This window comes from Muscardinus avellanarius (genome assembly GCF_963383645.1).
Source record: "Muscardinus avellanarius genome assembly, chromosome: 16".
Lineage (NCBI taxonomy): Eukaryota > Metazoa > Chordata > Mammalia > Rodentia > Gliridae > Muscardinus > Muscardinus avellanarius.
Window position 1 is genome coordinate 26,830,037 of NC_137802.1, and position 60,948 is coordinate 26,890,984.

The 60,948-nt window shown below is 49.9% G+C and overlaps 1 protein-coding gene across 1 annotated transcript; it reads left to right on the top strand.

Moving 5' to 3' along the window:
• Positions 1–23,798: 23,798 nt before the first annotated feature.
• NOS2 (nitric oxide synthase 2) lies at positions 23,799–60,502 on the top strand (the record flags this gene model as incomplete). The annotated part of the gene is made up of 26 exons (XM_080714005.1): positions 23,799–23,905; positions 27,315–27,399; positions 28,160–28,282; positions 29,392–29,540; positions 34,587–34,749; positions 35,483–35,574; positions 37,591–37,732; positions 37,850–37,989; positions 39,475–39,649; positions 39,744–39,845; positions 42,339–42,533; positions 43,440–43,522; positions 44,777–44,921; positions 45,000–45,104; positions 46,319–46,368; positions 46,663–46,837; positions 48,220–48,352; positions 49,676–49,754; positions 50,712–50,893; positions 51,704–51,867; positions 53,169–53,376; positions 55,545–55,632; positions 56,479–56,600; positions 57,650–57,798; positions 58,185–58,379; positions 60,404–60,502. The coding sequence occupies 26 exons, from the start codon at positions 23,799–23,801 to the stop codon at positions 60,500–60,502; spliced, it is 3,450 nt and encodes a 1,149-aa protein (XP_080570131.1).
• Between the last annotated feature and the right edge of the window lie 446 nt (positions 60,503–60,948).

The window sequence follows — 60,948 nt, forward strand, 5'->3', positions numbered from 1 at the left end:
CACTGGAGTTAGCGCAGCGCCCTTGGGGGGGGGGGGCTGGGAGGGTGCTGGAGCACGGAGTTTTCATCTCTGAGCCTCCGAGTTCCACCTGCAAAATGGCCACAGTGACACCTTGCAGGTTGTAGTAAGGTTGGGTAAGGTGCATGCATAAGCTAAGTGCACAAATCCTCCATGCGGTCCATGTTTGAGCGCTCCTGTATACTGGAACACAGAGGTGATGTTCCTCCAATTCTCATGGAGCCTAGGGAAGGGGAGGGCAGCCTTCCTTCCTGCTATGGTGGGAGGGAGGACAGGGATTGTGTCTTGGCATTGGCCTTTTTGCCAGCACCATGCTGAGTCCTGTCCACCAGGCACCCCATAACACATGGCATGGGAAGAATCTGACCTTTGAACCTGACGGTCCTGGGTTTAAATCCCAGCCATGCCTCTTAGTCCCTGAACGACTTGGGCAAGTCACATCACATCTCTGGGCTGCAGATTCTTCCTCTGAAAATTAGAGATAAGAGTATTTCCTGCAAAGAGCAAGTAAGAGGATTCTGGGGGGGGCTTCTCAGAGGCAGGGGTCCTGGCAGGGATGGCACCTGCCTGTACCTGTCACCTGCAGTGGATGGCTACAAAAGGGGGGGTCACCTGGGGTCCAGTGAGGGCCCTGGGTCTCAGATCCGAGTCAAGCCTCAGCTTTGCCATTTAGGAGCTGAGTGACCTTGGGCTATGGCCCAACCTGTCTGCTCTGAGGTTCCTTTAATTTTGAAATCTGGGGATCAACTGTACCCCTGGTAAAGCATGGCCAGAGGATTGGCTGACACGGTGTTGGAAAACCCAGGGCCTGGCTGTGCCTATTGAGCATAAATTATGCTCCACACGTGGCAGTTTTAATCATTATTATTATTGAGAATTATTACTACAGGTGAAGGGGCAAGAAAGGGATGCGGCGCCAGAGCGCGGGCCTTGGAGCCAGCTCCTCTGGGGTCCTGTCCCAGCTCAGTCCCTCGAAAGGAGTTCGAGGGATTGGAGGCCATGGGGAGGACGTACTCAGGCCTGGGAACGGGGACTCCAGAGCGTCAGCCCTGCCTGCCTGTGAGAGCGGGGACAACCCTTTCACTTTGCTCAGCCCCTATCTATCTCCCCACCTATAAAACGGGGCTCATAGGAAGAACTGGCTCAGAGGGCTGTGGTGCAGAGACATTGAAGGGCCTCGCTCTGTACACCCTGGCTATGATCACTGTTTTTGCAGAAAGGCCCTCAGAGTTGCCCGATCACAAGGGCCAGGTAGAGCTCAATAGTTTTCACAAGCTGGGTTAGGGACCGTTCACCTTTTCTCTCTCTCTCTCTCTCTCTCTCTCTCTCTTTTTTTCCCTTTTGGTACGGAAGGTTGAACCCAGAGGCTTTCTACCTCTGAGCTACACCCCCAGCCAATTTTATTTTTATTTTGAAACAGAATCTTGCTAAGTTGCTGAGGCTGTCCTCAAACCTGTGATGCTCCTGTCTCAGGCTCCCAAGTACTAGAATTACAGGCATACAACACCACGCCCAGCAGATCATCTGTATTTAATGAATAATCAGTCCCAGGGTGGAAGGCGGGGTTTCTCCACCAGCCGAGGAGCCTCCATTGCCTCCCCTGGGGGCCCCACCTGTCCTCACCTGCTCCTCAAAGTGCTCTTTGATTTCTCCCCAGCAGAATTCACCTGCAACATCCCTCATCAGAAGAGGCGGAGGAATGTGGCCTGTCGAGTTAGCAGGGCCAAGAGGAAAACAGCCACACGGGCCTAGGATGCTGCAGGAGATTCCAAAAGGGAAACCTCCACCATCTCCAGCAAGCAGCAAGGGGGCGGCCCTGGGCTGCAGCAGAAGCCCACTGTTTGTCCCCGGCTCACAGTGGTCTGCTGTGTGACAGGGTGAGTTTCTCAACCTCTCTGTGCCATCACAATCATTATCACTATTTTTTTAGTCCCTTTCTTTTCCTAATTGATAATTAAGAGAATATTGGGATCGTGGTGATGGTGACACATTTCAAATGCAGTCAGCGCTCCATCTCTGCAGGTTCTGCATCCACAGATTCAACCAGCTGCAGATCACAAATATTGCATCTGTAAGTTTAAGGCCAGCTTGGGCAACTTAGAGAAACACTATCTTAAAAATTCAAAATATCCAGACATAGTGGCCCACACTTGTAATCCCACTACTTGGGAGGTTGAGATAGGAGTATTACAGGCTCACGGGCCAGCCTCAGCAACTTAGTGAGATCCTGTTCCAAAATAAAAATATATATAATAGGGCTGGGGGTGTAGCGCAGCATTAGACTGTCCCTGGGTTCAATCCCCAGTACCACACACAGGCACAAAAATAAATAAATAAAAACAAAAAGGGCTGGAAATACAACTCAGTGGTAGAATACATGCCTAGCACGTGCAAGGACCTGGGTTCAACACCCAGTACTACTAAATAAATAAATAAATAAATAATAAATAAATAAAATTTTGCATTTGTACCAAATACGCGTAGACATTTTTCTCAGTCTTATTCCCTGAACAATATAGCATGGCAACTATTTACATAGCATTTATCCAGTATTAAATTATCCAGTATTAAATTATCCAGTATTAAAGTAATCTAAAAATTATTTAAAGTAGGTGGGAGATTGCATGCATAAAAATACTATACCATCTTTTGTAAGAGATTTGGGCATCCTCAGATTTTGGTATCCATGAGGGGTCTTGGAACCGATCTCCCTTGGATACCATGGGGTCGGTGTATACTAAAGTCACTGAATTGTATACTTCTGTATATGTGTGGTCCTGGGGATTGAACTCAGGGCCTTCTGCCTTCAAGCTACACCCCCAGCCCTATTTTATTTTTAATTTTCAAACAGTGTCTTGCTAAATTACAGAGGCTGGCCTGGGACCTGCGATCTTCCTGTTTCAGCCTCCCGAGTACTGGGATCATAGGTGTGTGCCACCATGCATGCACTGGGGTTTAAAGCCAGTACTGACAATGATGTCCGGTCACCTGGGGAAGGCCAGTCTGGAGGCAGGTTGTATCACCTCCTTGCTCTTTGTCAAATGGTGAATGTTCTCTGAAAAGCCTTGCCTGGCTGCTTCTGCTTAATAGCACAAAGTATTTTCTTGTATGTCATATACTCCCTTTTATTTTATTTTTTATTTTTAATTGTATCATTTTTATTTAGTTTTTAAATTTTTATTGGTGCATTGTAGTCATACATCTTAATGGGATAAAACAATTTGTGGAGATATACATGCAATCAATCAGCCCCTACCCAATCTTTAACCCCTCCCCCCCCTCCTACCCATACTTGGCTTCCTGATTGACTTTGATATGTTTAAGTGCATCATGTGCTTTAAAGAGTTTCCCTTATCCTCCCTCTTATCCCCTCAGATATGTCACCTTCATTGCTCCTCTATAGGGTCCCTTCTTCATCTAGAGTTCCTCCTGTTACCCATTTCTCCCTAATATTTTGCACATTAAGAAAAGCATCTGATTTCTTATTTTGTGTGACATTTCACTGTAAATGCCATAACTTTGTTCTCCCTTATGGCTGGGCAAAATTCCATTGTGTACACATCCCATAGTTTTGAAATCCACTCATTCGTTGAAGGACATCTTGGCGGGTTCCACAGTTTGGCAATGGTGAACTGGGCAGCTATGAACATGGTTGCTCATGCATTAGTTTAGTATTTTGGTTTTCATTCTTTTTGGTAGATACCCAGAGGTGGTATTGCTGGGTCATATGGTAAGTTCGTTTTCCTTCTTCTGAGGATCTTCTATACTGTTCTCCAAAGTGGTTGCACCAACTTGCAATCCCACCAACAGTGTATTAGAGCTTCTATTTCTCCATACTTATCTTATTCCCACTTACTGAAAACCTGAGAGCCAGAAGGTGAGTGACTTTGACAGGATGATCCACTCACAACCAATTTTTTGTTTTTTTTTCAGGTCTGGAGATGAAACCCAGAGGCATTTGACCTCTCAGCTATACCCCCTGCCCAATTTTTTATTCTTTATTTTGAAACAGGGTCTCACTGAGTTGCGAAGGGCCTCAGTAAGTAGCTGAGGCTGTCCACAAACTGCAATCCTCCAGTCTCAGTCTCCCAATTTTTTTTTTTTTAAATAGAGGTCACTGGGGTCTGGAAATCTACTGAAAGATTATGTGAGGCAGCGGCAGCTTCTATTGCTTCCTGGCCACACAGTTGAAGAAACCCGCTGGCCCTTTGCTGTGAAGCAGGCCCCAGTTCCAGGCCTGCTGCACAACAGGCTCCAGACCCAGCCCTCTGGCTCCAGACCCGGCCTCGCTGCCCGGAAGGCTCTCGTTCTTGTCACTGTGGGCATGACGTTTACAGAGGTTCCCTTTTTTTCCTCCACATATATTTTAGTAGGAGAAAACAGAACATGTCATTTGCAGAAGCTGAGAGCCCAATTCCCTAGCAGCAATGATTTTCTCTCCCCAGTGAAAGCGGAGGCTCACAGCCTCACTATGGAGAGCGAAATCCACTGCTCCAAGCACACCCTGACCCCCAGCACAGCGCAGAGGAGCACAGTGGCCATGAGCTGAGGTCTCCCGGGACACCCAGTGCAGCAAGTGGGCCCAGCAATACAGGTGGAGCTCCCTCCGATCTGTCCTGGACATTCTTCTTACGTAGTATGTTGTCTAGAATTCCTCCATATGTGCAGCAAGAGCAGTCTACTTTTGGGGAGATATTTTATTTTATTTTTTTCTTTTTTATTTATTTATTTTTTATTTATTTATTTATTTTTATTGGTGCACTGTATTCATACATCATAGTGGGATACAAACTTTTGTAGACATACATGCACACATCGCCCATTCAGCCCCCACCTGATCCCCACGCCATTCCCTCCCCATCCCTCCTTCCCATGCTTGGCTTAGTGGTTGACATATAGTATTATAGCAATTTATCCAAAATTAAAAATGATATTTTCACATAACAGTTTCATTTGTCTGATACCAAGCTTTTGATGACTTAAAGATAACATTTCAATATTTCTTTTTGCTTTCTTTCTTACCAGAGAATTTTTTTTCTATTTTTTTAGGTGAAACTATCATATATTTATATATTTATTTTTCAGAAAAAAATCTATCCTAATATGGAATATGGACTCTAGATACCCAAAACGATCTTGAAAAAGAACAAAGCTAGAAGATATATATATTTTCTGATTTCAAACCATATAAAGCTACAATAATTGAAACAGTGTAGTACTGTTCTAAAGGCAGATGTATAAACCATTGGAGTTAAATAAAAGCCTAGAGCTAAATTCTTCCCTATATTGTCAAGTTATTTTTGACAAGGTTTCCACGAACATTTGGTGGTGGAAATAATAATCTTTTAACTAAATATTGTTGAAAAATAATACTTACATGGAAAGGAATAAAATTGGACCCTTACCTAATTCCATATACAAATATTAACTCAAAATGGATAAAAGATCTAAATATAAATCTTAAGACTATAAACTTTTAGAAGAAAATCTGGGTCATAAAACCTCACAACATTGAAATTGGCAGTGATTTCTTGGTTATGATTTCAATGGCACAGGCAACAGAAGAGTATACAAACTCTCTAAAAAATAAAAAAAAATTGTATATCCAAAGACAATGTAAACAGAGTTAAAAGTTACTGATAGAATGGGATAAAATATTTCCAAATGCTATATCTGAAGGTATATTAATATTCCAACTAGACATCCTAAAAATTAGCAACAATTAAAGCAAACAATACAATTTAGAGATAGGTAAAAGACTAACATAAATAATGAATCTCCACAGATAACCAATCTTAGTTGCTTGTTGGATGGAAAATCTTGTTTCTCTGTTTCTGGTGTGTGTTACCTATTTCTTCTTTGTAGTTAATCTCTTTGAGTATTTTCTCTAGCGCTGGTTTTGAAGACATAAATTCCTTCAGTTTCTGTTTGTCATGGAAGCTTCTTATTTCTCCATCTAATTTGATAGAAAGTTTTGCTGGGTAGGAAATTTTTGGCTGGAAGTTGTTTTCTTTCAGAGTTTGGAATATGTTACTCCAAGCCCTTCTGGCTCTCATAACTTGGTTTGGGAAGTCTGGAGTGATTCTAATTGGTTTGCCTCTGAATGTCACTTGGCCCTTTGCTTTTGTTGCCTTTAAGATTCTCTGCTTGGCTTCCACATTGGTCATTTTGACAATTATGTGGCGTGGGGATCCTCTTCTCCGATCCTGTCTAAAGGGAGTTCTATAAGTTTTCTGGACCTGTGTATCAACCTCTTGCTCTATGTTTGGAAAATTTTCTGCTATTACTTCCTTGAAGAGATTGTTGATCCCTTTGGTTTCACTTTCTTTTCCTTCCTCTATTCCAATTATTCTTAGGTTAGCTCTCTTAAAATGGACCCATATTTCTTCAATGTCAGATTCCTGCTGTCGGATATTTTTTTCTAGATTAGAAACTATGTGTTCATTTTTGGAATGATCATCTTCTAAGAGCGAGATTCTGTTCTCCATGTGGTCTAATCGGTTGTTCATGCTTTGAATTGAGGCCTTTATTTCATTAATTGCATCCTTTATCTCTTTTTGGCTCTCTCTGAATTCTTTTCAAAACACCTCTATTATTTCTACAGTTATTTTCCTGATTTGATCTTCTAGAAATCTCTGATTTTCTGTTTTATTGGGTTCTGATGTTGTGGGGTTGTGTGCATTCATTGCTCCAGTGTTATTCCTCTTTCCCATGATTTCGGAAGTTTGTGCCTTCTCTGGGTTCTTCCCTTGGGTCACTATGACTTCGCTTAAGGTGCTCTGGATCTCGAGTATGTAGTATCTCTGACCCCACTACTCCTTTACTGGGTTGTATCACAGAGTCTCCGACCCAGTTTGTTGATAGAGGCTGCTTTAGACTATGGGGGGTGCCAGGTTGCACGTTCTCCTATGGTGTGATATCTCTGCCACCGCCACTCCCCCACTGGGTCAAGTCCCAGGGAGTACAGTACTGGGATTTCTCCTCTGTGGCCCGCAATTTGACTCACTGTTCTTGAGTATGCAGATGTAGCTGTACTGGACTCGGTGAATTCGCTGCTGCTGCCGCCGGTGGCAATATGGTGCCACTGCCACGCCCTCAGCACTGGTTTTGAGTTCCACTCTGAGTCCCTGCAGCGTGTGCTGGGCTCAGCCACTGGGAGCTTTAGATGCTCCCTGCGCCGAGAAATCCCGCCTGGCTGTTCCGCAGTGGCTCACCTCGGCTTGCTGTAGCCGTCCGGTGAACTCGCCGCTGCCGCCGGCAGTATGGCGCTGCTGCCGCGTCCTCGGGTGTGAGGCCGGTGTATCTCCTCTGTGGCTCTGAGCTCTGTTCTCAGTCCACTTTCTCTCTGGAGCCTGGTGATTTTTTTGTTTCTCTGGTGATGGTGTTTTCTGGCTATGAAAGGCGCTGATTTTGTGGTGATGGAGATTGGCTGTTAGCGGGGCTCTTAAGCCCCGCTTTTCTTGGTCGCCATCTTCCCGGAAGTCTCTTGGGGAGATACTTTTAAAAATTCAAGGTGGATTGGATTGGATCCACAAAAGTTTTTCTTACATAGTATGTTGTTCAGGGTTCCTGAGCATGTGGGGAAGGAACAGTCTACTTTTGGAGAGATTTCTTCAAAAATTCAAGGTGGATTTGGTTGGATCTGTCTGTCTCTCCTGAATACTGGCTGTCACCGCTGCCTTCTTGGTCTCTCCTAGACTATGTTGTTGTTAAGTATTCCTGTGCATGTGGGCAGGAACAGTCTGCTTTCTGATCTCTTCTGAGATATCTCTCCAAAAATCACTTTTCTTGCAGTGGCAGGTGCCGCACTGCTGTCTTGCTAATAATAACGCCATTTTCCACTTTCTCTCCTTTATTTCAGATAGGAAATCATGACTGGAAATGTTTCTGTGTGTTGTCCCAATCAGCTATTAAATCAAAATCTATTGTCCAGGGTTTCTCAGAGGGATGCATGTCCTATTCAGCTGCTGCTAAGCATCATCGCTGAGGCTGTGGTCGCTGCTGCAGCTGCAACAGCAGCCACCACCATCTTCCTTGCTCTTCAATATTTTTTAATAAAAGAAAACAGTACATGTCTTTTGCAGGAGTTTGGGGCCCAAGTAGTTAGTAGCAATGTGCCTTATCTCCCCTCCAAGAGCGGAGGCCCACAGCTTCACCATGGAGAGTGGGTTCTGCTGCTCTGAGCACACCCTGCCCCAGCGCTGTGCAGAGAAGCACGGTGGCCAGAAGCACCCTAGGCTCCCAGACATGTGGAGCCGGCCGACCCAAATATGCAGGGCTCCATCTGATGCACCCTGAACATTTTTATTACATAGTATGCTGTCCAGAGTTCCAGAGCATGTGGGGCAGGTGCAGTCTACTTTCAGGGAGATTTCTTCAAAAGTTCAGGGTGGATTAGAATGAATCTACCTGCCGCTCCCCAATACTGGCCATTGCCACCATCTTGGCCCACCTCCCAAGCATTTTCTCTTTTTTTAATTTTTTTATTGGTGCATTATATTCATACATCATATTGGGGTAAAAAACTTGTATGGACATACATGTACACATCACCAATTTAACCCCTACCCAATTCCCACCCCATTCCCTCCCCATCCCTCCTTCCCTTGCTTGGCTTAGTGGTTGACTTCGATATGTTGAAGTACATTGTATGTTTTAGAGATTTTCCTTCTTCCTCCCTCCTTTCTCCTCCTTTAGGTTGTCTTGTTTGCTCCTCCATAGGATTTCCTTTTTCATCTAGAGTACCTCCTATGACACATTTCTCCTTAGCTTTCACATATTAGGGAAAACATCTGATTTCTTGATTTTGTGACTGACTAATCTCACTTAGCATAATATCCTCCAGTTCCATCCATTTCCCTGAAAATGATGTAATCGAGTTTTTTTTTAATGTCTGAGTAAAATTCCATTGTAAATGTCTGAGTAAAATTACATATCCCACAGTTTTGTAATCCATTCATCTGTTGATGGACATCTTGGCTGGTTCCATAGTTTGGCTCTGGTGAATTGTGCAGCTATGAACATAGATACACATGCATTAGTTTGGTAGTTTGGTTTCCTATCTTTTGGGTAGATACCCAGAAGTGGTATTGCTGGATCAAATGGTAGATTTGTTTCCATTCTTCTGAGGATTCTCCATACTGTTTTCCAAAGTGGTTGCACTAATTTGCAATCCCACCAACGTTTTAGAGTTCCCACTTTCCACATCCTCACCAGCATCTGTTGTTTGTGTTTTGAATGATTGCCATTCTAGTTGAAGTTAGGTGAAATCTCAGAATAGTTTTTATTTGCATCTCTCTGATTGCCAATGATGTCGAGCATTTTTTGATGAATTTATTGGCCATTTGGATTTCTTCTTTCGTGAAGTGTCTATTTAGTTTACTTGCCCATTTTGTTATTGGATGATTTGTTTTTTAGTGTTGAGTTTCTTGAGTTCTCTGTATATTCTAGATATTAGTCCTCTATTGGAGGTGTAAGTGGCAAAAATCTTCTCCCATTCTGTTGGCTCTTGGTTGAGGTTCTTGACAGTTTCCTTTGCTGAACAGAAGCGCTTCAGTTTTATGCAATCCCATGTATTGATTCACCTTTTAATTGATTCGCCACCGGGCACGGTGGCGCACACTTGTAATCCCCACACTTGGGAGGCAGAGACAAGAGGATCACGCAGGTTCGAAGCCAGGCTTGCTGGCTTAAGAGACCCTGTTTCCAAATAAACAAATAAAACAAGGTGTCTGGGAGTGTAGCCCAGAGGTAGAAGGGTTTCCAGGAACCCCAGTATCACCAAATAAATAAATAAATAAATAAATAAATAAATATAAAAATAAAATAATTTGTTGTGCCTTTGGATTCTTGTTGAGAAAGTGTTTATCTGTGCCTATGTGTTGCAGTGTTTGACCTATGCCCTCTTCAAGGAGCTTTAAGGTCTCTGGTTTAATTTCCAAGTCTTTGATCCATCTTGAATTGACTCTTGTGCAGGGTGAGAAACTGGGATTAATTTCCAATTTTCTGCATATGGTTAACCAGTTTTGCCAACACCATTTGTTGAAGAGGCTATCTTTTTTCCAGTGTATGTGTTTGGCCCCTTTGTCAAAAATCAATTGGCTGAAAGTGTGTGAGCTTGTTTCTGGGTCTTCTATTCTGCTCCATTGGTCTATGTATCTGTTTTTTTTGCCAGTACCATGCTGTTTTTATTACAATGGCTTTATAGTATAGTTTAAAGTCAGGTATTGTGATTCCTCCTGCATAGTTTTTGTTGCTGAGAACTACTTTGGTTATTCTAGGCTTTTTGTTGTTCCAAATAAATTTAAGGACTGATTTTTCTATGTCTGTGAGGAATGATCTTGGTAGTTTAATGGGCATTGCATTGAATCTGTAGATCACTTTTGGAAGGATGGCCATTTTAATGATATTTATTCTGCCTATCCATGAACATGGAAGATCATTCCATCTTCTAAGATCTTCTTCGATTTCTTTTTTCAATGTTTTATAATTTTCTTTGTGGAGATCTTTTACCTCTTTGGTTAAGTTTATTCCTAAGTATTTTACTTTTTGTGGGATACCCTGAGTGAAAGTGTTGTCTGAATTTCTTTTCAAGTGGATTTATGGTTGGTATACAGAAAAGCTTCTGATTTTTTAAGATTGACCTTGTATCCAGACACTTTGCTGAATTTGTTGATTAGTTCTATAAGCCTTTTGGTTGAGTTTGTTGGGTTTTCTAAACATAGTATCATGTCATCTGCAAATAGTGAAAACTTTGAGCTCTTCTTTTCCTATTTGTATTCCTTTGATTTCCTTTTCTTGCCTTATTGCTCTGGCTAGAGTCTCTAGTACTATATTGAAGAGAAGTGGTGATAATGGACATCCTTGTCTTGTTCCTTTTTTTAGGGGGAATTCTTAAAGTTTTCCCCCATTTAATATAATGTTGGCGGTGGGCTTACTGTAGATTGCCTTAATAATGTTGAGATATGTTCCTTCTATTACAATTCTCTGCCGTGTTTTTATCATAAATGGTTGTTGGATTTTATCAAATGCATTTTCAGCATCTATTGAAATGATCATGTGATTTTTGCCTTTGATTCTGTTTATATGGTGAATTACATGGATTGATTTTCGTATGTTGAACCAGCCTTGCATCCCTGGGATGAACCCTACCTGGTCATGGTGTATGATATTCTTTATATGGTTTTGAATTCATGTGGCTAGTATTTTGTTTAATAGTTTTGCATCCAAGTTCATCAGAGACATAGGCCTGTAGTTTTCCTTCCTTGAACTGTCTTTATTCGGTTTGGGTATTAGTGTGATGTTGGCTTCATAGAATGTATTTGGGAGAGTCCCACATTTTTCTATTTCATGAAATAGTTTGAGGAGTATTGGGGTTAGCTCTTCTATAAAAGTTTTATAGAATTCACTTGGGAAACCATCTGGTCCTGGGCTTTTCTTTGATGGTAAGCTCTTTATTGCTGTTTCAATCTCTTTGATTGTTATTGGTTGGTTTAAGTGTTCTATATCTTCTTGACTCAGTTTAGGAAGGTTGTATTTATCTAGGAAGTTGTCAGTTTCCTCCAGATTTTCCATTTTGTTGGAGTATAGTTTTTCGAAGTAGTTTCTGATAATCCTCTGGATTTCTACACTGTCAGTAGTAATGTCTCCTTTTTCATCTCTTAAGTTCATAATTTGCGTTGATTCTCTCTTTTTTCTTTTTTTAGTTAGGTTGACTAGTGGTTTATCTATCTTGTTAATTTTTTCAAGAAACCAGCTTTTGGTTTTGTTGATTTTCTGTATTTTTTTTAATTCTCTACTTTGTTAATTTCTGCTCTAATTTTAATAATTTCCTGTCTTCTACTGGCTTTGGGGTTTGAATGTTCCTGCTTTTCAAGGGCTTTGAGGTGTGTCATTAGATTATTTATTTGAAGATTTCCTATTTTTCTTATGTGAGCACTCAGTGCTATAAATTTTCCTCTTAATACTGCCTTCAAAGTGTCCCAGAGGTTTTGATATGTTGTATCTTTATTTTCATTTGTTTCTAGAAATTTCTTGATTTCACCTCTTACATCTTCTATGATCTATTCTTCATTCAGAAGTGTGGTGTTCAGTCTTTACATGGTTATGTTGTTTCTCTGGGTTTTCTTATAGTTGATTTCTAGTTTCGTTCCATTATGGTCTGAAATGACACAAGGAAGTATGTAACATTTTTTGAATTTGATAGTGCTCATTTTTTGTCCCAGGATGTGATCTATTTTGGAGAAGGTTCCGTGAGCAGCTGAGAAAAATGTAAACTCTGCTGTAGTTGGGTGAACCAAGCATTTTCTTACATAGTATGTTGTCCGGAATTCCTGAGCATGTGGGGCAGGAGCAGTCTTTTTTGGGGGAGATTTCTCCACAGTTCAAGGTGGGTTGGATTGTTTTTTATCTAACACTCCCGAATACTGGCTGCCACTGCTGCCACCATCTCTGCCATCTTGGTCTGTCTCTTCTTTCTTATATTTTAGTTAGGAAATCATGGCTATAAATGTCTCTATATATTGTCCCAATCAGATATTAAATCTGATGTCCGGGGTTTCTCAGAGGAATACCTGTCCCATTTGGCTGCTGCCAGCTATTGTTGCCATGGCCGCCATCTTCCTTGAAGAATCTATATACTTCCTTTTATTACTTGCTACAGCATCTCGTGCAGGCCTTGAGCAAAAGCTTGGCCAGGGGACTCGCAAAAGCCTAAGTCCCCCATGAGTATGATCGGTATCTCTTTCTTCAAAAAATTTATTTTAAGATTATTTAAATTAATATGTGTAATTGGAATTTTATGTATAAGCATTATAACTAAAATAGATGGGCAGCGACATGTGAGAGACTCAGTCAACAAAGATCTTTTTTTTCCCCCAAGGATAAAGTTTGGGCCAACATATAAGATTAAGTTCAAGCTGACCTTGTGATATGAGGCCGAGCATACTTTCTATGATTTATTAAATGTCTGGCACCCTGCCCTGAAGTCCGTCAAAGACTTTTTCTGTCCTTGAAGTTTTCTGCTTGCATGACTGTGGTTTTGTCTATCCTGCCAAGAAAGAAAGTATAAAGATCGTAGCAAGTCCTGAATAAAGTCAGAGAAGCTTGCATCTGGTCTCCTGTGTCAGACTCTTCTCTCTCGCGACCTCGACTCTTCTCTCACCAACACACGACCCCCGACTCCTGCTAGGGCTGGACCCCGGCAATTACTGGCACTTTTCTCCTGTACTTGGGATTGAACTCAGTGGCACTCTGCTACTGAGCTATGTCCCCAGCTGTTTATTCTAGCGTGCCACCGTGCCTAGCCCTGCACTTTTTATTATGTGGCACGTAAGCTCTGTGAGGACAGGCGTCTTTTATGAGCCAATACAGAAGGTGGACGCTGGACCTTTGGGGCTAGTTCCTGCCAAGTCCTCAAAGCCTAGGGCTTGGGTTAGACAGTCATTGCTAACCCAAAACCTAGCCACAGTTGGAGGCTGAGACAGGAGGATCACAGGTTTGAGGCCAGCTTCAGCTACTTAGACTCTCATTAACTTAGTAAGACTCTGTTTCAAAATAGAAAACAGAAAAAGGACTGGGGATGTAGCTCAGAGGTAGAATGCCTCTGGGTTCAATCACCAGTACTGAAAAAAAATTACAGTTAGCAGATGCTGGGTGAGAAGAAGGCTGGAGGCTGCCTGGCAGCCTCGACGCCCAGGCAGGTACTGTGAGCAGAAGGCAAAGAGGAGGAATGGGAGAAAGAAACATATCTCCCAAGCCCTGCCCTGCGCCGGCGCTGCGGAGGCTGTCATTGGCACACTCACCAACTGTTCATTCAGCGAGTGCCACGGGATCCCGAGGCTCCCGGCGCCGTGGCCTCCAGCCATGTCCAAGGGCGAGCCATCAAAGAGGGCAGCGGGCCCGGCTGCGGGCAGTCACCAGCGCCGCTGGCATCAGGGGACAAGTGTCACACGAGGGAAGCTCCTCACCAAGGCAGGTTGACAACAAGATGGTGAGGACATGGGGACTGACCCAGGGGTGGCCTTTGGGAGCCAGGCACCCACCTGAAGCCAAGGACTATCACACATCTCGGGGTCTCATTGCCTCCGCACCCTGTAACCTCTGTCGTGTGTGTGTGTGTGTGTGTGTGTGTGTGTGTGTGTGTGTGTGTGTGTGGTACTGGGGATGGAAACCAGGGGCATTCTACTGCCAAGCTACACCCCCAGCCCTATTTTATTTTTTATTTGGAAACAGGGTCTCATTAAGTTGCGGAGGGCTCCACTAAGTTGCTCAGGCTGGCTTTCAACACATAAGCCTTCCATCTCAGCTTCCCAAGTACTGGGATTACAGGTGTGCGTCACCACACCCAACATTATTTTACTTTTATAATGGGAAAAATTCATATCATATAGAAATGCTGTATTGAAAGCATAAGAAACTATATTTTTGATCCTTTTCGTTCATGAGTGTGATGATTGAGTGTTCACGCCTTTGTGTGAAAAGTGCCTCCTTCTTAAACCTTGTTATGTTGGTGGTAGTTTACCCGTCTGATGTAAGTAAAATATAGTTTCCTTTTTGTGTGTGTGTGTGGTACTGGGGATGGTACCCAGGGGCATTCTACCTCTGAGCTACACCCCCAGCCCTAGTTTTTATTCTTTATTTTGCAACAGGATCTCACTGAGTTGTAACGGGCCTCACTAAGTAGCTGAGGCTGTCTGCCAATGGCGATCCTCTTGTCTCAGCCTCCTGAATGCTGGGATTACAAGTGGGTGCCACCATGCCTGGCAGAAACTAAATTTTCCACATAAGAAGTTATAAAAGTATTTTTATTTTATTATTATTTTTGTGTGGTACTGGGGGTGGAACCCAGGGGCTTTTCTACCCCCGGGCTATACTCCCAGACCTATTTTATACTTTATTTGAAAACAGGGTCTCACTAAGTTGCTGAGAGCCTCACTAAGTAGCTGAGGCTGGCTTCGAACCTGTGCGATCCTCCTGTCTCAGCCTCCCAAACGCGGGGATTACAAGCGTGCGCCACCACGCCCAGCTAGTATTTTTATTTATTATTATTATTATTATTATTATTATTATTATTAATTTGGTGGTACAAGGGTTCCTGGAAGCCCTTCTACCTCCGGGCTACACTCCCAGACCTATTTTTACATTTTTATTTGGAAACAGGGTCTCCTAAGCCAGCGTGTGCGGCTGGCTTCAAACCTGCACAATCCTCCTGTCTCTGCCTCCCAAGTGCGGGTATTACAAGCGTGCGCCACCACGCCTGGCAGTATTTTTATTTTAAAAAGGAGTTTCCCCATTGTAGGATATAATTCTACCTGCTACTCTGCTGGACTCACTTAGTGCTCAAGGGGGGGCGTTAGTAAGACCAACATCTAGGAAGCCTGTTCGTGTTGCAGACTTTTCTTCCTCTCCTCTCCCAAAACCTTGAGTTGAATGTTTCAAGGGCCTGGTTGGAATATTGTCATCATCTAGCATCACTGGCCTTGTGGAACTAGGGCTTTTTCCAGAATGTTTCATCCCTTTCATCAATATTCCCCAGCTTCCTGGACGCCTGGTGTAAACTGAAAGTGAGCAGATAGACAGGGGCCTCCCTGCTGAGAAAAAAATCCCCCAGATGAGGAGCGGGAGGCCATGTTGTTTGGCCAAAGAAAGCTAGCTCCTGGTGACTTGTCCTGAAGGGGCCACCCCACTGATGAGCCGCTGCCGCCTTGGACCTGGGACCAGGAAGAGGGGATTTACCAAGGATGCCCAAAACAGGGAGTGATGCAAGAGCACCATGGGCCGGAGCCCTCGTAAATGAGCTCACTGTACACCAGACCAGGACACGCCCTTTGGAAACAAATTAGAAGACCTTAATGGAAAGTGGATCCCTTGGATGAATGGAGAGGTATAAATATTTCCGGCTGCTGGTGTGATCTCAACTTTGCAGAGAGCTGAAGGCCGTGGCTCTGGTCCCAGGAGTCTCAGCGGCTGGCTTGAAACCTCTCGGCCAGTTGCAGCTGGCCCTGACGTTCTCGAGGCTGGGCTTGCCCGGCTGGCTTGTCCTTGTCCCACAGGGCAACACAGCCTCTCAGGTGAGTTATTTTGTTTCTAGGGAAGCTGCTGAGGGGTTTTTTTGTTTTGTTGTTGTTGTTGTTTGGTGGTACTAGGGAATGAACCCAGGGGTGTTCTACCTCTCAGTGACACCTCTCTGAGCTACATTTTCTTATTTTGAAACAGGTCTTACTTAGTTGCTGAACCTGGCCTTAAAACTGTGCTCCTCCTGTCTTAGCCTCCCAGGTACTGGGATCACAGGTGTGTGTCACCATGCCTGTTGGGAAGCCACTGTTTTGAGAGGGGTTTCCTTCTTCCTCTTTGGGAATGCTCAGAAAGCTATAGGAATTTGCTGCCTGCAGACCTAAGCTGATGGAAAACCTAGGAAAAGAAATACTAACATGAGGCTGGGCCATTTGCACAGGGCATTTTGTTCAGATTGCTACATTTCAAGGAAAAATTTTACAGAAAATTCACAATTGGCGGGGGGGGGGGAAGTACCTGCTAAAAATTCTTATTTTACAGAGATAAGTTTATCCAGTCCTAAATAATATAATTAATATAATAAAATTCTATATAATATAAGCCGGGCGTGGTGGCGCATGCTTGTAATCCCTGCGCTTGGGAGGCTGAGACAGGAGGATCACACAGGTTCGAAGCCAGCTGCGCTGGCTTAAGAGACTCTGTTTCCAAATAAAAATATAAAAAATAGGTCTGGGAGTGTAGCCCAGAGGTAGAAGGGCTTCCAGGAACCCCACTACCACCAAAAAAAAATTATATATAATGTAATAATATAATATAGTTACATCTTCTAATGTAATTCTGGTAAAAAGGATATTACTAAAATTCTGGAAAATCCAGGCATGGCTATGCACACCTATAACAAGTACTTGGGAGGCTGAGACTGGAGGATCACAGTCCAGATGAAGCCAGCCGCAGCTACTTTAGTCAGGCTCTCAGCAACTTAGCAAGACCCCGTTTCCAAATCAAAACTTCAAAAGTAATGCTAGGGTTGTAGCTCGGAGGTAAAATAGAATGTGTCTGGGTTCAATCCCTAGCATGGCACACATACACACACAAAAATAATCTGGTATAATGGATATTATTAAGCCCATTTTATGGGTAAAAACATGATTTTCAGTTAAATAGCATGAGCCAGGTCAAGTACCTAGTAGAGCTAAGATTCGAAACCAGGTAGTGGGACTCTGAGACTCAGCTCCATCCCCATCCTGCCCCCAGCAGTAGGCTTTTACCAATGAAGCTTTTCTTGGGGAAGCCCAGACCAAACCTGGGCTGTGGCTTGGTCCTCCTTCATTTCTTATTTTTTAAAAGGAGATGATCTCAGCCGGGCGTGGTGGCGCACGCTTGTAATCCCCGCGCTTGGGAGGCTGAGACAGGAGGATCGCGCAGGTTCGAAGCCAGCCACGCGCGCTGGCTTAGGAGACCCTGTTTCCAAATAAAAAAGTATAAAAATAGATCTGGGAGCATAGCCCGGAGGTAGAAGGGTTTTCAGGAAGAAAAATAAAAAGGAGATGATCTCAAATACTGGGAGTTGAATGCACTTTTTTTCACAAAACATTGTTTTTCTCCTTGAATGATATAAAAAGAAGCATGTGTGATCGTTGACTTAGGATGAACAGCTGCTGAATCTTAAGTTTCAGGACTTTTCCCATCACAGGAGTAACAGGACAGCGGCCGACTGTAGCTGCGGGCACCTGTCTTGCAGGGTCAAGCAAGTGCACCCAGGGTTGCGTGTTACAGAGACCACGGGGCTCCTGTCCACCTTGCCTCGGGACGGAGATAAACCCTGCCAGGTCAGATGAGCTGAGTCCCGCTAGGGAGCCTCATGGGACATGCAGCTTGTCCTTGGAGAGCAGCCCTGCTGTGGGGCCCCTGTGCTCGCAGGTTTTATGGCACTTTGAAGAATCAAAATCTATGTGCACAGGCCCCCAGATCCAACCCCCAAATAGGAACACAGGGGGTGAAGCATTCATGAAATGGCCATTCAAGGCTTAGCTTTAGCGGGCGGAGGTGGGTGGGTGGCTGAGACAGGAGGATTGCAAGTTCAAGACCAGCCTCAGCAATTTAGCAAGACCCTCGGCAACTTAGTGAGATCCTGTTTCGAAATAAAAAATAAAATAGGGCTGGGGGGTGTAGCTTGGAAGTAGAATGCTTCTGGGTTCGATTTCTAGTCACACACACACACACACACACACACACACACACACACGACAACTTTATTTTGATTCTTTTAGTAAAGTGGCCAGAAGACCCAATTCTGGAAACTCCTCCAATATTGCCTGACAGTATCCCTCCCCTTCCTCACCCCTGAAGAGTCTAAGCCCAGATAAGCCACCAGCTTCACAAAGCCACAGAGATGGCCTGTCCCTGGAATTTTCTGTTCAAGTTCAAATCCTACCACCACAACTTGGCTGAGAAGAAGGATACCAGCAACGCTGTGTGCAGAGCCACCCGCGGGGTCTTCAGGTAAGCATCCCTTGCTAACGACCAGCTCCCGTCGCTCCCCTCACCTCCACCCCTCTACGGCCTGACCAGATGTTCTCTCTGCTCCTGGTCTCTGGCCTGAGGTCTGGTCTTGCTGAGGCTGCATCCTGGAGGTTCCTGTTGGAATTCCACACAGACACTATTTGCCGCTACGTCACTGTCTGATGCTATGTGAGAAAGGAAGAGACAGGCGCAGGGGCACATACCTGCAATCCCAGTCATTCTGGACGCGGAGGCAGGAGGATCTCAAGTTAGAGGCCAGCCTGAGAAACTTAGAGAGACCCTGTTTCAAAATAAAAAAGGGCCATGGATGTAAATCAGTGGTAGAGTGCCCTGGGTTCAATCCCCGGCATTGAGGTGTGGCGGTATGATATAGTGCTTGCCCTGAGGGAGCTTGGAATCTCTAGGGTAAGATATGTAAAGCTGGGCATGATGGCACATGCCTGTAATCCCAGCGTTTGGGAGGCTGAGGCGGAGAATCACCGATTCCAGACCCGCCTCAGCAATTTACCCAGGCCCTCAGCAAATTAGTGAGACCCTGTTTCAAAATAAGAAGTAAAATAGGGCTGAAGGTGTAGCACAGAGGAAGAATGTCCCTGGGCTCAGTGTGAGCACTGGAGGCAGGTGAGCCCGGTTACAGTTACAGCCAGGTGACTCTCCCTGAGTCGGCTCTGATGCCCCGGAGCATGTGCCTCGCCGGTTGTCGCATATTTTGAATATTGTCGTACTGAAGGATGTCAGGATGTAGATAGCCCTGGGCTGGGTGTCATCTGTGGGCTTCCGATGTGCTCATCTGCCACGAGAGCCCACGTCACTGCACTCGGGGCAAAGGAGCGAGAGCTCGGTGCCCTAGCAGGCGCTCACTAAACACGGGCGGGGTTTCTTCAGGCTTGCGGAGGCCTCGGCGGTGCTAGGCGATGCAGCCGCTCCGCCTGCCCTGGGTTTCAGCGGAATCCGGAATCCGCAGCGACTATGTGAACTATGAATTGTCTCATGCTACAGATAGGGCCACAGCGGCTGGGAGGGGACTGACGGCTAGGCGATTACAGAGTTGAAACGTGAAACCAAAGTTTGTATTCTTCCATGTGGGTCCCTGGACCTTAGGGTCAAGCCTGCTCCACCGCCGCACTGAGAGAATTAGTTGACCAACTTATCAGTGGACAGGCTTCTAGAGAATGCTAGAAGAGTCCACTGGCTTGGCCAGAGGCTTGAGGCTTACTCAAGTGGAAAAAGCCGATCTGCAAAGACCCGACAAAGACAGTCAAATCGAAGCCCCGGGTCAAATCGAAGCCCCCGTCTGCACAGGCCCCTGTGCAGCCTCCTGGCCCAGGGCAGCTTCTCCCGCCATGGGCAGGGCGCCCCCTAGAGGCGGGCAACCCTGGGCACACTAGTGCCCGCCACAGAAAAGCAGCCTCGCTTAGACCTTGCTGGGGGAGAAGGGAGTGGCAAAGCCACTTATATCCCTGTGACCTTCGGCGAGTCCCCGAGCCTCTGAGCCTCAGTAGCCTCATCCGTGGGAACGGAGGGGTAGTGATGCCGATGTCCTGGAGCTGCGGGTGGGATAAAGGGGCTTCGCAGGCAACCCACTTAGGGGGCACTGGGCAAGGGCCCCAGGAGCGGCGCCCGCGGTCCTCGCCATCCTGTTTGTTGTTGGCAGCGAGGGTGGCGCTGAGCAGCATCGGGCAGAGGCCCCGCCGAGGGCTCACGGAGGAGGCGGCTGCGTGGACCTTGCAGCACAGGTAGAATGTAGGGAGAGGCCGCGGTGACATTCCGGGAAGGGACTCGGCGTGGAGACTTGGAGCGGCGCTGACTCTGACTGCCTGCCCGGGGGCTGGAGGAAAGGCGGGGTCGGAGTTTCGGGGGGTGGGGAAGGGGGCGTGGGTAGGGTGGGGCTTTGGACTGGGTGTGCTGGGCAGCAGGGAGCCATAGTAGATTCTCCAGCGAGATGGTCCAGGTGCGAGGTGTGCAGAGCCGAGCAGCCAGTGCTGTGGTGGCCAAGGGACCAAGGGACCAGAACGCGGAGCCAATGGTCTCGAGGTCCTGCTGGACCCAATCTCCAGGTGCTACGGACTGGGCTGCCCGCTTCATGCCAGCTGGCCTCCCGACTCCAGACCCCCACAGCAGTTCTAATCTCTCCCTCCAGCTTCATGCCTAGGAAGTCGCGCTCTGGAGCCGCAATGGCTACCCATTGCCTGTGGCCACTCTGAGCTTGATGGCAGGCTTCGGCATGCGGCCTGCCCAGGTGGAGGGCCCTTCCCGCCTGCCCATCCCGCCTTCCTCGGCTCCCCAGAGCCTGTGCGCCATGCTTGCCTCCCTCCGCTCAGAGAGCCCCAGCCCATCCATCCATCCCCTCGCTCCATCCGCAGTCCCTCTGCTTCCCAGCCCTCAGGGTGCCCTGTGGCCTTCAGCCAACGCCCCCTTCCAGCAGCACCACCAGTACTGGGCTCTGACTTGTGTCTTTAGCTCATTCTGGAGACCTGGGCTCAGACCCTCGGGCAAAACCCCGAGTGCGGCGGGGCTGAAGCTGCCCGCTGATGGGAGCTGCTCTCTGGTTTTCTTTCCTCTTCACACGGGGCTGGTGGAGAGGCTCAAATCAGACCTCAGAGGTGGTAGAGAAAATATCACACATTATGTTACTTATCCTCCTATTTTAGAGATGAGAATACTGAAGTTAGAATGCTTACGTAATTTTTAAGATTGTATAGTCAGCAAATGGTAGAGGCAGGATGCGTGCAGGCAGTGTAACCTGTGACCAGCCCCTCCACTGGGCAGCCACACTTTGGGTCTTGGGCTTGTTTCATTCCATTAACAAGAATATTCCAGATTGGGCTCTAGCTCAGGAGAAGAGCACTCAACTAGCCCTTCCGATTACCAGTGAACTGTCTCGGCCACTTTCTAATTATATATGTGACTGCTAATAGTAATAACAGAGTGTCCTTAGAACTGGGTCAGTAATGAGGGATGAATAATAATAATAATAATAATAATAATAATAATAATAATATCCTTATTTTGCAAGGTCGAATGGCCAGGCTAATATCTAAAAAGTGGTGAATCTGAGATTTGAACCAAGTCCAAAGTTCACTCTTTCTCTCTCTCTCTCTCTCTCTCTCTCTCTCTCTCTCTCTCTCTCTCATTCTCTCTGAGGGCCTACTCTGTGCTGCCCTGCAAAAGGGACAGAGAAAAGAGACCCAGCTCCCGCTGTCGGGGAGGAAGTGGGGGGCATTCCTTCCTTACTGGCCTTGGGGAAGCCTAGGAAGAATGCAATGTTAAAGAGCTGTGTGGAATGTGTAAGGGGTGCAGTGGGGCAGAGAGGTGGGAAGGAGGCTGCAGGAGAGGTGGATCCTGGGCCCTGGTGCAGCATCTCTTTGGGGACACCCCTGAGGGTCCAGCCTGTGGAGGGAGCAGCTTTCTGAGGAGGTGGCCCAGCCCACTACAACTACCCACTAGGGGGCAGGAAGAGTGCTCATGCAGCAGCAGCCATACATAGGAGAATTTAGGTGGAAAGTAATAGGAGTCAATGCATATTTGTTTGTTTGTTTGTTTATTTGTACTGGGGGTGGAACCCAGGGGCTTTTCTACCCCCGGGCTATACTCCCAGACCTATTTTATAGTTTATTTGGAAACAGGGTCTCACTAAGTTGCTGAGAGCCTCACTAAGTAGCTGAGGCTGGCTTCGAACCTGTGCGATCCTCCTGTCTCAGCCTCCCAAGCGCGGGGATTACAAGCGTGCACCACCACATCCCGCTTGCATGTTTATTTCAGAATGTCAGTTTCAATCCATTAACGTACAATAAGACCAAGAATCTGTTCTCTGTCACTGATGACTCTGATAGTTGGTGTGAGTGGTTCGGAAGTGAGATTGGCATCTGCGCCTCGTGTGTTCTAGCGGCAAAGGCAGGCGTGTGGCCTGGGTAAGAGAGATGGAATGGGAGACAACAGAGAGCTGAGGAGTGCGCGCTGGGTTGCAGCCGGCTCAGAACAAATATGCACCCTCATCCCTCTGTCCACCCTCTGTGATTTGTTTTCGGGGATAATTTAGGCTGAAATACGGCCGGGGAGAGGGGTTCCCCCGAGGGCAGCAGTCCAGACTCCACCTGAATCCTATCAGTAATCTCCTTGGGCAGGGGCCCCCGTGGGAGCTGCTGGCCGGCGGCCACCCCCATGTGTCCCAGGGGGTCTCCCCCAGCGCTGCTGCACTTTCTTCGGTTTCCATTCCAGAATCACACAGGACTGCAGGAGAAGAACTTTTCCTGGGGCAGCCGGTGAGAGGTGAGAGGTCCATCCTGGAGCTACTGTGCAGCCCTAGGCTAGGCCCGTAATCTCTCTTAGCCCCAAACTTCCTTGTCAGCGAAGTGAAGACAGTAATATAAGACTTTTTTGACTCGATTTTTTTTTTTTTTTTTTTTTGGTACTAGGGGTGGAACCCAGTGGCTTTCTACCTCCGGGCTATACTCCCAGACCTATTTTATATTTTATTTGGAAACAGGGTCTCACCGAGTTGCTGAGAGCCTCACTAAGTAGCTGAGGCTGTCTCGGCCTCCCAAGTGCAGGATTACAAACGTGTGCCACCACGCCCAGCTTTTTGACTAGATTTTGTAAAGGGAAAATAAGAAATACTCCTCTGTAAGCTGCCACACACCCACCACACTCGTGTGTGTGTGTGTGTGTGTGTGTGTGTGTGTGTGTGTGTGTTTGGGAGTCTATAATCATCATTATTATTATTATTATTATTATTATTATTATTATTATTATTACGGGTCAGGGGATGGAACCCAGGGGCAGCCAACCTCCTAGCTACACCCCCTGCCCTATTTTTTATTCTTTTTTATTCTTTATTTTGAAACAGGGTCTCACTAAATCGTGGAGGGCCTCACTAAGTAGCTGAGGCTGTCCCCGAACCGCCACCCTCCGGTCTCAGCCTCCTGGATGCTGGGATTACAAGCGTGCGCCACCACGGCTCATCCTTATTGTTATTGCATGGAAATAAAACATCCCGCCCCTACCCCTCAGCCCTGGGACAGTCGGGTGGCGTCCAAACTTGGCTGCGGACGCCCGCTGCGGCCGTTGGCGAGGAAATCCGGGCGGGTGAGGGACGGGGTGGTCCAGCGGCCGCCCGGGACCCCGGCACGGGGAAAGCCAGCGTGGCCACGCCTCCGCTCGCCCCGCCCCGGGGCGGGGCTGCAGGGTCCGAGCCATAAAAGGGCGGGCGCGCGGCGGGGAGCCGGGACTGAGCGAGTGGGGCCATGCGCGAGGGTCTGGGTGCAGCGTGCGACGCGGCTCGCCCGCGGCTCTGCAGGTTTCTGCGTAGGATCCTCCGGCCCAAACCTGCCCGCGGTGTCTTCAGAGCCAGGTACTCCTCGGCCAGGGCCGCCCTGGAGGGCGGGAGGGGACAGGGAGCCCCCAGCCAGGACCGTCCAGCCAGCCGCACTGACCGCCCCGTAGGTTCGGATGAGAGCACAGGCAGCGCCTACCTGCTTTCCAACGAATCAGAGGTCACAAGTCAGGAGCCGCAAGTGGCGCAGAGAAGGCGCGTGCACATTCATTTATTGCAATACTGAGGATTAAAACCGAGGGACAGCTCTACCACTGAGCTACGTGCCCAGGCCTTTTTCACTTTTTTATTTTGAGACAGGGTCTCACTAGGTTGCTGAGGGTCTCACTAAATTGCTGAGACTGGCTTGAACCTATGATCCTCCAGTCTCAGCCTCCCAGAGTCCTAGGATTACAGGTGCGCCCCCATTGCGCCGGCTCTTCTGATTTTTTGTTTTTGTTTTTGTGGTACTAGGGATTGAACGCAGGGGCGTCCTACAGGGTGTAGTTCTCCGAGCTATACCACAACCCTATTTTATTTCTTTTATTTTGAAACAGGCTCTCACTAAGTTGTGGAGGGCCTCACCAAGTAGCTGAGGCTGGCGGAGAACTTGAGATTGTCCTGTCTCAGGCTCCCAAGTACTGGGATTACAAAGTACACCACACTAGCCTCTTTTTTTTTTTTTTAAGCACTAGGATTGTTACTTTCTTTATATCCGATATGGTTAAGAGAGCAAAGAAGTTCTTTAACAACAACAAAATCCATTTCCCAGAGTGTCACCCCACCCCTTGGTGTAAGGGGAGGTGTGCTGGTAGGAAGTGGGGACAGACAGCTAAGCCCTGTCACTCCAGCGCTATGAACAGCTTTGGGGGTCCGAGCGTGTCACCACACTCCAGGGCTCCCTTTGGGGGCGGGTTCTGAAGGTCCTGCATCTAGGACCAAGCAGGACTGGGCACAGCTTTGGGCTCAGGGAATTGCATGAGTGTCTGTGGGCTCGGGATAAATGCTACAGTAATTGGGAACCAAGTATCCAGAGCCCTAATGGGCTCACCTGGCCGGGAGGGAGGAGCACTCACCACTACTTCTAGCAGCTAGTCAAAAGAAATCTGCGAACCCTGGAGACAGCATGTAGTCAGGGTTTTTGCTGTTTGTTGTTATTTGTTCTGTCTCGTGTGGTACTAGGGATGGAACCCAGAGACATTCTACCTCCGACAGAGACATTCTACCTCCAAGCTATACCGCCAGCCCTATTTTTTATTCTTTATTTTGAAACAGGGTCTCACTGAGTTGCAAAGGGCCTCACTAAGTAGCTGAGGCTGTCCGTGAACCGTGATCCTCCGGTCTCAGCCTCCCAAATGCTGGGATTACAAGCATGCACCACCGCGCCCGGCTCTGTATACTCTGTTTTGAGGCATTATTTATAAGAGCAAAGAAACTGGATACACCCTAAACATCCAGCCACAGACAACGAGGTCAGGCTCATTATGGCCACCCTCTGTGGATTTTCAGACAGCTTTTGAAAATGATGTTTTTTGTTGGGGATGGTGGCCCATATTTGTAATCTCATTACTTGGAAGGCTGAGACAGGAGGAGCGCAGGTTCTCGAACAGCTTCAGAGGCTTATCAAAATCCTTACCAACTTCCTGAAACCCTATTTCAAAATAAAAAAAAATTAGGGTTAGAAGTATATAGCTCAGAGGTAGGATGCCCCTGGGCTCCATTCTCAGTACTGCAAAATAAAGAAATATAAATAAAATTATGATTTATTTTTGGAGTGAGGACTGAACACAGGGGCATTCTACCTCTGAGCTATACCCCTAGCCCTTTTTATTTTTTATTTTGAAACAGGGTCTTGCTAGGTTTCTGGGAGTCTCGCTATTGCCGGAGCTGGCCTGGAACCTATGATCCTCCCTTCTCAGCCTGCCGAGTACTCGGATTATAGGTGTGTACCACCACAGCCAGCTTAAACGACACTTTCAATGTTTGCAGTGAATGGTTCTGTTGCGTGTGGAAATTGCTTCTCAATCTATTATTGTGGAACAGGCGACATTTCTGATCTGAAGCTTCTAAAATTGTCCAATCCAAAAGTAAGTGAGAGGAAGTCAGGACAGATGTGGGGTAAGGGCCAGGGTGAGGGGCGATGGCCGAAGAGCGAGGGGAGCCGTGAGCCCTTGCCTCCATCATCCCGTCTCCGTGGTCCCGCGATGACTGACTGCCCAGCCATGACTCTCTGTTCCAAATGGCCAGTTATTCTACATTGGTTATTCTCTTTTTCTGGCAAAGCATACGAATCCAGACCAGGGGGGTGTGTTACAGAAAAAATTCTTCAATTTTTTTAAACACAGTAAGGAAGACATTCAGAATAGTGTCGGGATCGCTACAACGGGGTCTTTCAAGGAGGAGAAGTCTGGAGCTCAGCTCTGAAACAGCGTGGGCAAGTGGGGATTGACAGCGGGAGCAGGTGGGGGTCAGTGGATGGAAAAGCTCTAAAAGGAAACACCAGGGGAAGAGAGGTTCTGTCTAAACTACCTAACAGAAACCTTGCTGAAGAGAGGCCCGGATGGCCAGGCAAGGTATCATGCCTATAATCCCAGCTTCTCAGGAGGCTGAGGCAGAAGAATCCCAAGTTCAAGTGTGGGGGACTGAGACCCTATCTCCAAATAAAATAAAAAGTGATGTGTGCATTACTTATGTATCACTTTGAATTTCACTGTGATGTATAATTGTGAATGCTGAACGCACCAATAAAAGTATATAAAGAAAGAAAGATGAATAAGAGGCTGGGGGTGTGGCTCAGTTGTAAAGAGCTTGCCTAGCATGTGTGGTCCCCAGTAATGCCAACAAACAAACAAGGGTGAAGGCCTGGAGGACATAGTTGAGACCGGATGGGTTGATAACTGATTGGGTTGATAACTAGGTTGAATCTGGATGAAGGACCCATGGAAGTTTATTACACCATTCTCTTACCTTTAGTATGTTCCACATTTTCCAGAATAAAAATTTAGAGTAAATGCATAAACCAAGATGAATTAAGCATTTTAAGTAAAAAAGATGAAGTCACTGAAAGGGCTTTTCACAGGCTATGGCAGGCATGTTGCTGTCCCAGGAGGGTGGAGCTGGGATCCATTCCCAGCCCACCCGCCCTCCCACCATCTTGGCACCTGGCATTTGAAGAGGGGACTTTCCCAGAGGGTCTAAGTGTCACTGTTTGGGCCGGCCCCCTCATATCCTTTTTGGAAAGAAGAGAAGAGGCAGAAGGAGGAAGGTGACGGTGGGGGATTCGGTCTGACTGCCCCTACCCTATTCCCCTTGACTGAAAGCCCTAAGCGTTCATTCTTACTCCCTGTGCCTCCGTTCCCCATCTGTCCAATGAGGAGGCTGGCAGAGGGCACCCCAAGGCCCCCCTCCATTCTCCAACTCTGTCTTATATAGCTGTTTCCTTTCACAGCTTAGCAACACAGGATGACCCCAAGGGTGACGGCCTCAGCAAGCTCCAGAATGGATCCGCCCAGCCCCTCGCAGGAACGGCGCAGGTCAGTGGGCCCCGGGCGATGGGCAGATGCAGGCTGACCAGCAGTGGGCCTCAGGGCAGGAGGCCAGGGTCTAGGTGGGAGCAGAGCGCCCCAGGCCCAAGAATCGGTGGGAGCACCCGTGGTGGTCAGGAGTGGTGGCCCCACGGTGCACCGGCACCTGATGACGGAGGGTGGACCAGCAGCACTGGTCAGGGGCGATTTGACACCATTCATGAGCCAGGGTTGGGATGTTCCCAGATAATCACAGAACAGGCAGCCTGGCATGCTGGCCTTAGCTTCTGGCCATGGGTCCCATTTTTTCAAGGGCTTCCTGTCTCTAGAGTTCTAGAAAGGTGGACAGGGAAATGGATGGGGAGGAGAGAAGGCAGATTTTGTCTTCTTAGATGCCTCTGGGGAGGAAAGGTGGTGGTATGTTCCTCACTGTCCTGATTTCTGACCTCGGTAGTACTGGCTGTGACAGGCTTCCTCACGTCTAGCCTGAGTGCCTCCTGTTGCAGCTCCTCTGAGCCAGCATTTGGCAGGGCCTGGGTGGGGAGAGAAGCCTGGCCCTCCGCCCAGGCACCTGGAGCTCTCTGCAGACACTGGTCCAGGTGGCCCTGCTGCCGGGCAGGTTGGAGGACGGGTCCTGATCCTGCCCCTGTGCCCACCTGCAGCTCCCCACCCACCCAGCTGGAGTGGGGCCCAGAGGCTGGGGGAGGCATGTTGGGCCCTGGGGTTGCAGACATTTGGGAAAATCTGGGTTTTTTTCTCTGTCTTTTAGAAGTTTCCAGAATCTCTGGGCAAGCTGGACAGACCTCCACCAGCCTGCCCACAGCCCATGAGGATCAAAAACTGGGGCAATGGGATGACTTTGCAAGACACGCTTCACCACAAAGCCAAAGAGGTGAGAAGTTGGGGGCTCCAGGGAGGAACACTGCCCCGTGCTGGTGAAGCCATCGAGGCCCTCTGTGGAGCCCATAGCTGCCCCTGGGCAAACTCAGCAAATGCTCCAATGGATAATTATGAGGTCGGAGACATGATTCTAGAAACAAATATTTATTTTTTTTTGTAATGGGGTTTGAACCCAGGGACATTCTACCTCAGAGCTAGCCCCAGCTCTAGTTTTTATTCTTTATTTTGAAACAGGGTCTCACTAAGTTGCAGAGGGCCTCACAAGTTGCCAAGGCTTGGCTGCGAACTGTGATCCTCTTCTCTTAGCCTCCCAATTACTGGGATTATAGCATACACAACCATGCCCGGTTTACCTGGGCCTGTGTGTGTGTGTGTGTGTGTGTGTGTGTGTGGTATTAGGGGTTGAACCCAGTTGCTTTTCTACCTCTGGGCTATACTCACAGACCTATTTTATATTTTATTTGGAAACAGCGTCTCACTAGGTTGCTGAGAGCCTCACTAAGTAACTGAGGTTGGCTTCGAACCTGTACAATCCTCCTGTCTCAGCCTCCCAAGCGCAGGGATTACAAGTGTGCACCACCACGCCTGGCCTTACCTGAGCCTCTTTAAATAAGGAGTCAAGCTGAGCATTGTGGCACACACCTGTAATCCCAGTAATTGGTAGGCTGAGACAGGGGGTTCACAGGTTTGAGGCCAGCCTCAGCAAAATCAGTGAGATCCTGTTAAAAAAAAAAAAAAAAAAAAAAAACAGAAAAAAACCAAAAAGAGCTGAGGATGTAGCTTAGGGGTAGAACACCACTGGTTCAATTTCCAGTACCATAATAAATAAATAAAATAAGGCAGGAAGGGAGGAAGAAAGGAAGGAAGGAAGGAAGGAAGGAAGGAATCAGATGAGATGTCCCTGGGGAACAAGCTGTAGACTGCTCTGGTTTTGGGGCTGGCTGGGGACAGGGCCAGAGACTGAGGCCAGGAGGAGTATTTGGGGGGAGGAACCTGGGCTCACACCCACCGGAACTCAACAGTAGAGAAGAGATCTGGGTGGAGAGAAAGCCCAATGGGCCCCTCTCTCCCCTCCTTTACCACATGCCTCTGTCTTCCCAGGATTTCACTTGCAAGTCCAGATCTTGCCTGGGCTCCATCATGAATCCCAAAAGTTTGACCAGAGGACCCAGGGACAAGCCTACCTCTCTGGATGAGCTGCTGCCTCAAGCAATCGAATTTGTCAACCAGTACTACGGCTCCTTCAAAGAGTAAGGCTTGCTTCTTACCGCGTTACTGCCTCCTCCTTGCCCCTGCTCTCCTATTCCCAGGAATCACCCTCTGACCCAAGACCTTTTTCCTTCCCAGATTCACAGGGCTAAAGCCTAGCTTTCCAAGCACAGGGCCCTGGGGTAGGCTCTCATAGTCAAGGGGTAACGTTTAGGCATCGCAGAAGTGATGAGAAGCATGGGAATCCTGGCGCCATCATCAACTCTATGGAGTCCTCGGGAATTCCCTTCACCCTCTCTGAGCCTCAACTTCTGCCTGTGAAAATGGGTTCACAGAACCTGGCCCACAGACTGTTGTGAAGATGGCTCAGGTTCACAACAGTGTCTTGGGCAGAGGAACTTTGGATGTGAATTTATTTATTTATATTTATTTATTTATTTATTTTTATTTTTTTGGTGGTACTAGGGTTCCTGGAAGCCCTTCTACCGGGCTACACTCCCAGACCTATTTTTACATTTTTATTTGGAAACAGGGTCTCCTAAGCCAGCGCGCGTGGCTGGCTTCGAACCTGCACGATCCTCCTGTCTCAGCCTCCCAAGCGCGGGGATGACAAGCGTGCGCCACCACGCCCGGCCTTTGGATGTGAATTTAAAAGCACCGTTTTCTTAGGAAATGCCTGAGGTGGAAAGGACCTCAGAGACCACCTGGGCAAGCCCTTCCTCCCACAGGTGTGAACGTGGCAGCCCCACCACACACCTGAGGTGGCCTGGTCCCTGCTGGAGTGCAGCTGCCTGATTGGAGAGCGCTTTCAGTCGTTGGGGTTCCGCACTCTTGGCTTCTTTTCTCTTTCTTCCCGTCCAGTGAGGCTGCCGGGCGTGCAGGGCCGAGTCCTTCGTTTCTGTAGTGAGTCATTTGGTTGACAAATGCATTTCAAGCAGTGAGGATATACCTTAATCAATTAGTTCATTAATCAGAGTTAATTAATGTGAACTAATGAATCAACCAATTAATTAGTTACATAGGACTGGGAATGTAACTCGGAGGTAGAGTGCCCCTGGGGTCCATCCCCTGTGTGTGCATCACACACGTGCGGAGGCACACACACAGATCGCCCATTGCCAATTTTATCGTCAATATGTAAGATTGCAAACGTTCAAAGAGATGTTGTCTGGAGAGCATCATGACTATGCTGTACATAACAGAAATGGTACACAGAGCCGGCGCCCGGCGTCAGCTTACTCGGGTTCAAACACAGTCGTCTGCCTCTTAAGAGCTGAGTGACCCAGAGAAAATGACTGAGCCTCTCTGTGCCTGAATTTTCCTTCCTGAGAACAGTGATAATAATAGGTACCTACCTGGTAGAAGCTTATATAAAGACTAAATGAATTAACATATATAAAGAATGAAGAACAATGCCTGGCAAGCTACATATTAGCTGTTACTAGATTTTTAGAACATGGTATTATCCACAATTATATAGATATGATTCTGTGGTTTAAGTTTCTTTAGCGATTATAAGAAAAATGGGTGGCCAAGGTATTAGGTTTGCTGCTTTGCAGCTGGAAGGGACTGTGGCTTTTTCTTCTCTCTCTCTCTCTCTCTCTCTCTCTCTCTCTCTCTCTCTCTCTCTCTCTCTCTCTTTCTTTCTTTCTTTCTTTTTTTATCTTTTTTTTTTTTGGTGTGTGTGGTGCTCGGGATTGAATCCAGGGCCTTTCTACCTCCCAGCCCTATTTTATTTGGAAACAGGGTCTCGCTAAGTTACTGAGGCTGGCTTCCAACCTGCACTCCTGTCTCAGCCTCCCAAGCACTGGGATTGCAGGTGTGTGCCACGACGTCCAGCTGGGACTCAGCTCCTCTTGTGCAGCCTCAGGGGCACGTCATCACATGAAGTGAGCCACAGAAGGGACGCATGGCAGGAAGAGTGCTCCTGGGGATGCCACCTCTCCTTAACTACAGCCCTGGAACATCTGAGCTGGGAGCGCCCCCCACACACACCTTCCAGGCTGCAGCTGCGCATGGAATCTTCTGGGGGGGGGGGGTGTAGAACACTGATGCCTGTGTTCCCTGGGCCAAGGGTGGCAGAGCCTCGGAGGATGGGGAAGGGGCAGACATCTGTGTTCTTCCAAGCCTCACAGCCATTCTAAGGCACAGAGGGGTAGAGAGCTATCAGAGGGTCCTCCGCTTTGTGTGCTTTGGGGCTGGTGGTCCCATGGAAGTGCTGAGTAACTTGGGAGTTCACAGTCCTTGGTCTCTCAGCTGTGTGTGTGTGTGTGTGTGTGTGTGTGTGTGTGTGTGTGTGTTGTGATACTGGAGATTGAACTCAGAGGCATTCTACCTCCAAGCTACACCCCCATCCCTATATTTTTTCTTTATTTTGAAACAAGGTCTTAACTAAGTTGCGGAGGGCCACACTAAGTAGCCGAGGCTGGCTGTGAACCTACAATCCTTCTGTCTCAGCCTCCCAAGCACTGGGATTACAAGTGTGTGCCACCAGGCCCAGCTCAGCTCCCATGTTAACTAGGAAGCCTTTTAGGGTCCAGGGATACCTGTGATGGGCTTCACTGAGCCAGTCCTTATTCATTTATTTGGCATTAAGCATGTGCAGGGCCCTGTGTAACATAAGGCTCATGACGACTATGAAATTGTGTCCCCATTCTACAACAAACTGAAATCCACACAGGAGATAGATGTAATTTGCTTGAAAGTACACATTCTGTTTTGTTTTTGTGTCTGTTTTTCTGGTGGGACTGGGGAACTGAACTCAGGGCCTCATACATACTAGGCAAGGCTGCTACCACTGAGCTATATCCCCAAGCCTTGAAAGTACACATTCTAAAGCTCCCGAGACTAGATCAGAGTTCAGGCTGCTGGTGCCAGGAGCCTTGGCTTTGAGGCCCCATGTCCTGACACCTAGTTTTTTGTTTTTGTTTGTGTTTTGCCCTGCAGGTTCCTGGTTCTAATCTGGACCCAGGACACCTGGCTGACATGTGGCAGGCAATCGAATGGGTGTTAGGAAGCCACAGGATTGTGTTTGGTGGTGGTTCAAACTCATCTGAGTCTTGCAGGGAGAAGTTCCACTTCTCCTAGTCGCAAGAGTATGTACCTTGGTCCCCCAAGAGCTCGCGGGATGTGAGTGATGGACGACAGCCTGCCCCCACACTGACACTTACAGCCAAAGGCCTGGCCAGCTCAGCAGGTTTGGTCATCTTTTGTACATGAAGAATCGTAATAGATTTGAGATTGTGACTTGCTAAGTGTTCCACTGAAATCTGCTGCTCATGAAAGCCATTGCCTATTTTTATTTCCTTATTTATTTATTTATTTATTTATTTATTTTGCGTGTCTGGGGATGGAACCCAGGGGCATTTGACCTCCGAGCTACACCCCCTGCCCAATTTTTTATTCTGTATTTTGAAACAGAGTCCCACTGAGTTGCAGAGGGCCTCGCTAAGTAGCTGGGGCTGTCCGCGAACCGCGATCCTTCAGTCTCAGCCTCCCAAATGCTGGGATTAAAAGCGTGCGCCACCACTCCCGACTCATTGCCTGTTTTTTAGAGCTAACAGGCATCATAGTAATCTTAGTGCCTCCCAAACATGACTGTGTGGAAATGCAAAGCAAAGCACTGGGAACTGTAGACAGTCGTGAGAAATCATCCTTCTTAGGTATTCACGTGTTGACACTCGCGTGCCTGTTGGAGGCTCGAGGGCAGGCAGTCAGCACCGTTTCCCTGCTCCAGCTCAGACTGGGGCCATTTCTAGAACCTTTGTTGGGGGAGGGGAAGCACTGAACTCGACCCGCAGCTCCTTGTGGCAGGGATGCCCCTGAGGCTAAATACCTCCAAGTGTTGTCTTGGTGCTTACTCCTCAAAGTAAGGGCCAGTTGTTGAGACTCTGTGCACACTGAAATTTCATTTTGTTCTGAGTCATTTTCTATCCTTAATCAGGACTCTACCCCTTAAATAGGTGTTTGTTGCCATTTTGAAAGCCTTTCGTGTTGCTGGTTGGAGGTCTCAAGGCTAGTGTGTGTGTGTGTGTGTGTGTGTGTGTGTGTGTGTGTGTGTGTGTTTCAAAGCCTCAATGGAGTCTCTTCCTTTGGGATATATTTGAAGTATGTTTAGAAATTGCTGGGCGTGACTCTTCCCTGGGCGGTCGGGGCCCCTGCGGGCCTTCTTCCGACCTCCTGGCTGTGTCCTCTCCTGACCCGCACTCCTTGTCTCGGGGCTTGCATCCTCCTCAGGTGGAAGCTAGAAGGTCCCCTGCAGGCAGCAGGGTGCCCTGGGTCTGTGTCCTGAGTTTGCTCTTTACCACCCTTACATTCCTGGGTCTGGTGCTTAACCCCTAGAGCCTTGAGACCTTTGACTTAAAAGATAAACACAAAAATGCCTTCTCAGCCAGGCACCGTGGTGTCCACCTGTGGTCCCAGCTACTCCAGAGGCTGAGGCAGACCTATTTTATACCACCAGACCTATTTTATACTTTTTTTTTTGAAACAGGGTCTCTTGCGGCTGGCTTCGAATCTGCGCTATCCTCCTGTCTCCGCCTCCCAGCGCGGGGATTACAAGCGTGCACCACCATGCCCGGCTAAATAAATGATTTTTAAATGCTTGGTCACAGATGCAGTGAGACCCTGTGTGTGTCCCTTTTCCTAGCCAGGACAAGGTGGACAGGTGCTTCCCTGACTGAGGCAGGAGACTGTTGTGGCTCGGGTGGGACCCTGCTCCTTGGGCATTTGCAAGTGTTTGAGAAGAATCGTGGATCCTACCAAAATGAATGAATATATAAAGAAAAAGGGCCTAGAAATAGCAAGGGTTCCCACAGGCGCGGGACAGGGCATGTCATTAGCAGGACCCAGTGTAAAAGTGTAAATGTGGACTCCTAGCTCCACCATGATTAAACACTTCAGGATGTCTACAGCACAGCGTTCAGCGTGGCTGGAGGAGCAAGCCCTGCACAGGACGGTCTCTGGTCTCTGGTGTTGGATAGTTTGCCCTTCTGGTGTCTGATTTCAGTTCCTGCTTCTGTGGATTGAATTAATCCCCATTTAAGGCCATCTCATTGTTGTTCTTCCTGATATCTTCCTGACCCCAGGGCAAAAATAGAGGAACATCTGGCCAGGGTGGAAGCGGTAACAAAGGAGATAGAAACAACAGGAACCTACCAGCTGACGGGAGATGAGCTCATCTTCGCTACCAAGCTCGCCTGGCGCAACGCCCCCCGCTGCATCGGGAGGATCCAGTGGTCCAACCTGCAGGTGAAACCTCCTCAGACCCCGCAGGCAAGGGGCTGGAGGCGGGCTGGCCCTGGGCCCTGAGCAGCTGGCTCCAGAGCAGCAGAGCAGAGGTGCACCCAGGACTCCACCTAAGTCCCAAGTTTCCAACCTGAGACGGGGCTCTGACGTCCCTCCTCTGGAGGCCCATTTCACACCCGCATCTCTAGCTGACCCCTCTCCCTTGTATTCAACTTGAGAGACCAAACACCATATCAAACCCAACAACACTATTTTTGTTATTATCAAGGTCTTGGTGCCGAAAGAAAGGTTGTTTGCCTTGAATGTTTGACTTTTGGGCCCTGAGAACATTTTATTTATCCTAGCCTCCGCAGCCCTCGTTTTGTTGGCAGGTCATTGTTGTTGGATGATAGCAAAAGCCCTTAGATAGAGAAACTGATCAGAAGAGCCAGGGAAGCCAACTCTGGCTGTGTCTAACAGGCTCACGTTGCAAAGGAATCAGGCCAGAGATGTGGGCGTCCTGGTTCTTGGGGCTTTTTTAAAGTTGGGTTTTCTTGGGACTTGGTCTTTGCTGGGATCTTCTAAGTCTCCATGCTCCCCTTAGAGAGCAAGAAAAAGGCTGGAGGGGCAGCCAGGAGACGGGAGCTGTTGACGCAGAGGGGAGAGTGATTCCCTCTGCATTAGTTGGGGTGTTGGTGTGCCCCAAAGCCTCTGTGCATAGTCCTTGATGGGTTTGGTCCGGATGGGCTGTATGCAGGTCTTTGATGCCCGGAACTGCACCACTGCCCAGGAGATGTTTGAACACATCTGCAGACATCTGCGCTACGCCACCAACAGCGGCAACATCAGGTGCGGGCACCCTCCCTGGGGCCAAGGTGGGGGCCTCCCCACGGCCTTAATCAAAAGATGCAGACAGGGTTGGCGGGGTGGGGGGGTGGGGGGGAGGAGAGACTGAGGGGCCTCTAATGGCAAGCCCAACCTCTACAGATTAGCTTCTGCCAGTGGCCCATGTTCTTGTTTTCCTTCTGACTGTAGAAGATGCATTTTTAAGAAGAACTTCTAAGCCGGGTGTGGTGGTGCACGCTTGTAATCCCAGCATTCGGGAGGCTGAGACAGGAGGATCGTGGTTCGCGGACAGCCTCGGCTATTTAGTGAGGCCCTTTGCAACTTAGTGAGACCCTGTTTCAAATTAAAGAATAAAAAATAGGGCAGGGGGTGTAGCTCGGAGGTCGAATGCCCCTGGGTTCCATCCTTAAACCCGCAAAAAAAAAAAAAAAAAAAAAAAAGAAATAACTTCTAGCCGGGCATGGTGGCACAGTACTTGGAAAACTGAGACAGGAGTATTGTAGGTTCAAGGACAGCCTCAACAATTTAATTGAGACCCTGTTTTCAACTTAGAAAATCAGTTTGGGGGTGTAGCTCAGAAGTAGAATGCCTCTCAGTTCAATTCCCAGTACCACCAAAAATAAATAAATAAATAAATAAATAAGAAGAAGTAATAACGTCACTGAACCAGGGATGGTGGCACATGCCTGTAATCCCAGTAATTGGGAGGCTAAAACAGGATTGCAAATTCTAAGCCAGTCTCAACAGTTTATCAAGACCCTCAGCAACTTATGTTTCAAAAAAAATGTTTGCAGGTCTGGGGATGGAACCCAGGGGCATTCGACCTCTGAGCTACACCCCCACCCTATTTTTTTTAATTCTTTATTTTGAAACCGGGTCTCACTGAGTTGCAGAGGCCTCACTAAGTAGCTGAGGCTGTTCGCGAACTCGATCCTCTGGTCTCAGCCTCCCTAATGCTGGGATTACAAGTGTGCACCACCATGCCCGGCTTGAAAGTGTTTCAAATTTTTTAAAAAATAAAAAGGACAGGGGGTGTAGCTCAAAGGTAGAATACCTCTGGGTTCAATCCCTAGTAAAACACACACACACACACACACACACACACACACACACACGTAGTGACTTCACTGTCAGGGTTAGGGCTCCCACTTTTTAGGAGGGATATGATGTTGGTTTCCTAGAAGATGGTTCTATTTTCTCAGCATTTTCTTAGAGGTAGCAGTGTCCCTGCTGGCCACTGTGTCCCCCACTCCTGATAGTTCATTCTGTCATTCACTCATTCTTGTGATCAGCAAACGCTCAGCCCACCTAATGGGGACTTAACACAGGACTGGGCGGGGGGGGGGGATGCAGAGGTGGCTGAGACCTAAGATGTGGCTCCAGCCCACCATGAACCTGTGACCTGCACTAGACAATCATCCAACTAACCCCAGCCAGAGAGGAGAGGAGGCTTCCCAGGGGGCGTGTCCCCTGCAGTTCTTTTGTGTGTCTGTAGAGCTGGGGATTGACCACTGGGGCATTCTTCTGAGCTACACTTCTGCCCTATTTTATTTCTTATTTGGAAATAGGTCTTGCTAAATTGCTAAAGCTGTTCTTGAACCTGCAATCCTCCTGTCTCAGCCTCCCAAATATTGGGATTACAGGTGTACACCACCACACCGGCCCCTGTATTTTAATTGTGATACTAGGGATTGAACCCTGGGACATTCTACCTCCAAGCTACACCCCCAGCCCTATTTTATTTTTATGTTGAAGCAGGGTCTGGCCAGGTTGATGAGTGTCTCACTACTTGCTGAGGCTATCATCGAACCTGTAATCCTCCTGTCTCAGCCTCCCCAGTACTGGGATTATAGGCTAGCTCAGCCCCTGCAGCTCTAGAAGGAAAGCTGGGTGCTGGCAGGAGGAGCTGAGTGAGGGGCTGCACACTGAGCGGGGTGGAGGAGGACGGAGTGCTGGGGATGCCAGGGAGTCCACCAGGGCCAGGTGGTAACATAACACACATGTCTCTGTCCTGGGAAGGTCGGCCATCACCGTGTTCCCGCAGCGGAGCGATGGAAAGCATGACTTCCGGGTCTGGAACACCCAGCTCATCCGGTATGCCGGCTATCAGCTGCCAGACGGCAGCATTCGAGGGGACCCCGCCAACCTGGAGTTCACGCAGGTACCCAGGCCTCTTCCTCGGAGCCATTGGGCAGGGAGCCCAATGTACGTGTCAGTGGGGTCCAGAGGAGACCCGCTGCCTGGGCCTGCGGACTCAGGGGCCTGTTTCACCCCCCAGGTGTGCATCGACCTGGGCTGGAAGCCCCGTCACGGCCGCTTCGATGTGCTGCCTCTGGTCCTGCAGGCAGACGGCCGCGACCCCGAGGTCTTCGAAATCCCGCCTGACCTTGTGCTTGAGGTGCCCATGGAACATCCCGAGTAAGCGGCCGCGGTGTCCAGGCGCCTCTCCTTACCTCTGGGGCCCCAGCCATCAGGCCTCCTGCTCTGCACCTCCAAGCCTAGCCAGCAGCAGGCCACGCCCACAGGGCCACAGGCCACGCCCACAGGGCCACAGGGCCACGCCCACAGGGCCACTCTCACTAGGCCCAAACCCTGCTTCTGCGACTCTGCACTTTGCTATTCTGACTGTTGATGGAGGAGAGGAGCTGGGTCAGCGGGACTTCAGGATAGGAGCCCTTTGGGATCTCAGCCTGAGCAGCCCAGGCCTCTTTTGTCCTTCTGCCAGCTCTTTCTACTGTGCCTTGGCCGACTGTGGGGGAGTATCTGTCACAGTGTCTTAAGAGCTCAGTGGGCTCAGCCCCTGCTCTTGGCACTTTTGAGACTTACTACCTGGCAGGCATTGGGCTGGCTCTTCTGCTTGTCCCCTGAGTGTGTCGAACTCAGCCCTGCCTCAGGGCCTTGGCACTTGCTGTCCCTTCTGCCTGCCCCGTCCTTTCCTCAGAATTGGGCAGGGGCTCATTTCTCCTCATCAGAGGGTATTTCCTGAGCTGGATGTGGTGGTGCACGTCTATAATCCCAGCATTTGGGAGGGTTGAGATGGAGGACCACAGGCTTGAGGCCAGCCTCAGTAACTTCACAGACTCCGTTTCAAAATAAAACATTAAAAAAGGTTGTGGGTGTAGCTCAGAGGTAGAATCCCCAGTATCAGAAAAGAGGTTTTCCTATAATGTCACCCTCTGAGAAGACTTTCCTCACCATTCCCTATCTAGAGCAGGTGCCCTCGTCCTCAGACTAATACATCATCTTGTTTTATTTTATTTTTCTTTTTTTCCTCTTTTGTGGCACTAGGAATTAAACCCAGGAGCATTCTGTCTCTGAGCTGTACCTCTAGCCTTTTTTAAACTTTTGTTTTGTTTTAGCTGGGTGTGGTTGGCGCACGCTTGTAATCCCAGCATTTGGGAGGCAGAGACTGGAGGATCGCGGTTTGTGGACAGGCCAGCTACATAGCGAGGCCTTTTGCAACTCAGTGAGACCCTGTTTCAAAAATAAAAAGATTAAAAAGTAGGGCTGGGGTTGTAGCTCGGAGGTACAATGCCCCTGGGTTCCATCCCCAGGACTGCACACACAAAAATATTTTTGTTTTAGAAATAGAATCCTGCTGGGTTGCTGAAAGTCTTGCTATGTTACTGAAACTACCCTTGAACCTGTGATTCTCCTGTCTCTAGCCCTATTTTTTTAAACTTTTATTTTGCAATAGAGTCTCACTAGGTTGATGAGAGTCTCACTACTTGCCGAAGTTGTCTTTTAACCCAAGATCCTCCTGTCTAAACCTCCCAAGTACTGGAATTACAAGCATGCACCACCATGCCCAGCCTCGGTTGACTCTTTTTTGAAGCTTTTAATAGTTTTTGGTGGGGATGGGAACAGAAGTCCCCAGCTGCAGCTGGCTTGCCTTCCCACCAGGTACGAGTGGTTCCAGGAGCTGGGGTTGAAGTGGTATGCCCTGCCCGCCGTGGCCAACATGCTGCTGGAGGTGGGCGGCCTCGAGTTCCCCGCCTGCCCCTTCAATGGCTGGTACATGGGCACGGAGATCGGAGTCCGGGACTTCTGTGACGTCCAGCGTTACAACATCCTGGAGGTAGCAAAGGCCACAGAGCTGGGCTAGCTGGAGATGTGGGGCTGTGGGCGGTCAGGGCCACCTCGCCACCCACCCTGTTACTCTGCCTTTGCAGGAAGTGGGCAGAAGGATGGGCCTGGAGACGCATACGCTGGCCTCGCTCTGGAAAGACCGGGCTGTCATGGAGATCAACGTTGCTGTTCTCCACAGTTTCCAGGTATGTCGGGTGTTTCGTGGGTCTGAAGAGGCTCTGCAAGAAGGTGGCCTCATCCAGCTTCTCACCTGGAGCCTGATGTTTCCCTTCCAGCACCGTTCATTCATGCGCGCATCAAACAAGTATCCGGCGCCAGTGTGCGCCCGGCACTTGCTGGGCGCTGGGATACAGGGGCGAGAGTCCTCTTGCTCACTCTTGCGATCCAGCATCAGGCAGCTCCTTCCCTCCCAGCACTGGCCAATCTCTGCATTTGAGTGCTGAATCCTGTCCTCTTCCAGCTGCTCAAGGACTTCGCTCCTGGAAACTCCCCTCTTCTGCATCATTGATGACTCCCTTCCTGCTCCATCACTCCCTCCACGTGCAAACAGGCAGTGCCAGCTCCCAGCTGAAAGAAACGAAAAGCTGACCAGATAGCTCCTCCCCATCCTCCGGCTCCCTCCAGCTGCTGTCTTGTCTTTCTGCTTCTCTTTAGAGCAAAACTGTTGAATGGTCTCTTTATATTTCCCCATCATCCAGCCATTCCAGTCCAGCTTTTATCTCCCACTCCTCCTCCATCATATTCACATTCTTGCCAGGTTTTCAGCCTCGCCCAGAGAATCCCCACCTCGGGACCCTTCGGGACCTTCGCAGGTGCTCTCCCTCTACTTCAGACCTTTTCCCCATGGCCAGCCCCTTTCCCTTCTTGCAGGTCTCAATCGTCACCCTCTTGAAGAAGGCCTCCCCAACTGTGCCACACAAGATGACACCCTCACAGGCTACTGTCCTTTCTCTGGGTTATTCCTTTAACTCTGCTTTGTTTTTCTCCAACCTGCTTCATAACAGTTTCTGATACTACATAGTACTCTTACTTCTGTCTTTAGTATCTGGGACCATCTCCTGGAGACTAGACCCCTGTGCAGAGGGTTATTCATTCATTTAATAAAGCTTTATTTACCATTTACCATGTGCCAGACTGGACACAGAATGTGAGTGGTGAATAATATATATAATCTCACAGCGTCCCTTCCCATGGCTAGATCACTCCACGCACAGATCCATCCTGTCCTTGATGGAATAGGGGCTTCTGAGCTCGGAGGGAACCGGAAGCCCTCCTGGGGCCGGCCAGGCTCAGGAAGGGCTGACCGTGGACCACACATCCTGACTCCCGGGGCCTCTCAGCACCAGCCCCGACACTGACCGGATGCGGATGCGTCCCAGAAAATCTGCAGAGCCTCTGCTGTCTCCCGACTGCTGCTGACCATGTCCCTTTGCTGCTGGGGACGGTCTCCAGGGCTTCCTCGTGTCCCTGCTCCAGGACAGCCTCAAAAGATGCGGCCTTGTTTCCTCATCTGTAAAATGAGGATAAGAAGAGTACCTCCCTCCCGAGGTTATTGTCAGGATAAAAGGGCAATCCACGCCAAATGTTTCGCTGCATGGCCTGGCCCAGTGAGCACTCGGCAGGCATTTGTTTGTTGTTGTTTATGATTGTCCTCATAGCTATCACCATTAGCTCCTGAGCTTAAAACTGGCCGGGCAGAGGGAGTTGTTAGAGATGTGTGTACACAGGCAGTCCCCAACTTAGGATGGTTCTGCTCGGGAATGTGCGGTGCTGTGGAAGTGGTGGAGTTCAGTGGGAACTGTACTTGGAATTTTGATCTGTCCTCAGCCGCTGATCTGCAGTAAGATGCTTTGGCACTGGGCGGCGGCAGCGGCAGCAGCGGCAGCGAGCTGCGGCTCCCTCAGCCATGAAAAATCAGGGCCGACAAAACACTGTGTAGCGAGCCATGGTGTTCAGGAATTTAGGTGTGTTGAATGTATTTTTGAGGCGGGCATGAGAGTACTGCCTGTAATCCCAGTTCTTGGGAGATTGAGACCAGAGGATCACAAGTTCGAGGACAGTCTCCGAAATTTCTCAAGACCTTCAGCGACTTATCAAGACCCTGTTTTGAAATCAAAATATAAAAACATATAAGAAGCATTGTTGAGCTCTCCCTCAACAATGCTTTTTAAACTTACGATATTTTCAGCTTGTGATGGGTTTATCAAGATGTAACCCCATTGTAAGCTGAGAAACATCCATCTAGAAAAGTATAAAAGTGGTGGCTGGACTTACAGGGTCCACTTTCCAGGGACCCATGGGATGAAACGCTGGATCTCAGCCACAGAGGGTTGAGGGGAGGCACCCTGTGACCTGTGGGCTGATGGTGGCTGTGGGGATGTCTACACCCCTGCAGAGGCCCTAGAAGTGCCTTCCATCCGGGTATTTATTTTCCTCAGTGGAGCCAGAGGCCAGGAGGAGTTGCTGCCATGCTATGCAGATGGCCTTGCTGTGCCCCTGAGCAGCATCCCTGCCGCCAACTGACCACTGACCTCTCCCCTGTCCCTTAACTCCACTCCCCGACGGGCTGGGGATGTTGCTGAGTGGTAGATCGCTTGCCTAGCATGCACAGGGCCCTGGATTTGACCTCCAGGACTGACCCCTGAAGCCCCCTCCCCTCTTGCCTTGTTCTGATTTAGAAGCAGAACGTGACCATCATGGACCACCACTCGGCCGCCGAGTCCTTCATGAAGCACATGCGGAACGAATACCGGTCCCGCGGGGGCTGCCCGGCCGACTGGATTTGGCTGGTCCCTCCAGTTTCCGGGAGCATCACCCCTGTGTTTCACCAGGAGATGCTGAACTATGTCCTGTCCCCGTTCTACTACTACCAGGTGAGGGAGGCGCTTTCCGCTCCTCGCCCTCTTGGAGCTCAGGTGCGGGGTACCTGCAGGCGCGTTCACAAGCCCCTGATGCTCCCTGGTGTAGGGCCCCCGGAGGCGGATCAGGGCTCAGGGGCACGTTGTTCCTAATACTTCCCAGGCTCCAGTCAAGGATGCTGAGCAACCTTTGTCTCTTTCCAGAGTGGGGTGAAGGAACTGCCCTTTATCGCACTTTTCATGACCTGTTGCTGTGACAGGCTTATGTCCCTGATGGTGTCTGTCTTTACACCTCTTCCTTGGGAGGTCAGACTGCTGCCTCTGCCGCTTCCCAGCTGTATAGTCACAGGCGGATCATTGCACCTGTCTAAGCCCTGATTTTCATCTCTAAAAGGGCTGGACATTGACTCCATGATAGAAGGATGTGCACACGGGGCACACGGGCTGGTGCGTAACAGCTTGGCCCTGTGCTCGCCCCGGAAGGCACTCAGTCCCTGCCAGCTGCTGAAACAGGTCCATGCTCTGTCAGAAAGGACTTGCAGGTGGGAAGTGGGGTGGCCGTGTACACTGGTCTGCCCACGAGCTTTGTGCCTCTTGAGTTCCTTCCTGTCCTCTCAGAGTGTCCTGGTTTGGATTCTATGTTACGTAGTCTGCTGAGTGACAAGACACTTGGAGCAAGCAAGAGAGAGGTGGGGCCTCCTGCTCCCAGGACACTGGGAACCAGGAACCAGGCGCCCACGGGCTGTGCAGGCCCCTGTGGGCAGTGGAGACGCAGCCCGGAGCCCTCTCCTGCGGAGCGTCATCCAGGTGGCCCTCCCTCCCGCCTCGTGCGTGGCACGCAGGGTCCTCGGCCTCTGACATCCCCCAGCCCCAGCCGAGCCCAGATCCCGCCTGCCCTCACATCCCCTTTCTTTTCTGCAGTTGGAGCCCTGGAAGACCCACGTCTGGCAGGACCAGAGGAAGAGACCTAGAAGAAAAGAGATCCGATTCCAAGTCTTGGCGAAGTGAGTGGGAGCCAGTCCTTCCCTCTGTCAGCTCCCCACCCCCAGGCCTGCCGGGCAGGGACGCAGGGAGAGAGAGAGTGTGCTGTGGAAGCGTGGCTCCCAGAGGTCTGGACCCCAGTTCTGAGGGTCACCGGCTGCTACCGTCCCATCATTCTCTCTCTTCCCTTTGCCAAAGGGGCCGATAGCAGGTGAGGCCCTGGAGAGATGACCAGACCTTCCCGGGCTCCAGAGAGCCCGCTGCAGCCACCCGCCACTGTCCCCACCCCACCCCAGTCTCAGCTCACCTCTGGCTTTGAGTGTGTGTGTGTGTGTGTGTGTGTCCGTGTCTGTGTGTGCATGTATGTATGTATGTATATATTTTTGTGGTGCTGAAGTTTGAATCCAGAGGCATTTTACCTCTGAGCTATACCCCAGCCCCATTTTTTTTTTTTTTAATTTTGGAAACAGGGTCTCACTAAGTTGATGCAAAGCTCACCGAGTTGCTGGAGCTGTCCGTGCACATGGAATCCTCCTGTCTCAGCCTCCCAAGAACTGTGATGACAGGCAGGCATCACCAAGTCTATCTAAAAGTGACCTGCATCACTGTCACACAGAGTGAGCAAAAAGTAAATTCAGCCGGGCGTGGTGGCGCACGCTTGTAATCCCCACGTTTGGGAGGCGGAGACAGGAGGATGGCGCAGGTTCAAAGCCAACAGTGCTGGATTAAGAGACCCTGTATCCAAATAAAAAGTATAAACAAATAAAAAGTATAAATACACTGGGAGTGTAGCCGGAAGTGGAAGGGTTTCCAGGAACCCCAGTACCACCAAAAAATTTTTAAAAAAGTAAATTCAGTGAAATCTAAAGTAGTGCATGCCTATAATCCCAAAATTTGAGAGGCAGAGATAGGAGTATCGCAGGTTCAATGACAGCCTCGGTACCTTAGTGCGACCCTGTTTCCAAAAAAAAAAAAAAAAAAAAATTTAGAGAAAGGAGCTACGGGTGTATCTCAGAGGTATAATGCCCCTGAGTTTATTTCCCAGCACCAAAAATAAACAATAAATAAAGTTATTGAATTTGGCTAGTTACCATTGCCCAACTCAGTCTGCCCTATCTTGTTTTTTAAAGAGTAATAAGCAAGCAGTAGAGGGCTGGTTAGAAATTCCCTCCACCTGCCCCTCTTTTAGCCCTGCCCCCTCCCATTACTTGGGGCTCCCATTTCCTTCTGGAAGCCAGCTTGGCACACAATGTCCGTCTGTCCATCTGTCCCCGTAGGACTGTGTTCTTTGCCTCCACGCTGATGCGCAAGACCATGGCATCCCGAGTCAGAGTCACCATCCTCTTTGCGACTGAGACGGGGAGGTCAGAAGCTCTGGCCCGAGACTTGGGGGCCTTGTTCAGCTGCGCCTTCAACCCCCAGGTCAGCTGGGCAGGTGCCTGGGGAGAGCGCGGAGGCCCAGCCTGGGCCCCGAGGCTGACGTCCGCCTCTGCCCCCCAGGTTCTCTGCATGGACGAGTACAGGCTGAGCAGCATGGCCACGGAGCAGCTACTGCTGGTGGTGACCAGCACGTTTGGAAATGGAGACTGCCCTGGCAATGGAGAGGTGGGCGTCCCGAGGTCCTGAGCGGCTAGGTGGAGTTGGGCTCAGGAGGCCCAAGGAAAGGGCCTACAGGGATCCAGCGTGCCATAAGAGGGCATCTGGGCCAGCACGGTGGCGCACGCCTGTGGTCCCATTACTTGGGAGGCTGAGACAGGAGGATCACAGGTTTGAGGACAGCCTCAGCAACTTAGAGACCCTCAGTAACTGAGCAAGACCCCATTTCAAAATATTGAAAAAGGGGGGGGGGCTGGGGGAGTAGCTCAGAGGTAGAATACTACTGGGTTCAATCCCCAGTCCCCACTAGAAAACAATATTATATTTAAAGAAAACCTGAATCACTCTCACAAAGGGAAAGCCAGCAAAAAAGTAAATTCAGGCCGGGCGTGGTGGCCCACACTTGTAATCCCCGTGCTTGGGAGGCAGAGACAGGAGGATCGCGCAGGTTCGAAGCCAGCCTTGCTGGCTTAAAAGACCCTGTTTCCAAATAAAAAAATATTAAATAGGTCTGGGAGTGTAGCCCGGAGGTAGAAGGCCCCTGGGTTCCATCCCCAGTACCACCAAAAAAAAAAAAAAAAAAAAAATCAGCAAAATCCAGTTACTTAATTATAGCTTGGTACCATTGCCTAACCAAGGTCTTCTCTATCTCATTAAAGATGGATGAATGAGTGTTAAGGGTGTCAGGGCCCCATCAGCACCAATCTGAGCCTGCCTCTGAAGCACAGAGGGTGGAAAAGCAATTGAAAAGTGAATAGCTAAGAAAAAAAAAAAAAAACAATATAAAACAGAGAGTCCTTTCCGTAGACTTGACACTTTTTCTGCAGGATCACATAATGCCTGAAATTATCTTGGGTTCCTGGAAAGCCAGGGCCATTTTAGAGCACATGGAGCCAATTGATTTTATTCTAAACAAGAAGAAAGGCTCCCATGTTCAAGGTAGGGGAGGCCTGCTATAAGACAGGTCCCGCTCTGCCGGGGCTCAGTGGGCCAGGGCCGGGCTCGTCTGCGTCTCCCACTGCAAGGCAGGGCCGCACGAGTTGCGGCAGGTCAGCTGGGCTGCAAGACAAGCTGAACGTGTCCACTGAGCCGACACACTAACCCCCATTGGGATCTGGAGCCTCCCCCTGGTCCATATGGCCGGTTTTTGAATAGGCCACTGGGAGGAAAGAAAAAGTGGTGTATTTAGGAATTCTGGCCTCTGTGGCCCCCTCTGTTTCCAGACGCTGAAGAAATCCCTCTTCATGCTGAAGAAGCTCACCAACACTTTCAGGTCAGACTCTTCCCCACTCCAGCTCGGCTGAGCCTAGCCCTGGCCCAGAGTCTGGGATCAGTGGTGTGCGTAAGGGGCTTCCTGGGGACGTTGAGGGTCAAGTCGTGGAAACCACATCCCTCTCACAGGTCCGCTGGCCAAGCACGCGCTGGTCCTGGGAGCTGCCAGGAGGGTGGGGGGCCAAGGAGGGCCAGAGAGGACGTGGCCCAACAAGTGTGGGCGAGCAGGGCTGGCCCTGCGTGCCTTCCGTGCTGGGTGCTGCCTGCAGGTGACACGAGGGCCTGCCCTCCACAGGTACGCCGTGTTCGGCCTCGGCTCCAACTTGTATCCTCAGTTCTGTGCCTTCGCTCATGACATCGACCAGAAGCTGTCGCACCTGGGGGCCTCGCAGCTCGTCCCGACAGGGGAAGGGGACGAGCTCAGCGGGCAGGAGGACGCCTTCCGCAGCTGGGCCGTGCAAACCTTCCAGGTCAGTTCCCAGCCTGAGGGGCCACACGGTACTGGCACGTGGCACGCTCACTCCCAGGACATATGTGCCCCATCCTGGGAGGCATGACCGCTGCCTCGTCCTGCACCTGAGGCTCAGGTCAGCGCTGCTCCCCCACCACCCTAGGAGTCCCCCAGCCCAGCCCCTCCCGCCCTGCCCTCTGGAGCTTCCGCCTCGAGGTCTTTTTCTACTGATAATCCATGTCACATCCTTTTTATTATTATTATACTTTTATTGGCACATCTTAATCATACGTCATAGTGAGAATCAAGGTGACATAATCATCTATGCACACAGAGCTTGGTATATTTCCCTCTGTATCCCACCCGCACCCCCTACCTCTCTCCCCACGCATGTCAGTGAGATTGGTAGAGACACCTTCACGTATGGCTGCTCCTTCCTCAAGCCTCGTTTTCCCTTCCCCTCCTCTCTCTCGCAATCCCACCGCCACCACTCTACTGGTCATTTGACTGAAATCCCTAATTTTTTTTTATTTTCTCTCTAGCTTCCATATGTGGGGGGGGAAAAATATATATATATATATGAATGACACTTGACTCTCTGAGACTGGCTGATCTCACTGTAATATTCTCTAGTTGCATTCATTTTCCTGCAAATAACATAACCGTGTTCTTTATCCCTGAGTCAAATTCTACTGTGTGTATGTATCACTCGACTTTATCTATTCATCTGCTGACGGACACCTAGGCTGGTTCTGTCGTTTGTCTGTTTGAATTGTGCACTATAAGTACGGTATGCGTGTATTGCTCTAGTATTCTAACTTTAATTCTTTGGGAAAGATACATAGGGGTGGTAGAGCTGGGTCATAGGGTGGCTCCCCTCTGAGACTTTTGAGGTCTCCAGGTCACCTCTTAGCAACTATGTCTCACTTTAGTCTCCCGGCCAGAGAGATCCGGGGACAAGACCACATAGCTAAGCCCTTTGTTCGGCTGGACTCAGTGGATCTTTCCTGTCCGGGTTTTGACCTGCTGATTTAGTGAGCTGACCTCTGATGCCAAGAGTTCCGCTCAGCAGAGGTGCTCAGGGAGAGCAGCGTGAGTCGGGGGACTTGGTTCCAAAGCCCCGGCCTCCTCCCTGTCGTCTTACCTCCTCGCCACGTGGGCAAGAGGATGAGAGAAGGGACGGGGCAGCTCAGTGGTAGAGCACTTGCCTAGGATGTGTGAGGTTCCATCCCTAGTACTGAAAAAGGAAAAAAGGACAGAAGAAGGTAATATCAGTATTAACTGCCGTGTGCTGAGCCTGGGCGCCACTAGAGTCCTTGGCTTGGCCGTAGCAAGGGCCTAAAACATGGCCCCGGTGGTGACAGTGATAAAGACCCTAACAGCAGTCTGCTCTGCCTCCAGGCAGCCTGTGAGGTATTTGACGTTCGAGCCAAACACCACATTCAGATCCCCAAGCTCTACACCTCCAGTGTGACCTGGGAGCCCCACCACTACCGGCTTGTGCAGGACTCTCGGCCTTTGGAGCTCAACAAAGGTACCCGCCCCTCTGCGCCGTGCAGGGCCTGCCCACCTTCCTGCCAGGCTGGGTCTCCAGTTCTGAGCCTGTTCAGGGTCGAAGAGACCACCAGGTCCCCCTGATCAGAGGCAGCAAGCCGGGGCTGCCAGGCATCTGTTTTATCATGTCTACAAGCCTGTGGGGACAAGACCTCAGGCTCTTTAGAAAGAAGCCCTGAGAGGGTGGTGTGGAGAGGAAGGAGGTGTCAACAGCCACCGCAGCAGACGCCTAAGGGTGGGGTCTTAGCATTTCATTAGGTGGACGAAACTCTTGACGGTGCCAAGCACTGTGCGGGGCTCGCTGCCGGCATAAATGACCCTGACCCTCCGGCCCTGAGACGCCTACAGAGAAGCCGAAGTACAGGTGAAGCAAGCTGTGGCTCATGGCCTGGTTGGGAGTGGAGTCCCGCCTTCCCGAGGCAGCCACTTCCCAAAGGCCGTTCCGGGCTGTGATCAGTGACTCGGCTCGGCTCTCTCTAGATGCCCTGGCTTGTACGCTGACTACAGACGTCCTGCCGCTTTCTGTGTGCTTGGGACATCCCCAACTTCAGCTCAGCTGAAATTTATTTTAAAAGGGCTGGGGTGTAGCTTGGAGGTAGAGTGCCTGTGGGTTCAATCCCCAGTCCCACAAAATTAATTAAATTAAGTTTTCTGAAACCTAGCAGCAGCGTAGCCACCCTCTGTCAGACAAAGGTCTTTATTTGTGGAAAAAAGGAAGAGAATTAGAGCCCAACAGCCACCACAGCAGGCACTCAGGCAGTGTGCTAACTTTTCACTCCTATGACTGAAATACCTGACAGGAACAACTCAGACAAGGAAAGATAGAGTTGGGCTCGGGCTTTAGAGATTTCAGTTTATGGTGAGCTGGCGCACCAGGGCAAAAGCACCACGGGCAAAGGACATGGGCTCGGCTCCTGGCAGCTGGCTGATGGGGAGGGTGGAGAGAGCCAGAGAGAAGAGGAGAAGGCACGCATGCGTGCTCAGGACAAGCTATACTTCAAAAAGGCACACCCCCAGTGACTTCCTTCCTTCAGCCAGATGCCACCCACTTCCAAGAGTTCTTAATAACACCTTCGAAATATTAAGCCACCAATGAGGTCAGAGACCTCCTGACCCAGTCGCTCCCAAAGCCCCATCCCTGGACATCACTCCCCTGGAGACTCGCTTCCACACGCGAGTCTTTGGGGGATGCTTCCCCTGCAAACCCTAACAGCCAGCGTGCAGGAATAGCTGACCAAGACACGTGGGGCTCGCCCAGCAGTGCTCAGGAGCACCCGTACCATTTCCCTGTCTCGGCCCACAGCACTCGGCAGCCTGCACGCCAAGAATGTGCTCACCCTGAGGCTCCGCTCTCAGCAGAATCTACGGAGTCCAGAATCCAGGTAAGGTAGAATGCGGGCCTTCTTGGATGACGTTCCAAGAGGATTTTACTTTAACGAATGAGAGGCCAGAGCAAGTCAGTCTCTGGAGGGAGGAGAGAGGTGTCTGCTGGCATTAGCAGCGTCACCACCAGTAGGACCAGCTCAGCTGCTAACCCGGGGCGCCCTGCGTGCCTTGGCAGGTCTCAGAGGCCAGCCCGTTGTCCAGCTGGAGAGCTAAGCGCCAGCTTCACGCCCTCCCCTTCCACATGCAGCTCTTTCACTGATGCGAGAAGCCAAAACCATTTGCATTTTAAGAGCTCACATGCAGTTTTCCCGGGAAGGAAATGCCCCAGCTGGTGGATGGGTGTTGAGGACTACCAGTGGGTTTTGATTATCCATGCCATCTTCCCACCACTCATTAGGGAAACTGGCCTTTGCCCTGGTAAGCACAGGATTAGTGCTGAGGACAAGAAAGGTTTCTTCTAGTGCCCACATGTCTCTGAGCAGGATGCTTTCTTTCTCTAATTGTACTGGGAGTTAAACACAAGGACATTCTACTCTTGAGCTATATCCCCATCCTTTCTTATTTTTTATTTTTGAAACAGGGTCTCACTAAGTTGCTGAGGGCCTTCCTAAATTTCTAAGGCTGGCCTCAAACCTGTGATCCTCCTGTCTCAGCCTCCTAAATACTGGAATTACAGGCATGCGCCGTCATGCCAATTGGGGTGCTTTCTTTAGGCAGAGCCCATGGCTAAGACCTCGGGGCTTGGAAAGCTACCAGGGAAGGGTGTGGTCACCTTCTCCCCCTGGACAGCCAGACGACTCTGAGTGTCCCCACTTAAGGAGATGGCTTGTCCCAAACCCAGGCTCAAGTAAGCAGGTAAAAGTGACAGGCGGGCACATTTCCTAGAGAAACTGGCCTGCCCCTCAGGGGACTGGGAAGAAATCCTGGCAGTCACCAAGGTCTCTCTCCTGCAGCCGTACCACCCTCCTGGTGAAACTGGCCTGCGAGGACAGTCAAGGCCTGAACTACCTGCCCGGAGAGCACCTTGGGGTTTTCCCTTGCAACCAGCCGGCCCTGGTCCAGGGCATCTTGGAGCATGTGGTGGAGTGCCCTGCGCCTCACCAAAATGTGCACCTAGAGACTCTGGATGAGAGCGGTGAGCCCCGGGCCTGAGAGCCACCCCACCTGGCCTGCACCTGCCCCGCTGAGGCTGGGGCCCAACCAGACCTATTTTATACTTTATTTGGAAACAGGGTCACACTAAGTTGCTGAGAGCCTCACTAAGTAGCTGAGGCTGGCTTCGAACCTGTGCAGTCCTCCTGTTTCAGCCTCCCAAGTGCTGGGACTGCAAGCATGTGCCACCACGCCCAGCTTATTCTTTATTTTGAAACAGGGCTTCACTAAGTAGCTGAGGCTGTCTGCGAACCGTAATCCTTCTGTCTCAGCCTCCCAAATGCTGGGATTACAAGCGTGCACCACCACGCCCGGCTTTAGGATTTTTAAAATTATTTTTGTTTGTTTTGTTTTTTGAAACAGGGTCTCACTAGGTTTCTGAGAATCTCACTAAGTAGCCGAGGCTGTCCTTGAACCTGCGATCTTCCTGTCTCAGCCTCCCAAGTACTGGGATCACAGGCGTGCATCACCACGCCCAGCTGGTATCAGCTATTTCACATGCATTATCTTATTCAGTGCTCATAGAAGGACAGCAAGATGGGTTTTATCATCCTATCCATTTCTCAGGAAAGTACACCGAGGCCTTAGCGGTTAGTCACCCAGCTAGGGAATGGGGAGCCAGAGCTAGACCCTGGCAGCCCTGCCTCTGGGCACTACCTTCTCCCCACTCCTGCTGCATTTTCTCCCCTGCAGCTGCAGGCTAGATGGTGTCTGTCACAGAGGCCCTGTCACCCTCTGAGAAGCCTAGTTGGGGTGTTTTTTCCCCGTGCTGATGCCTTCCTTTCTTATCCAGGCAGCTACTGGGTCAAGGACAAGAGGCTGCCCCCCTGCTCGCTCAGCCAGGCTCTCACCTACTTCTTGGACATCACCACCCCACCAACACAGCTGCAGCTCCAGAAGCTGGCCAGGCTGGCCACGGACGAGGCCGAGAGACAGAGGCTGGAGACCCTGTGCCAGGTAGAGGTCGGGCTGCTGGGTGAGGCAGGGGCTGCTCTCTGAGTGAGGGAACTGGAGCCCAGGGCTTGGTCTTGCGCCCGCAAGAGGATGCACTACACCCCAGATTCCCAAAATGCAAGGTGGCAGAGGCTGCTGGGGAGTTCAGCATCATCTGCCTTCCCTTCTCTAGCACACACCGCGTTGTGTGAATCAGATTTTTCTGAGTGTCTGCAGGATGCGGCCAAAGTGCACTTCCTAGGAAATTATCTAGAAAGGGGAGCCACTGAGTCTTCTTTGTCTTCTTTTTTGTCATACTGGGGATAGAACCCAGGGGCATTCTACCTCTAGCTACACCCCCCAGCCCTATTTTTTATTCTTTATTTTGAAACAGGGTCTCACTGAGTTGCAAAGGGCCTCACTGAGTAGCGGAGGCTGTCCCCGAATCACGATCCTCCTGCTGGGATTACAAGCGTGTGCGCCATTGCGCCCGGTTCTTGTTTGTCTTCTAAAAACCTGGAACGAACTTGGAACTTCAGAAGCCTGGGTGGATGGACGGTGGGGATAATGGGTAGAAGGATGTAAGGACTGGTGGATAGCTGAAATAATGAATGAAACTGGCCAGGCCTTGTGCCATAGACCTCTAATCCCAGTAAATTGGGAGGCTGAGACAGAAGAATCCCAGGTTCAAGGCCAACCTCATAGTGAGACCCTTAGTAACTTAAAAAGACCCTGTTTCAAAATAATAAAAAGGATCAAGGCTGTAGCATGTCCCTGGGTTCTACCTACCAGCGTTGATCCTCCCAAAATAAAATAAATTAATGAGCGAATGCAGTAACTCACCTGCAGCTTCCTGGGCCCAAGTCTTTGCAAAAGGTACCAACACCATCACTGTTATCATCCTATCATGAGCCATCTTGATCCCAGCCATCTCTAGGTTGGCACGCCTTCCTCATTTAATTCTCACTCCATCTCCATCTGGATAAGATAGGATAAGATTACACAGCTAGGAGGCCAGCCAGCCAAAGTTTGAGCCCAGATTGGACTGGCTTCAAAGTCTCACCCCAAATTAGATTACTCTAAAGAGTTCAGCCCCGCCCATAGTTACCACCATTCTAAGCACGTGGTTAGGCAAATGCTACTCGCTGGACTGGTTTCCTCCAGGTCCTGACCACTTCCCCTCCAGGTTGGTAGGATCAGCACGCTGGACTGCGCCGGGCACAGCCGTGTCTGTGGGGTGAATGGAGGATTCTGGGTTGTGCCGGCCTCTGGCCAGTGCCCGTGGGGCAGGCACCCTGAGTCTTCACCCCGCCCTTGGCTTTTAGCCCTCAGAATACAACAAGTGGAAGTTCACCCACAGCCCCACGTTCCTGGAGGTGCTGCAGGAGTTCCCATCGCTGCAGGTCCCGGCCACCTTCCTGCTCTCGCAGCTGCCCCTCCTGAAACCCCGCTTCTACTCCATCAGCTCCTCCCGGGACCACACACCCACAGAGGTGCACCTGACCGTGGCCGTGGTCACCTACCGCACTCGAGGTGAGGACGGGCAGAGCTCTGACGCAGCCCGACGTGGTTGCGTCCTGGGCAGCTGGTCCGCGTCTCTGAGCTTTGGTCTCACTGGATCAGGGGGGCAGCAACACCCACCTCCCCAGGTTGCTAATGCCATTGGTTGTGTAGGAGAGATGACTATGAAGCAGGCCCTAAGCGAACCCCGTGGATTGGTCGCCCTGTGAGGTGGTTACTGTGTGTTCTACAGGGAGGACACTGAGGCCCCGAGAGGTTAAGCCACTTGTGCAAAGACACCGTTAGTGAGTGGGGAGCCGAGACTCAAACCCAGCTGGTGTCACTGCTGAGTCCAGGTTCTCGGCCACTCTACTGTCCCCCTACTGTTGAGACAATTTAATGAGATAGAATGTGTTAGGTACCAAGCACCCAGGGGAGCCTGGTGACTCTGTCCTCCTGATAGCCCAGGCCGAATGCAGGGGTGATCGCACATTCAGCTGTCCTTCAGCGGTGGCTGGCACCTGTGTGCTGATGTGGAAAGACACGTAGCCCTCGCCCACCCGGAGGACCAGTCAAGAGAAAGTCATGGAATCACGATATTAGAATTACACAGCGGCCAGCCAGGCGTGGTGTCGCACTCTTGTAATCCCAGCATTCGGGAGGCTGAGACCTGAGGATCGCGGTTCATGGACAGCCTCAGCCACTTAGGCCCTCTGCAACTTAGTGAGACCCAGTTTAAAATTGAAAAGAATGCTGGGCGTGGTGGCGCACGCTTGTAATCCCCGCGCTTGGGAGGCAGAGACAGGAGGATCGCGCAGGTTCGAAGCCAGCCTCGCGTGCTGGCTTAGGAGACCCTGTTTCCAAATAAAAATGTAAAAATAGGTCTGGGAGTGTAGCCCGGAGGTAGAAGGGCTTCCAGGAACCCCAGTAACCCCAAAAAATAAATAAATAAATAAAATAAAATAAAATTGAAAAGAATAAAAAATAGGGCACAGGGTGTAGCTCAGAGGTCGAATGCCCCTAGGTTCCATCCCCAGACCCACAAAAAAAAAAAAAAAAAAAATTATGCAGGGGCCAAGGAGGAAGGAGCATGCTACTTCTGGGAACTGGGGGGTGGGGTGGGCTAGACTGCCACAGACTCACAGACTGTGAGGCCTGAGCCCTGTGCCCTTGGCCTTGCTCCACCCCAGCCCATCCTCAGACCAGAATAAGAGAGTGGCTGTGTCCTGGGAAAGCCTGCTTCAAAGCAGAGGAAGCCGGAAGGAACTCCTAAGTCAGTTACAGGCCTCCCTTAAGTGCTGAGTTATACCTGGGCGTGGTGGTGCACACCCTTAATCCTAGTACTTGGGAGGCCTACACAGGGGGAAGGGTTTGAGGTCAGCCTCAGCAACTTAGTGAGACTCCATCTCAAAATAAAAAATAAGCCAGGTATAGTGGTGCGCTTGTAATCCCAGTACTTGGAGGCTGAGATAAGAGGATCACATGCTTGCAGCCAGCCTCAGCTATTTGGTGAGGCCCTTCATAACTCAGTGAGACCCTGTTTCAAAATAAGGAATAAAAAATAGGGCAGGGGGTATAGCTCGAAGGTTGAATGCCCCTGGGTTCCATCCCCAGACCAGCAAAAAAAAAAAAAAAAAAAAAAAAAGAAAGAAAAAGAAAAAAATGTGGGGCCACTGTGAAGGAAATGAAACCCAGAGAAAAGCAGGGTCTCCATGAGGCCGGGCGGGACCCCTGAGAGCACAGTGAGACATCACGGGGGTGGGGGCACCCCTCCTGTGCCGCTGCCTCCGACAAGCACGGCCACCTATCCTGCTCTCAGCAGAGCTGAACGGGGCTGGGAGGGTCCCTGAAGAAACACTGGATTTGGAAGAAGCACTATCTTAAGAGTCAGGGAACCTGAGCCATCACCTGATTCCACCACCACCCGAGCGACCTGTCCAGGTCATTTTCCCTCCCTGAGACTCAGTTTCTGCAGTGGCAAAAGGAGGGCTGGGCACACTAAGCCCCTCTCTGCCTTCCCCGCACTGGACATGTAGAGGGGTCCATCTTAACCCCGTAAGGCACACTGCCCCTCATTCAGACCTAAGAGGGCCTGGGCCGAAAGCCCAGTGCAGGGACCACATGAGTGCGGGAGGAGCTGCTGGCATGGGTCACGCGTGGCCCAGGGCAGGAGGCTGATCAGGTCTGTGCTGTCCTTGCAGATGGCCAGGGCCCGCTGCACCACGGCGTCTGCAGCACGTGGCTCAGCAGCCTGAAGCCCCAGGACCCAGTGCCCTGCTTTGTGCGAAGGTAAGTGCTACCCCGCCCGGGCCTGCAGCGCTCTGCCCAGGAGTTCCAGGATGCGAGGGAGGGGTCTAGGTTAGGTGCCCCTCGGCCATAAAGATGGTATTGAGCCGAGCCTGGTGGTGCACAGCTGTACTCCCAGTACTTGAGCAGCTGAGATAGGAGGATCACAGGTTCAAAGCCAGCCTCATCAAGTAGTGAGATTCTCATTAACCTAGCTATTTCAAATAAAAATTAAAAATAGGCCTGCCCCGGGCCCTACAGGTGTGGTAGTGCACACCATGGTAGTGCACACCTGTCATCCCAGTACTTAGGAGGCTGAGATAAAAGGATCATAGGTTTGAAACTAGTCTCAGCAACTTAGACTGCAAGTAACCTAGTGGGATCCTGATTCAAAATAAAAAATAAAATGGGGCTGGAGCTATAGCTCAGAGGTAAAGGGCCCCTGTGTTCAATCCCCAGTAACACACACACACACACACACACACACACACACACACAAACACACACAGGGCTGGGGTAGCTCAGAGGTAGAATGCCCGTGGGTTTACTCACCAGTACAAAAAAAAGAAGATGGCATATTGGGGTCATACTTGGCCTCCCCATTTTATCCCCTGGCTCCATCTATAGCAGGAATAACTCTGGCAGCAGGGGCCTGGAGTACAATGAGGTCTACCCTCTGTTAAAAAATACTCCTGAGTAGGGAGATGGTGCCTGGACAGGGCAAATGACTTGGGAAGTCAACCTCCACCCCCAACACCACCCCCTGGCCACATGCCCAGCCACGCAGCCACCTTCCTGTCCAGCCAGCCCAGGTGTCTGAGGGCTGGGGTCACTCTCCTGTTCTTTCAGTGCCCTCGGCTTCCAGCTCCCTGAGGACCCCTCCCACCCATGCATCCTCATCGGGTCTGGCACCGGCATCGCTCCCTTCCGCAGTTTCTGGCAGCAGCGGCTCCATGACTCCAAGCACAAAGGTACAGTCACCATAAGGAGGGGCAAATGCTACTTACCCCGGCTTGGTCGTTATACCTGGCGCACATATACCAAACCATCACAACTGTACCCCATAAATATGTGCAGTATTTTTTTTTTTTTTTGCGGGTCTGGGGATGGAACCCAGGGGCATTTGACCCCCGAGCCACACCCCCTGCCCTGTTTTTATTATTTATTTTGAAACAGGGTCTCACTAAGTTGTGGAGGGCCTCACTAAGTATCTGAGGCTGTCCACGAACCGTGAGCCTCCCGAATGCTGGGATTACAAGCGTGCGCCACCATGCCCGGCTCAAATATGTGCATTATTATGAGGTTTTGAATAGGGTACTAGAAATTTAACCCTGAAGCATTCTATCTCTGAGCTATACCTCCAGTCCTTTTAAAATTTTATTTATTACTATATTTTATTTTTGTGGTGCTGGGGCTTGAACCAGACTTTCTATCTCCTATCCCTACTTTATATTTTTATTTGAAATAGTGTTTCGCCGGGCATGATGGCACACGCTTGTAATCCCAGCATTCGGGAGGCAGAGGCCGGAGGATCACAGTTTGTGGACAGCCTCAGCTAGTTACGCCCTCCGCAACTCAGTGAGACCCTGCTTCAAAAATTTAAAAAAGACTAAAAAATAGGGCTGAGGGTATAGCGTGGAGATACAATGCCCCTAAGTTCCATTCCCAGTGCCACAAAAAAAAAAAAAGAAAAAAGAAATAGGGTCTCACTAGGTTGCTCAGCATCCCACTAAGTTGCCATGGCTACCTTGAACCCGTAATCTTCCTGCTTCAGCTCCTCCCAAGTCCTGGGATTACAGGAGTGTGCCACCACCCCTGGCTTCACTTTCAGTTGTGTAACTATAGATGAGTAATCTAAATACCTGTTTCCTAGCTTCCTCATTCATAAAATGGAAAGAGATAGGAGATCATACCAGATAGTATGCTTATGGGAATGAAATGAGATTTCTAGTTGCACATCTTACACCATGGCCGCCCTCTGGTGGCCACCATGATAATTGCAGCCTGCTGGCTCTTGCAGGGCTCCAGTGCGGGCGCATGACTCTGGTGTTTGGGTGCCACCACCCAGACGAGGACCACCTCTATCGGGAGGAGATGTTGGAGATGGTCCAGAACGGGGTGCTGCATGAGGTGCACACAGCCTACTCCCGGCTGCCTGGCGAGCCCAAGGTAATTACGGCCACACAAGGGAGCAGAACGTTACCCGCAAGCACTGTGGCCGGTGCCCTGGCTCCCCACAAAACCCCTCACTTCTGTGAGTTCCAATCATGTCTTGGACCTTCTGTGTTGCTGGGAATCCTGGGAACCTGTACTCAAATCACAGCTGAGACTTATGGTTGTGGGCACTGGGAGACTCCTTTCTTGGGCGGGGTGGGGGCTGGCCTGGGCTGGGCAGGGTGTCAGTGCACCCCCACACCCTGAGCCCAGGTCCTGGCTGGGAGGGAGCCCACTCTGCAGCCCTCCATGACCCTCTCCGCTCCCCGAGGCCAGTAGGCCTCACCCAAGCCTCACTCCCAGCCGCCACAGACAGAACCCTCTACCTCCTCCAATTTCAGGTCTATGTTCAAGACTTCCTGCGGCAGCGGCTGGCCAGCGAGGTGCTGCGCATGCTCCTGGAGGAGCCAGGCCACGTCTATGTCTGTGGGGACGTGCGCATGGCCCGGGACATGGCCCACACCCTGAAGCAGCTTGTGGCTGCCAGGCTGAGCTTGACTGAAGAGCAGGTAGAGGACTATTTCTTCCAGCTCAAGGTACGGAAATGGCTGTGTGGGCTGGGACTGCAGGCTACAGAGCCAAGACAGGGGAGTCCCAGGACACTCCTGAGCCCCAAAAGAACCCTAGACATATCTGGGTGGGCTGTTGGAAGGTTCAACTTTATGTCTTGGTCCAGTCGCCAGTCTGTTTTAAGAAGTCGGGTGGAAGCGGGTGTGGTAGTGCCTGTAATTCCAGTACTTGGGAATCTGAGACAAGGAGGTTTACAGGTTCGAGGCTGATCTCAGTAACTTAGTGACACCCTGTTTCAAAAACTAAAAATAGGACTAGAGGTATGGCTTAGAGATAGGATGGCCCTAGGTTCAATTTTCAGTAAAACACACACACACACACACACACACACACACACACACACACACTCAGGCCAACATATTCTGTTTTCTTATGTATGGAATAGGAGCAAAAGAGCCCTTTTTCAGTGGTACACACCTGTAATCCTAGTGCTTGGGAGGAGGCCAACTCTACAACTCTAGCAACTTAGTGAGACCATATTTCAAAATAAAAAATAAAAGCCAGGCGTGGTGGTGCACACTTGTAATCCCAGCATTTGGGAGGCTGAGACAGGAGGATCACGGTTCATGGACAGCCTCAGCTACTTAGTGAGGCTCTTTGCAACTCAGTGAAATCCTGTTTCAAAATAAAGAATAAAAAAAAAAATAGGGGGTGTGTGGCTCGGAGGTAGAATTCCCCTGGGTTCCATCTCCAGTACCACAAAAATAATAAATAAATAAATAAACAAATAAATAAATAAGGGTGGGGGGGGTGTTAGCTTGAAGTAGAATGCCCCTGGGTTTGATCCTCAGTACAAAACCCAAAACAAGCAGAAAGTATCTGCAGGGCCAGAGCAGGCTGTGAGCACGGGAACGGGGAAGCGGTCCCTGGGTCGGCCTTGTGGGAAGGCACACCTGTTACTGGCGCCCAGCTCGCTGGCTGTCACCCTCATCCCACCAGCAGGAAGGATCCATGCTAGTGAGTGTTTATCAAGGGCCCACCTGGGCCAGGGGCTTGCCAAGGATTTTCACGTGGCATTTCCTTCAGTCCTTCTAAGGGCTTTTTGAGTGCGGCACCACAGTCACCCACATTTTACAGAGAGGGGGCCCTGGGGGTCCACAGCAATGACTATGAGAGCCGGTGCTCCGTCTCTCTGGTTCCAAAGCCTGCGTGCTTTGCTTCTGTACGCTCCCGAAGGCACCTTCCTATGTTGGGCATATTTTGCAGCGCATGCTTTGTGCTGGCCATAAAGCGGTAAACACAACAGGCAAAAAATTACTGCCTGGACGGAGCGTATGTCCTCGAGGGGTGGACAAAACAAAACAGACTGTGTAGTGCTCCAGAGATGAAGTAGTGGAGAGGCAACTGGGGAAGAGTGGAGGGGATGCCACTTTAAATGAGATAGTAGGAGAGGTGTCACTGGAAGGTGACATTTGAGAAAATACCTTCAGGAGGTGAGGAGAAGCCCGGTTGGTACGAGAGTTTGGGACCATTCTGCAGGAAGCAGCATGTACAAAGGCCCTGGGGCGAGAGTTAAGGTGGTAGGTATGAAGAACAGCAGAGACCAAAGTCATTTTCCCAAATGTGCTCAGTGTCAGTAGATATTTGGAATAAAAAAGGTTCCAAAGTCACAGTTAGGATCATGTTCAGTTAAATAAATGCAAATATGGTTGTACTGCAAGACTTCTCAGTATCATGTCGAGTATCGTGGCACTTAACACTGGGGGAAGGGAGAGTGCCCAGCACTTCCCGGCTTGCTGATCTCAGCTGGCCCTCGCGACACACGCCTCAGGCAGGAAATGGGAATGCCATCCACTCATAGGAGCCCAAGGGGAGATGGCCCACCACAGAGCAGGTACCAGAGGGGTTAAAGTATAAACCAAGCCCACACATGCTCTCAGCATGCATGGGAGGGCAAAGGCCCCGGAAACAGGGCAGCCCCAGGGCTCATCCCGGCTGGACAGCTGTGGTGAACAAGAGCTGACACCTTGACCTCTGTTTCCTCTTAAAGAGCCAGAAGCGCTATCATGAAGATGTCTTCGGCGCTGTTTATCCCTATGAGGTGAAAAAGGACAGATCTGTGGGGAAGCCTGGTGACTCCAGGATCTAACGGCCCCCAGGAGGTTAAGGCTGCTGCCACGGAATTTAATGATGAAGTCAACCCTGGAGCTGATGTCAAGGGCCCAGGGAGTTGGAAAACAGTGATCATCTCCAACCTCACCTCCTTCCCCACGGCCGCCCTGACAGTAACTCCCCGGAGAGCTGCCTCTCTCCTGGAGCCGTCCTGATGGGGCCTTCTCACTGCAGCACCTTGAGAAACCACCAGGAGGCGCTACCGTGCCATCCTGGACTCAGTTGCCTAATGTACAGTTATTTATGCTTCTGTATTAAAAAAAGAAAAAAATAGATACCCTGTATTCTCCCAGAGGCCATTTGGGCCTTCTTTGAATGATTATTTGATGGACATATTTATATTAAATATATTATTTTATTTTAAGCATGCTGTGTGTGTTTGTGGGTGCAGGTTCTGATGAGTGGGCCCTGACACCGTGGCTC